Source organism: Sinohyriopsis cumingii, chromosome 5 (genome assembly GCF_028554795.1).
Source record: "Sinohyriopsis cumingii isolate HCF-2022 chromosome 5, ASM2855479v2, whole genome shotgun sequence".
NCBI classification, from domain to species: Eukaryota; Metazoa; Mollusca; class Bivalvia; order Unionida; family Unionidae; genus Sinohyriopsis; species Sinohyriopsis cumingii.
The window spans coordinates 41,393,729-41,465,817 of NC_142965.1; the positions used below are offsets into that span (position 1 = coordinate 41,393,729).

General features: G+C 35.9%; 1 protein-coding gene across 1 annotated transcript; it reads left to right on the forward strand.

Annotated features, from left to right (window-relative positions):
* The first annotated feature begins 5,029 nt into the window (after positions 1 to 5,029).
* On the forward strand, positions 5,030 to 44,533 carry LOC149799014 (solute carrier family 49 member 4 homolog). The gene is made up of 11 exons (XM_089958119.1): positions 5,030 to 5,364; positions 5,789 to 5,879; positions 10,727 to 10,890; positions 15,460 to 15,487; positions 15,959 to 15,993; positions 27,250 to 27,379; positions 28,772 to 28,880; positions 31,955 to 32,022; positions 38,263 to 38,381; positions 43,215 to 43,397; positions 44,310 to 44,533. The coding sequence occupies exons 1-11, from the start codon at positions 5,100 to 5,102 to the stop codon at positions 44,459 to 44,461; spliced, it is 1,344 nt and encodes a 447-aa protein (XP_089814245.1). The 5' UTR covers positions 5,030 to 5,099; the 3' UTR covers positions 44,462 to 44,533.
* Positions 44,534 to 72,089: the final 27,556 nt, after the last annotated feature.

The window sequence follows — 72,089 nt, forward strand, 5'->3', positions numbered from 1 at the left end:
TTCGTTGTTCGTTGTACATATTGACGGAATCGTAATATTGAATCTCAGGCAAATTCGGGAAGACAGCATGTTGATTGGACTCGGTATTGAAAAGCGTCGAAATACTCTTTAGCCATCCTGTCATTCCAAACCACCGTCATGCATATGATTTTGGCTCCGTTCATGGTGACTTGGATGCATTTGGTGCCTTATTCGGAATCTTATTTCAGAAGAAATTGTCCATCGTATCTTCAGAAATTGTGGGCCATCACCGCGCCATGGTGACGGCAGTCTCTGTAACATTGGATGCCCTCTTTGCAACAAATGATGTCAGCAGGGTCTAATATATATTGAGCAAAATTGGAAAGCGTGCTGGGCCCTTGAAATAGTTTCCTCGTCCTCTTGGAAGCTTGCTATAATGAGGAATATGAAATGAAATATTTTTGGATGCACTTCTTGAATTAAAAAAGTTACCTTTTTAATACTTAAAGGAACTGTGATATATGGAGAGATCAAGTAATTGTTGGACTCTAGGAATTCGCAGACTACAAAAAGTGTTGTAAAGAATTCCAGGCTTTGTGTCACAACAACGATTTACCTGTTATCATATATATTTTATTCACATTGTTTGTTAGTTTTTATTTCACTCTATTCTATTGTAATGTAACACTGCATGTTGGACTCAACCTTGTCCAAAATCAAGTTTATTTTCTACTTGACCTAAATTTTGGTTTTTTATTTTATTCCGTAGATAACTAATACATAGCTAAAATATTCTCTATATGTATGGTTTTAATATCAGGGTCATTATTAATAGAAGTAAATATTTTCATTTGGGTCATGATCTAGGTTATTTGAATTCCACTACAATTTACCTGTTATACCTGATAGTTTTCGTAATGGATATCTAATTATAAATAAAATCTTATCTTGCAAACATTATCAACCTTTTAGAAAGTTATTTTGCATTAGGTTATGGTATTATAATTTAAAAAATGCTAATTGTGACCTGAGGTGAAGTAGAAAAAGTAAATAATTTTGTTACTGGAAAGATTACTGAGTCGTGCTTAGAGACCTAGCAGAATTTATTTGTATTATTGTTGTGTCCAAACGTTCATTTATGATGGAATTTATTTCTCCCAATTATTTAATTCAGTGATTTTTTCTCTGGAAATATAATAGAGTGCTCAATAAAAAAAATATTTTTCTTCACAGAGACATGCACTGTGAGTTATAGTGGCTACGAACCTGGAATTATATTACTGTGTTTCAACAAAAGACTGTTGTTACAGCAACACGATACAGGCTGCCACATGCCCCAAAACACATTCAGCGTTGGATTTAATTTTAATTTCAACAAAAGTCTATTTAGAACTTTTATTACTTATTTTAAGAGAATAGACTCGTAAAATTTTGACTTTTATTACAACTCTATGGTCTTAAAATAAGAAATAGAATAGAGTGAGATGTAACAAGTTTTGTATATTTCAACAAATAATTTATTTCCCTAGAATGCAAAGTGAACAACATAAACGTTATGGTACTACGAATTAAATCCCAAGTAATCCTAGAATTTCAGACAAAGGTTTGAATCATTAAATTTCTGAATAAAATTTGGTTGCAATCCAAAATAAATCCAACGCTGCAAGTCTATGAAGTCTATGAATAGACTGAAACTTTCTCTCCATTTTAGTTCAATCGTACCTTAAGTTTATGTATGACTTGAATTGTTGATGCCTAATTGATGCATAACTTGCTGTAAAATTCCAGACATAAAATCTGACCCTTGATCACATTGTATAAATCTGCCTAGGAAAACTGATTAAAAAATTTGTATCAAAGCTTTTACTTTTGGTGTAGTTTTATCATTCCTTGAAGGAATTCTGGGAAACTTGCAGACGCACACATTATCGTCAACAAGTCTTGGTTGCCTGACCTGGTCTTAGGTAAGGGACCGACACAGTCTGTCATTATTCTGCTAATTAGTTCATCAAATGCAGGAATAGGTTGTAAATGATCCTTAGATTCTTCTGATTGGATGTTTCTACCATTTGACACATCTGACAAGATCTTCAGTATTTACAAATGTCAGTTTTAACTTATGGCCAAGAAAAGTGATTCAAGACCTTGTGATGAAACTTACTGATCCCTAAATGACCAGCCAAAGGGGTTTCATCTGATACATTAAGAATTCCCTCTTTATTTGACTTGCTAATTACAATTTTACAGCCCACTGATCACTCGTCACCAGCAGTACATCCGGTGGTCTCCCTTTTCTCATAAGGACCCCATTTTTAACAAAATAACAAACATGTACTTCTGCGGCTTCCGCTTTGCTAATAGCACTCTGCCAAAAACAAAAGATCTGAAGATTTTTTACCCCTTCGACGACATGTGATTGTCTTTGATCATACTGATTAAAATAGAGACAATGTGTAGGTACAATATCACTGTGATCAAAACCCTTTGATTTTGATCCAAACGAGGAGCAAACGTGACCTTATCAAAAGCCTGACCAATACATGTACCAGCTAAAGGAGTGATTTCCTGATCAACATCATTCTCAATAGCTCTAGTAACTGTACAAGCTGGGTATAAATCAGGGAATTCTTTTTCAATAGAATTAACGTTCTGATCAAAACATGGCGTCACTTACAAGTGAATTAACTAAAACCTTATCTCCAGATAGGCCACTGCCTAGTAATAAATGAATACTCTCGATGGGTAAAGACTACACTGGTCCGACTGTCACTGGTCCTGAGACTAAATTATATTGACATATTTTCAAAATGGAGAAAAACATTCACAAAGACATGCTCTGCTGCCTGAATAAGAACACGTTCTTTAGAAGAAGACTGCCCAGAAACATGCAAAGTACTGATAATAAAAGACTCTGAGAAGCTCATGTATCGCTTAAATCTTTAATAGGGATAGGATTGGCCGAATCATCCGTGAGTGATATTAATCTTTCGAAATGAATGGTTCACAATTTTCCATACATCAAATGTACTGCTTTCAATATATAACCGTGACCTTGACCTCGTAGAAATAATAGCACTTGGAATAGGTCTGTCTTTACTTCGTTGCTTATTTTTCTATTTGTAGCAATCAAAAACATTGTGCCCTTTCTTTGTGCAATAGGTACACATAGGAATAGCTAAGGACATCTGATCCCTCTTATCAGAAACTTGATTTCTCAAAGTTGCGCCAGTTCAAAGTGAAGAAGTGCTTGAATTAGACTGAAATGTTTTTTACTAGAAGATTGATGAGTTGAAGACTTACTGACAAAATAAACTTTTTGCGCTAAGGAATATTCGTCATCTGTACCAGCCGCATTTTCCAGCGTTTCGACCTTATGTTTATCAACACAAGTTTTAACGTCAATATCGAAGCAATTTTTGAACTCTTCAACTAATATGAATTGTCTGATATTTTTGTAATCTTGACCAACTTTCGTGGCTAAGCATCACCTGTCAAATAGTTGCTCTTTTTCTCTTGCAAACTCGACATGAGTTTGTCCAGTATTTTTTACCGTTCCTAAACTTTTGTCAATAAGCCTCGGGTACCAGCTCATATATTTCAAGATACATTCCTTAACTAGATCGTTATCATCCCATTGTTGTTCTGACAGCAAAGTGTATGCCACAAGCTTTGCCAGAAGGTGTACTTTTTAATAAATGAGGCCAATACTTGTCATTTCAAAAGTTGGCAGTGTTTTTAAATTAGGAAAATATTTATCTACTTCTTTTTTCTTTAAATGAGGATAGTAACCTAATAGTAACATCAAACACTGTACGTATGTGCAAAGCTAGTATGTGGTTTTCACTTGCCAGCTCTAAATTGAAATTCGCTTTCTTCCTTTTCTCTTTATCCCGGCATCTGCATCTCTCTCTCTCCTCTTTCTGCAACTATAGTCCACTCTGGACCCGAATATTTTTATTTCTTGCTTTCTTAATAAAGCCTTTGTCTCTGAAATATCATATTATCTGGCAAGCTGGAGTAATTCATCCTTTTAAAAGGGGCCCAACCTTTCCTGTGTAGGATTCTAAATAACGTTCTCCACTTTCAATGACATTGTAAAAGCTTGTTGATATCTCTAAACATTTCAAACTTGTGAAATAATGCCAGAGATTTAAAAAATCAAAAATAAAGTGAATTTCAGCTTCAAGAACAAAGTATTCTCGAAACGTTTAGAGAAATTCAGATCCCAAGGATGAGCCCCAATTTTCTATTACGACTATTTGCTCTTTAAATAAGCAATAGAAAAGAGTGACAAACAACATATTTTGTAAAATTAAACAAATAATTTATTTCCTACAATCAAAAGTTAAAACCATACAACGAACTTACGGTATTGCAAATTATATTCCAAATAATCCTAGAATTATAGACAAAAGTTCTAATAATTAACGCTCTGAATAAACTTTAGTGTTAATCCAATAAAAATCCAACGCTACAAGTATTGATTTGTCTGTGGTGGCCCGTATTGTGGTCATGTGCAAACAGCGTACTGTGGAATCACAACAATACAAACCAAGAAAATATCTTTATTTAAAATTTCGTTATATATTCAAGTGTCTATTTCCAAGAATGTCATTTTTGATAAGGACTTTGTATTTCCAGTGAATAAATAATTTGAATTTAAATAAATTCCAGCCCAAATGAAATGCTGAACAGTTCTGCATGATTAAATATAAAATCTTAGTTACCATTAGAAAGTCTGTTTTTGAACAGGGTAAACACAATATACTTGACTCAGGCAAATATAATAATTCTAATACTTGACCCATATTCATAGGGAAAATATTGGCTATGTGTTAGATGTTTACAGAATTTTAAAAAAAAAATCATTGATTCAGGTCAGGTAGAAAATGAACTTGGTTTTAGGCAACGTCAAATCCAAAATAAAATTATCCACACAGTATAATGAAATAGAAACAAAATAAAAGAACGATGCAAATTGAATATTCATATCACTTTTTTAACTGTTCTAGGTTTGCAGGCACAAAAAGTATACCTTTTAGTACGAACTAAAAACTTATTTGCTGTTCTCACCCTAAACTCTTTAAGCCATGTGAATTGCTCAAAGAGACGTAATTATTAAAGCAAGAGAACTGAAAATGTCGTCCAACGATCCCCTTCTAAACAAGTCCTCAGAGAAACAAGTTAACGGAGGAAAAGGCTGGGTGAAGTGGTACGTCTTATGTGTGTTGTCAGTAGAGTCATGTCTGCAGACCGCTGTGTGGGCGATGTGGGGACCAATCGCCCAGTCTGCCAAGGCGGTGTACGAATGGGAAGATAGCACAGTGAACCTGATGGTCAACCTGGGTAATACTGGCACCATGCTGTTTGTCATCCCATGTGCGTATGTACTGGACGTAAAAGGTAAACACAATAATCATTGGTCTTTTACAAACGTAGCACGTGTGTTTCTGCCCAGAGTCATAATCTGATAAAAACTGTTCTCCCAATTCAGAACAGATGTTTCGACCCGATATTTCTCAAAATCACAAATTAAACCCCTCTAAGAATAAAATTGTTTCTTAAACACTAATGTGTATATATATATATATATATATATATATATATATATATATATATATATATATATATATATATATATATTCTATCTTTAAATTTCAGTTAATAAAACAATAAGTAAGTATAATATAAAATAAAAGTAAAAAGTAGCACGAAGAGTAACTACATAAACAATGAGGTCAAATTAACCAATAGCTTCAGGGGTGCATTTTATAGAATAGGACGATGATCAATACAGTCTGTCCAAGATTTGCATGTCCTCTTTCAGGTCTACGCATATCCATGCTGGGAGGATGTTTTTTGCAGGCTTTTGGGAATGGTCTTCGTATCATCACGACAATGCCAGGTCCAGCAATATGGTGGGTAAATATTAATTTTGTTTAACGCAAAGTATTCCATTTTGTTTTCCTGTTTTAAATTTTCACTTCATGGAATCAATTGCAATTCCATTGATGTGGCAGACACAATTATGTTTTGCTACCCAAATGTATATTTATTGTGACCTATCACCCTATTTATATTTCAACATCAGATGCCCTAATCAGCTTGTATTGCTGATGTGGAATTTGTGTTACTGCTATCAATCGGCGCATTCTTTGAACTTCTCCATCGCATGCAGATATTTGCCATTGTAATCTACTGCGAAGTCCGTTTTGGTTTCATGTCAGAATAGCTTCATGAAGTGACATTGCCTAGACGATGTACCACCACTTACAATAAATTTCTGATGCTTGAAACTGAATGACGTTTTTAATAGTTTCATTGCAAATTTGCAGGAATAAATATTAACAATTAAAAAGCAGGTATTTCATTGATTGTTGAAACGTCGTCTAGTGTTATTTTCAACACTTATCATTTTACACAAATGCATTCTTATCATATTCGTCAGCCAAAGTATCACTATCATCTGAATCTCTTTCAGGTAGTCGACGTTATCCGATTAGCATCGGAAAGAGAATAGCATATTCGGAATGAATCATTAGGATCATTACAATCAAACGTTTTTTAGATTTTTCACCAATTAGCTATTTGTTATTTACAGTTTCTTTCTTTGTGTGTTATGTATTCAAAATCAGTTTTGTTTGTGGCTTTGTTTTTTTTATTGTTGCTTTAAATATACTTAGTATTTCTACTAACTAGCAGAGGAAAACAAATCCCCAATAATGCACCAATGACAGGAGTGTAATTTAGTGTACGGTAGTTGTAATTAGTAATGAGGCACACTTGTGGAACAATGGGACTTACCATTCAAAAGGGTGAAAACATTTATAGGGATAATGGAAAATTTAACATGTGGAGGGCTCTTGCGGGACAATTGGAATTTAAAATATGAATGGCACCGTTGCCGTTCGGCTTTCACCGTCCTTTTCTATCCTTCGTACTTTCTCTTCTCTTCGTCTTCCTCTCGTTTTCTTCTTTACCCTTCTTGCTGTTGCTGTCGAATGACAAATGCTTGTTCTGCTTTTTTCCTCTATTGTAAAACTTCCTCTAATTCTTCTTTCTGTCTCTGTTTAAAATCCTCTATCCGAGGTAAGGAAGGAGACGGTGGTAAAGGTGTTGGTGCCAGTACAATTTCTTGCGACGAGGAAAAAGAATCGGCAAATTCCCAACTAATATCATTCTCTTCTGGGAGTATAACCGTGGTTATTTTGGTAGCTGCTCTGCCATCACTCCTCGTCTCCAACGCAAGTACAACCCAATACATCGTCTTCTTAGTTTCCGCCATTCTCGAATCGATTCGCTGAGTACGGACGCTAGCTTGCCTGTATAGGGGTTTCACGGTTAGTATCTCCCCTTGAAAACACCAGAGGACATCTCGGTGCAACTCACTTCCGGATAGTTCAATCAATTAAGATGGCAGATGTAGATCAAGAAAATGTGACAGACCGCTCACATTATACAAGCAGGATCGATATCTCACTATTTTAAAAAGAAATTATATCAATATTTGATCAATTTTTTTTACATCTTTTTTTTTCTCACTAACTTGCGCTTCTTCCAGCTTTCAAATAAATATTATCTGCCCATTTCAGAACTTCATTATCTTTCCATTACTACCTTATGCTTTAGTTTGTATTATCTGATTGTGCGAAAGTGTATCGCTGCGTAAAAAGGTCTTGCAATTTATCTCGCTTGAAGAATAATGAAAATATGTTTAATTTGTACAGATTCAATTATAGCAGTTAATGGAAGTTGAACGACAACGAGAAAAAAAATTCTAACTTCTTAATTTTTTTTATTATTGATTTAGACTGTTGCTTTTCTATTAATGTTCATTATATTTTTCATGAAATAACTTAAGTTTCTTTTCAAAATGCACAAATGTCAACCACGCTTGAACAGACAGGCGCACGTACGAGTCTCCTTGATGATTATTTTAATTTTATTTCCTTGAACGGTTGGAAATTTTAGAGTAGACAGTTTGGAGAAATATCGATGTTAGACACACTATGCCTGTGTAGGACATTTGTGGCTCTCACCTATCTGTCTGTCTGTCTGTATGTCTGTCTTCTTTCATCTGGTGCATGGGTATATATATCCTCAAATGAATGTGTGTTCGCATACGTATATTACATAAACATACTTCTGGTTAAAAACGAGTATAAAATGATGCTAAGTTCGAAAGAGTGACTGATAGATAAAGACAACAAATATGAATATTTGTGAGTATCCATTTATTATTGACTTGTAGAGTATGTTCTTACAAGCAGTCTCTTTTTTAAATCATACTGTGTGCAATTTTACATCCGGTCACATGATCAATATTGATTTAAAAGGCGAACCAAAGTAATATGACGGAATCTGTGAAATAATTGGATCTTTAAAACTTACCTATTTGATGCAAGGAAAGTTAAACAGAATTAAACTAATTTTAAGAAGGCTGTTCTAGATGAATTTGCTGGTGGCAATCAGAAATGTTGTCTAAAGACCCCAGCAAATTTGAGTTATTACGTGTAAGCATAAGCAAAGAAAAATCATGCTGAAAGTTATTGCATGTACCGCCCGATATTTGATGTTTCAAAAGTCAAAAAGAAAATGAAACAACAAAATAAAAATCCTCATTGGGCATGTTCTGAATATTGTACGATATTTACACCCAAATATGAATAAATATTCCGTCTGCATTAATTACACTCATGTATCATTATGATAGCTGATGTAATTATTGCTTTGTTAAGTTCCTCTGAATGCATTAAAATACTGTGTTCCATTATTTTTATTAAAAAAAAAATTCTGGTTTAAAATATTCAGCATTACAAATCAGCTGATATATCGAATTCGTGTTATAATTTTCTTATCGAACTTGTGTTTTAACTTTCTTAACACGTGTTATAAACGAACTATTAGCCTTGCGAAAATAACTGAGAAAGAAGGATGTATCAACATATGAAAAATACAAATTGTTGAGATTGTTTTCGTTAAAGTTATACAACCAAAAATGTGCAATAAATATTTAAAATCGGAGAGCAGAGTGAAATGTTCCTACTAATGTATCTGAAATTATGGATAATGAATTTATAATATCAGGTATGGACAGTGTATTTAATTAAATTATCTGATATCATTTAAGTATGGAAAGTAAATATTATTTAATTATCTGATATAATGTAAGTATGGGCACTGAATCTAATTATCTGATTTAATGTCTATAATTATTCTCCTAGTATGAACAAAAGATGTTTGGTATATATAATTGATTCATTGGTTTGGCCATAATGATCTGTAGTACAGCTAAGATACCTTCCTTTGTTCACTATGTTTCGCTAACCAAGTGTAAACTATCCGGAACTGGAAAGTTTTTGTGGGCTTGCGCATTAGAGCTAAGGGAGGTAATTTTAGGCGCTACCATCAGTAACTCTGTTGCAACCGTGAAACCCCCAATACTGCATGTGACGTAACACGCAGATCTCTTCTAACTGGAAGAGAGACTCCGCGCTATGACTGAATTTTGTAACGAGATTTTTAATTGGTGAAACAAGCCAATTCGTTTCAAGTGGCTCGACTCATGAATTCACCTGTTCTCATGACAAGATGTGGACAAACGTTGATTCGTCGACCCTAAATTCCGAGATGTTATTTAGCCCGGACTACCCCATACATGTGAAATCATCATGGGCTATCACAAAGATAACAGATACGGCTATTTGGGAGAAAACGATTTATGTGGAAATGCAAGACTGTCTGAAGAGAATCTTCATGTACCAACCCGACGTGAGACGAAGCTTGAAGAAGAGAAGATTCGTACGATGATAACTGTCTTTAGTTAACAAACCCCAGCGGCCCTTTTCAATGCCACTCATTTGTCTCGAAAAGATATACTATTCTTTCCTTGCCAAAACATGTTTTGTGTTTGTGTTGCATAAGTATTTATTTGTTTGTTTGTATATGTTGTGTTTGTCCTCATAAACCCATTTGCCCCAATAAAACTCTTATATCCCTATAACCCTTTTGTCCCTATAAACCCCATGACGTCATCCATGTTTAATTTCCCATTGTCCCTATATGTTTTACCCCGTTTTCATGGTAAGTCCCCAAGGTGTCATTCTCATGTTAAGTTCCCATTGTGCCCAAAAATGCCCATAATATGCTAAATGTCCCATTGTCCCTATAAATTGTTTACCTCCTTTTTATAGCAGGTCCCTAGTGTCCCCAAGTGTCCAATATTAGTACTGTTGTATGAGTTGAGAAGGTTTAATTTCGAAGAGCATTAGTTATCTGTATTTGAAACGAAGACGTGGAAGTAATACAGCGATGATAAGAATACTGTGGGGAGAGGGAGAGAGAGCATATTTTAGCAAAGGGTACCTAACGAGACATAAAAACATAAACGATTACATTTTATTTGCTGTTTCATCTTTATACAATTCTGCTTATTTCTGAGGCAACAAACACGTCGGCTGAAGAGGGCATTACTAAATTCGAGTTTAGTGAATATAACATAAATTAGCAAAACTTACATACATAATTACGTTTAAACATTGTATAGCGTTTAATCTAAATAAAAAGGCAGATCTGCTAGTATGTTAACATATGAACAAAAGTATAGAGAGTATCGATAATAGATAAAGAATACATAACAAGACGATATAAGCTTTATGACGATATATATCTGATACAAGTGACAACCATAACAAATGTGATTACTTATAAAATGAATTATACTAAAACGTGAAAACACATTTTGTATTTGGACCAACATTCACAGGTTGATAGGAGCGGGACAGCTCTTGAATGGTATTGGCGGGACTATATCGTTCGTAGCTCCCACTCTGCTCTCTGAGACATGGTTTGCACCCGATCATAGAGCCACGTCAACCTCAGTCTCGATCCTGTTTGCATCGATAGGGGCAGCCATGGCCTTTGTGCTAGGTAAGATTCACGTGGGACTGAAGTAAGAGAGAGAGAGAGAGAGAGATGGTGGCACCTCCAGACGAATGAACGAATGAGACAGGAAGAAATTTATTGACTGATAAAATTGTTTTAAAAGTAGGAAAATTACTGGCTTTTATTTAAAGAATTTGCGTCATAAGATTTCCATTCTTGAATAACACCTTGTTCTTGAAAGTTAGTGACTTTATCTAGGGATAAATAGAAGGTCATCTTTGATAGCCGGACATTTAAAGCCTGCCTTTCTTACAAGTGATCAGTCTACAATACTTCATTTTTCGTCATTTTTCTGGCGTGATGACAGAACACTAATATACCCCGTGATTATAGCACACTCATACACCTCATGATGACAGCACGCTCATACACCTCTTGATGACAGAACGCTCATACACTCCGTGATTACAGAACACTCATACACCAAGTGATGACAGCACGCTCATACACCTTGTGATGACAGCACGCTCATACACCTCGTGATGACAGCACACTCATACACCTCGTGATGACAGAACACTCATACACCTCGTGATGACAGCACGCTCATACACCTTGTGATGACAGCACGCTCATACACCTCGTGATGACAACACACTCATACACCTCGTGATGACAACACACCCATACACCTCGTGATGACAGTACATACACACCTCGTGATGACAGTACACTCATACACCTCGTGATGACAGCACGCTTATACACCTTGTGATGACAGCACGCTCATACACCTCGTGATGACAGCACACTCATACACCTCGTGATGACAACATACCCATACACCTCGTGATGACAGTACAGACACACCTCGTGATGACAGCACACTCATACACCTCGTGATGACAGCACACTCATACACCTCGTGATGACAGCACACTCATACACCTCGTGATGACAGCACGCTCATACACCTTGTGATGACAGAACACTCATAACCTCGTGATGACAGCACACTCATACACCTCGTGATGACAACACACCCATACACCTCGTGTTGACAGTACAAACACACCTCGTGATGACAGTACACTCATACACCTCGTGATGACAGCACGCTCATACACCTCGTGATGACAGCACACTCATACACCTCGTGATGACAGCACACTCATACACCTCGTGATGACAGAACACTCATACACCTCGTGATGACAGCACGCTCAAACACCTCGTGATGACAGTACACTCATACACCTCGTGATGACAGCACGCTCATACAACTCGTGATGACAGAACACTCATAACCTCGTGATGACAGCACACTCGTACACCTCGTGATGACAACACACCCATACACCTCGTGATGGCAGTACACACACACCTCATGATGACAGTACACTCATACACCTCGTGATGACAGCACGCTCATACACCTCGTGATGACAGCACACTCATACGCCTCGTGATGACAGCACACTCATACACCTCGTGATGACAACACACCCATACACCTCGTGATGACAGTACACACACACCTCGTGATGACAGCACACTCATACACCTCGTGATGACAGCACACTCATACACCTCGTGATGACAGAACACTCATACACCTCGTGATGACAGCACGCTCATACACCTCGTGATGACAGCACACTCATACACCTCGTGATGACAGCACACTCATACACCTCGTGATGACAGAACACTTATAACCTCGTGATGACAGCACACTCATACACCTCGTGATTACAACACACCCATACACCTCGTGATGACAGTACACACACACCTCGTGATGACAGTACACTCATACACCTCGTGATGACAGCACGCTCATACACCTTGTGATGACAGCACGCTCATACACCTCGTGATGACAGCACACTCATACACCTCGTGATTACAGCACACTCATACACCTTGTGATGACAGAACACTCATACACCTCGTGATGACAGCACGCTCATACACCTTGTGATGACAGCACGCTCATACACCTCGTGATTACAGCACACTCATACACCTTGTGATGACAGAACACTCATACACCTCGTGATGACAGCACGCTCATACACCTTGTGATGACAGCACACTCATACACCTCGTGATTACAGCACACTCATACACCTTGTGATGACAGAACACTCATACACCTCGTGATGACAGCACGCTCATACACCTTGTGATGACAGCACACTCATACACCTCGTGATGACAGCACACTCATACACCTCGTGATGACAGAACACTCATACACCTCGTGATGACAGCACGCTCATACACCTTGTGATGACAGCACGCTCATACACCTCGTGATGACAGCACACTCATACACCTCGTGATTACAGCACACTCATACACCTTGTGATGACAGAACACTCATACACCTCGTGATGACAGCACGCTCATACACCTTGTGATGACAGCACACTCATACACCTCGTGATGACAGCACACTCATACACCTCGTGATGACAGAACACTCATACACCTCGTGATGACAGCACGCTCATACACCTTGTGATGACAGCACGCTCATACACCCCGTGATTACGGCACACTCATACATCTCGTGATGACAGCACGCTCATACACCTCGTGATGACAGAACACTCATAACCTCGTGATGACAGCACACTCATACACCTCGTGATGACAACGCACCCATACACCTCGTGATGACAGTACACACACCTCGTGATGACAGTACACTCATACACCTCGTGATGACAGCACACTCACAAACCTCGTGATGACAGAACACTTGCACGCCGTGATTACAGCGTCTTACTAATCATGCTCAGTGGAATAAGTTAGATCGTGTTTTGTTGATGTGTGTTTAGTCGTTATGGTATATGGATCGGTGTCTGCAGGCAAGGCGATGGGTTCGGTTTATCCGCGACCTGGGTTCGAATCTCATTAGAGTATGAATTTAAAATTCTCTAACTTGTATGATAGTATTATTTGTAACACATATTATTTATGCTTAGCATTATCAAGTATTCTTCTGCAGAATCCATTTCCATTTTGTTTGGTGTATATTATTAATTTTCATATATGTATATATATATATATATATATATATATATATATATATATATATATATATATATATATATATATATATATATATATATATATATATATATATATATATATATATATATATATATATTACTTGTGGCAAATGGTGATATGGCATTACATTTACTCTCAATTTCATAGTTATACAATCTACCCATAATTTTCTATACAATGCCGATTGTAAATCAATAGTATAAGGTATACAGATGTATCCAAGCAACAGCAAATTAATGCACTCCAGTATTAGTAAGCAACTCAATTCATTGCATATGGCATACAGATATATACAAGCAACCGTAAATTAATGCACACCAGTCCTAGTAAGAAACTAAATTTATTGTATATGGCATACAGATATATACAAACAACCGTAAATTAATGCACACCAATCCTAGTAAGCAACTAAATTCATTGTATATGGTATACAGATATATACAAGCAACCGTAAATTAATGCACACCAATCCTAGTAAGCAACTAAATTCATTGTATATGGCATACATATATATATATATACAAGCAACAGTAAATTAATGCATACCAATCCTAGTAAGCAACTAATTCATTCTATATGGTATACAGATATATACAAGCAACCGTAAAGTAATGCACACCAATCCTAGTAAGCAACTAAATTCATTCTATATGATATACATATATATACAAACAACCGTAAATTAATGCACACCAATCCTAGTAAGCAACTAAATTCATTCTATATGATATACATATATATACAAACAACCGTAAATTAATGCACACCAATCCTAGTAAGCAACTAAATTCATTCTATATGATATACATATATATACAAGCAACCGTAAATTAATGCACACCAATCCTAGTAAGCAACTAAATTCATTCTATATGATATACATATATATACAAGCAACCGTAAATTAATGCACACCAATCCTAGTAAGCAACTAAATTCATTCTATATGATATACATATATATACAAGCAACCGTAAATTAATGCACACCAATCCTAGTAAGCAACTAAATTCATTTTATATGATATACATATATATACAAGCAACCGTAAATTAATGCACACCAATCCTAGTAAGTAACTAAATTCATTCTATATGGTATACATATATATACAAGCAACCGTAAATTAATGCACACCAATCCTAGTAAGCAACTAAATTAATTCTATATGATATACAGATATATACAAACAACCGTAAATTAATGCACACCAATCCTAGTAAGCAACTAAATTCATTCTATATGATATACATATATATACAAGCAACCGTAAATTAATGCACACCAATCCTAGTAAGCAACTAAATTCATTCTATATGGTATACATATATATACAAGCAACCGTAAATTAATGCACACCAATCCTAGTAAGCAACTAAATTCATTGTATATGGTATACATATATATACAAGCAACCGTAAATTAATGCACACCAATCCTAGTAGGTTCTCCAGGATGTACATTAAACTAATCGACGACTAGTTTACTTTGAATAGCAATGTTACATCCTATAATTATTTCTCACCTCAGGGCCTGCTATGGTTACACAACCTCCGAGGTAAATATAAATATTTACTAATCTAAAGTGGCATTAAAAAATAAATGTACTTCTTATAAAATGCTCTTCTAAATTTGGCTAAGAGAAACCATTTATGCATTCATATTTTATTATTCTGGTCATAAAATGTATATATACAATGTGAAATAATGTTTCTATCTACTACGAGGCCAAGGAAATAGGATAGAATGTCATGTCTAACTCCCTCTCCATCGTGAAATAATGTTTCTGTCTAGTATGAGGCCACGAAAATTGGATAAAGTTTCATGTCTAATGATTTGTGAAGAATGTTTAAAGTTGCAAACTGTCAACGTCAGTTGTTTTGAATGAAATTACCGATGTATAGACTGCACCGTTAAAGAAAAAACAAATTAATATCTGAGTTCAATTGAATATTTTACCCATCTTTACACCATTTAAAACAAACTTGTGTTCTGCGATTTTGCTAATTAATTATATGTTATATCACAGCAACTTATCGACGGCAGCTGTTCAGAATTTTACAGGCAAGTGGATAATTTGTAATATATTCACATCTTAATTCATTTAAAAAATAATCACTTAATTTTGAATAGTGGTTTCTTTAATATTCGAACGGAATGCTAATGTTTCGTTGGTATTTGCTATCAGTTATAACGTAAATGATTTTTATAAATCGGTATCAAATCTAGTAAATAGGTTTTAGAAGTTTTGTTAATGGCAAATAAATATGTTATAATAGTTTTAAACCACGAAAACCGCAAGACATCGTCGTTCGTCTTTCATGCAATTAAATAAAATATTATTTTCCAATGTACAAGTCACAGTGGCTCAGTGATAAAAGCATTGAACTCCTGACCAGAATGGTGAGGTAAATGTTATCACCATCACATAAGTCTGGATTGGTTGCTGTGATGTGTTCTTGAACAGTGCACCTTACTCTGTTAGCTTCCGTATCATATTACGGTCTACCTTAAAACACCAACCCATGCCAAATACAACAATATTCTTTACAGAACCATTTACTGAAAATGTAAAGCAAACCTTTACAAGCTAAATTTTTCACTCTTTGATAAATTAGTCGCACGGGAAGTACGAATCAGCTCGAAAATAGAAGTTTTAAACAATCGTTAATCATGATGAAAACTAGAGGATTCAACCAAGTACATTATTTTAACAATAGCATCTGATGAATAATTTTACATGGATAAGTAGATATAAAATTTCGTTTTTAAATGCTTAAAAGGTTCATCTGTTTTCGAAGAATTTACTTTATTTCATCTCGTACAGTTATAGGATTGTATATGAACATTACATATACGTAACTTATTGTGGAAGATGCTGCTGCTGCTGATGATGGTAAACTATAACATAGATGATGATAACGACGACGATGATGAGGGTGTTGTTGTTGTTTGTTGATGTTATTGATGGTATCACCATTACCAAAATTATCATCAACATCATTATAATCAACAACATTGTCATCGTCATCATCATCGTTATCACCATCATCATCATCATCATCACGCAGAGATGCCTAAACTTCGACATGGTGCAACAATGACAGATTACCTCCGACAGCAAAACCATCCTAGTCATAATCGTTGTTATTGTTATTGTCGAAAATCAACTTTGTTTTGTCGAAAGGAACAAGTTTATTTTTTAAAAATGCCGACTTATGAGTATTATGACTGAATATTATTCTTGTGTATCATTAAACGTGTCATCGATTGTAATACTATTTTTAATATAACTGTATCCTCCATTCTAATAATAGCCTTGTATGTACCATTGACTGTATCCTCCATTCTAATAATAGCCTTGTATGTACCATTGACTGTACCTTCCATACCAACACTATTCATTACTTTAATCCATTTCTTTAAGTTACAGATTTGGGAGATATTCAGAGTCAAATAATGCATTTAAATTATCTTTGTAAGTAGACTTTTATTCTTTACGCCAATTTCTCATTTGTTGTTAAAAAGTTGACAAAACATATATAAATAACCAAAACACCTCGGCATTAGAAAATAGATGAAATTAATAGCATGTCCTAGTTTAAAAATTTAATGTAAGTAGATATGTGTCACTTGCGATTCTAACGGAAATTAACATAATGCCATCGGATTGCGCGGAGACCCCACGTGGAACTCAAAAAGGAAATTCTGTTTCATAGGTTTAACACGGGAATGGTATTATGGGGGTTTATAGCCTCAAAGGGTCGAATGTTTATAGATTCAAACGTGAACTGACACTACGCCATAGGGTTAAATGGAAATGACCCTTGATACTCAAATGGTAAATTAACATGGGTCTACGTATGTATGGCCTCAAGAAATGTTATGACCTCAGATTATAATGATAAACTGTTTTACATACATCCAACACACATTCATTTGCAGGCAAACACACAACATATACTATCCAACACACACACACACACACACACACACACACACACACAGAGCACCGCTTTTAATTACTACACACACATAGACACACGCAAACAAACACATCCCTTCAATCCAACGAAAATGGTAGAAAGTGTTGATAAACGTTCTTCACACAAATATACAAATGTAGGAAGTGTTTATAGATACACTGCTATAGTCTTGCATACAATCATGCTATCATATATAAGAGAGAATGGAATAAAGGAATTTTAACTTTTATTTGTCAACAGTATTCACAAACACATACAACAGAAAACATACACAACTGGTTTTTGTTAATAGGATTAGTATATCTTTTTTTGTTGTGACCTGGCCATATTATGTTACAAGTCTCCCTTAGTGTCCACTGTACCAAATAATGAACATGATATTTTTTGTGGAGACCACACGCCTAAAATACGAGGCACGTTTGGCTTCTTACCCCAGTGTTATTCCTTTTTTCCTTGCATCTCCTTTGACATCCAATCGGGATGGTCCATTCTTTTAAATTTTGGTCCTGTTGAATTCCCTCTTCTTTTTCAGTATATGATTCTCCCTAAGCCGACGCTACTTTAAGTTAACCCGATCCTCTGTCCCCAACGTTCTGACGAATTGTTGAGCAATTATCAGAGAATTAGTTTCCCATTGCAGGTGTCTGGAGTAGGACAAGCCGTTCTTTTACTCGATCCAGGAGGTGATGGACTCGTTCTATAAAGCTAATAGCCTCCAATAGATTACCCACTTGACCATGCCCGTTTTCCATTATAGATGTATGAATGAGTCGGCGGTGAATGGCCTCACTTATATTTCAGTATAGACGTGTGCAACCTTTCCGCAATGTATGTCAGGTTAATGTATGAACATCGTTCTCTTTAATTATTTGTCGAGTCAGTGTGAGGCACCCACTCGGTGCTTTAATATGTGCACCGTACTACTCTCAGCTGATCCTATCCGGAAGGAGGAACGGAGAAGAGCGGACTTTTCGAGCCTTTATGTCACTAAAGGATCATATTAATCCTGGGTTGACAAATTTAGTCGGTGTCGTCTTACAACTGGATATTTAAATTCAAAAAACGAGTTGTGTACTTGTGGCGGATTGGTTAGTAGAGTAGAGAGATTTTTTCTTATCTTTGTCGAATAATGCCCTGGGTTGCAGTATTACAGACGCTTCTAATGTAAGAACTTCAATTTTATGCTGGTTTGTTTTGAGTTTTGGGTTCTGTTATGTATATTTAATTTGCATTGAATGTTAGTTTTTTAAACTTCTTTTAAGATATGTTGTGGGTTATGTAAAATTGTATTTTTGTAGCTGACCTTGTCCAAATTCAGAGACAATTTTGTAAACAAAATTGTTTACCTTTTTCTGACTGAAGGAAAAATATTAGGAATATTATTTTGGTCTAAGTCAATGTCATTTTGTTTACCGCGTTCTTTATTTTAATTTTAGTAACAGACCTTCTAATTATCACTAAGATTTTCTCTTGTAAACATTTGAAACCTTCTAGAATGAATGTGTTCATTAGGTAATATATTTTTTTGAAAAAATACTAATTGTGACCTAGGTCTGATAGAAGAGCATAAAATCTTGTATACAGGAAATAAATCTATTCCTGCGATAACATCTGAAGCAGAAATCATTCTTATTGTTGTGTCCATCATTTCATTTATGCTGGAATTTATTTATTCATTGTATCTATTCACTGGAAATACAAAATGCATATCTAAAATAATATTTTTGGAAATATTGACTTAGACTTGCAGTGAAATTCAGTTAAGGATATATTCTTTGATATTGCTATTGTGATTTACCAAAAGAATGTTGGCACAGCATTACTATTCAGGCCATCATAGGCACATCAACACTTCCAGCATTGGATTTAATTTGGAATACCACTACGGTTTATTCCGAACTTTAATCATTAGGACTTGTGTTAGGAATTCTAGGATTATTCGGGATTTTTTTCGAAATACATTAAGTTATTTTCTTTTAGATTTTCATTTTATATTTTATGGAAATAACTTGTTTGTTGAAGTTTACAAAACTTGTTGGTGTTTGCTCTTATCTGTCACTTTGTTTAAGACCATAGAATCGTAACAGGTTCGCTCAGACTATGCCACCTTTGTGGCTAGGCCTGATGGTTTGGATTACTGACCACCTTATAATTATTATTGGTCAAATTTTGTCTTGCAAACCAGACGTTGCCAATGCTACTTTTGTGTTTTCTGGTGTTGCGCGGTAGACCCTGATGGTCCGGTCTGTGAACAACCACATACCCTTATTTTAAAACGTTGTGGTCAGATTGGTGAGTCTTATGGATAACTTCTAGTGAACCAAATGTTGCCAGCGTGTAGCATGTTTTTTTTTTTTTGCTTAAGTGTTTTTTGAGGTCTGAGAGAGTATTTGAATTATTCCCTAGTCTTTCACCAACACCATTTTTGTTTCTTATATGTAAAGAAGACAGGAGTGAATTTCATGCTTTGTTAGTATGGGTCATGACGAGTTATTTGGTTAGAAGAATAGAATATCGCAGACGTTTCCGAGAGTAGAACGGGATCAATGTGTTATTGATCTGTAGCTATATTTTTATGTTTCCTACTGGATACATTGGTTTTAGTACCATTTAGCGTTGATTTAATTGTGGAATCGACACTGAGATTGATTATATATGTATTCTGTTGGGGCTCACCCGTGAGTGTCAGTTTTGTGGGAGTGGAGTCCTGCCGCCACGGATGGTCAAAATGAACCGCCCATACAGCGAATCACTCCCATGGTGTACCTATCTCCCTCCCCGCTGCAGAACTCTAATTCACTGTATATGGGACATTGATAAAGTTGTGGAGTGTTTCTCTGTGATTGGGCAATGTGGGCAGTTAATTCACACTGCTATATTACTCGGTTAGATCTTTCCAAAGCTGCGGACTAATACAGTTTTTCAGTTATTCATCCTAAAATGATTTGAATGTCATATTGGTTCACCAAGTGTGGGGCGCTCAGATGCATGCGTACTTGTTTTTACTTGTTTCTGAGCATTATAATCCATTTGATGAATACTGGGTTTACTCACTTTACTTCTGCTTCTTTGTCGGTCCTTTTTTCCAGGTATGTCCGTTTTGGAGGGCACAGACATAAATTCTACGGTAGCATTATTCCCGTCCAAGATCTTGAATTTCAAGTTTATTTCTCTCAACAGATTATCTCTACTACAATAGTGGCCTTACTCCAAGGAATGCAGTAAGGTGAAGAAGACTCGAATTATAACGGCCTTCCTTGTTGGAGTGTTTTCAATCCATTTAACTGCTTGATTTATTTTCCAGAACTTGACCGTATAAAATGAACGATTATAGGGTTTTCTCGCCACCCCACCCCACCCCACCCCACCCCTGCATGATAGATTCACCAGGAATCACAAATGACAGGACTGGTGAAAGCGCCTTTTATATGATTGACGCTTGTTAGCAGAATTATATTAGGATATGGGAGTTTTTATAGACACACATCTTTACCAACAAACACACCATTTAAAATGAAAGGGGTTTTATTTTGATTGGGAAAAAAAAGACATACACAAACGCAAACATGCTTACACAAAACATAACGAAACGGTATTGACAAACGTACTAATATCTCTCTTTTCTAGAGATGTGTGTGACTTTTATTTTGGTTAGGAGACCTGGGATTTAGTGCTTGACAGAACTGCCACTCCTCACAACGTGCATCATCGCAACATTGACTAGCTTTTCACGGAGAAAGAGAAGTCGCCTGTGTCCATTTTACATTCCGCCTAATCTTCTCGCCCCGCAGTTTCTGGTGCCGCTGTTGTTGCCATCGAGGATATTCATGACATCTTTTGTGATTCATGTTGTCTTTTGTCCTCCCATTTTTCGGTTTTCCTTAATATCTCCTCGTGCAGGACATCTTTCATATATTCTTGTACCATTTTAGGAAGACGATTGTCCTCAATTTCGTCTTCATCTAGATCTAGTAGTGTTTCGTTCGGGGTATGCGCAGCATAGCCATGTTTTGTCTTGCGATTCTGCTCAAAGCAGAAGTTAGAGAGTCAGTGATGGGTGGCAAGACTGATGAACACATGGACGTGAATGAAAACATCTCTCCGTTTCGACATGCGAACGTGCAGGACATACAAGGCCAAGATTGATAAAGAGAAATGTGTAAGAGTATGTCCTTACGAGTTTGCTTTATACACAAACACAAAACAACACCTTTTCTATTTCAAAAACTAACATGTTGAATAACCTCTCTAACTCACAATAGGAATACTAATAAACAAAGAAACAATATTAAAGATGACCGTATTTAGAAGATTAAAAACATTTTGAAGTCAAACCTGACTTCCAATGATCAAAGACACTTCCATTTTTCCATCGATGCACACTTCGTTTCTGAGCTATGGCAAAGAGATATCCATAATGTTCACAAAACCATCCTTCTGTTTTATCATCAGTCGTAGAGAATCCACGATGAAAACAAGGCACTCAATGTTCTAATTAGTTCCAGGTCGATGATTGCTGCCTTTGTTGATGACACTGGCTTGAAAGTCTTTGGTTTTCTATGTGTAAGTCACGCGTAGTCTCTGTACTCTATAGCAAGATAGCTTCGATGTGCTTGGTTTCCAGGGTAGTCAACTGAGGAAGGGAATGATCATACAAGTCTTTATATCACTTTCTCAAAATCGTCTCTTTTGAGATGAGAGTCTGTGTCTCTTCCTTTTATTCTTGACTCTTGTCTGTGTTGTGTCTGACTAAGATGATCGACTTTACATAACATTTTTTCATAGTTAGACCTGTAATACCTTCACCAAAATTGTTCTTGTTCTGATGATCGTCTCATAAAGACTGTATTTTTGTCTATTTCTTTTTCTGGATCAAAAATATCCTCATCGCTCATCTCCTAAAGTTTGTCTTGTTCCACATTGTCGTTTCTGATAGTCGAGTATCACTTCTCTCAAGCTGATGATTTCCAGACAATTACCAAATTCTGTATTCAAGATGACGTTCATTGTGTTTGCAAGAGCTACTGCAAACAAACGTTCCACACGAAGTTGGCCTGATTTTATAGTGTAGAATTATCCTTGTCGCTACCTTGGTCTGGAGTCAGATGACATCCCCACAAAACATTACCGCCTGCATGATCTTCCTTCTAAATACCGTAGCTCAGGTTCGTACGTAGCTGCCATGTGGCTTCAAGGCAGGGTCCAGAAAGATCTCAAGTAATATCTGAAGCAACGTTAGGTTAAAAGGCGAAGGTTTTCATTTCCACTTGTCGTATCGGATACTTGACTGTCGTTATGCTCAAAGTTTTATTGATGTCGTTTCTGAATTGGAACATTCTCAATAATCTCGGTCCATCATGTATTTTCCAATATTTGATTAGTAATCAAACGAATCCAAATTTCGAAAAATTTCTGTTTTTCTGTTTTTATTCTCTTGTTAAATGTATTCATGAGATACGAAAGGTTCTACGCTTCGTCCTTGTTGGTACGTAGAAGAAATAAAGTTTTAGCCAGAATTATAAAGCAAATTTATAAGAATGTCACGGCCAACCAAACAATCTTTTCTAAACTGAAGCAACACATGTTTCCTGCCTGAAACATATATCCTAAACAATATCCTCGTTTTCGATCGACTCCTTGATACAAATGCTGTATCTCTTGTTACAATTCACAGGAGAATCGTTTTAAAAAATGTAGATGCACCATGGCGTTTCCTTTGCGCTTAGAAAAGTTTGTCCAAGAGCTTCTTCTATATTAATGTTGACACTGTCGAGATATAATTTAGCGACAGGAAGATATTGAGGATTTGGAAATTCTCGGTGAACATGATACGTGTTTCCACCTTCATCGCAATCAGGTATGGCAGAATCCATTTTGAAAGAAACAGATGCGACTTCCTGAGCGGTTGTGTTTCCCATCACACCGTACTTGACCACATCCGAGTACACAAACAATAAATTTTGTCGTTCGTTCAGTTTCACAGGGTAACTAAAATACTTGTAGAATCTATCAATATTGAATAGTCATTCATAGTAGCAAATGCAGTGTATTCTGCCACAATTGAAAGCAGACTGGGACAGAAAGTAATAAACATTAATCTGCCGTCCGAAAAGTTAATTTAAGATGATGAGGAACTTTATGGTACCCGATTTGTACTCGCTTGAGAGCTTTCTCCGGGGCTTGCTTAAGATTAGTTATTTATACCAAATATTTTGCAAAGATCTGCTGAAAGTGATGCTACTCAGGAACTTACACCTTTGCCTGACACATTTATTTGTCAGTCGTTTGTTGAGGTCATATTTATTCCTGGTATTGATCAATCAACTGGAATTGATCGCAGTGATTCTCATTTTAAGACTCATTCTCTTTATTTGCTATTCAGGGTGACAAAAGATAGTCACTTCTTTCACCTGTTGTCAAACAAGAAGATCCACACATGCCCTGTTTCATTCAGAGGGCTATTAACGAAATTGAAGTCACACAAGTATCAGTTTTTCACTCTGTAAAAAATGGTGTCCTTATGAGAAAATGCAGGCCAACTGAGGTACGCGCTGGTGATAGTTGTTCAGTGAGTAATACATTTATCGTTCCGAGATAATATCGACAGAAAATTCTTAGCTGAAGCGGCCAGACTCCAGTGGCTGGTCATTTACGAGTCAGTAAGACTTATCACAAGATCTTGAGTCATTTTTTAATGGCCGAAAATCAAAAGGGATGTTTCTAAATACTGGAGATCTTTTTACGCCTTTAATATGGTAGGGCAACCCAATTATAATCTACCTAAGACCCATATGCAATATATTCTGTATTTGAAGAACGATTTAACAGAATAATGGTAGACTGTGTTTGTCCTTCACCAAACACCAACTCCGCCAAAATGTCTTGTAGTACATACAGCGTTTTGTTTGCACAATATTTCCTGTGTCCTTTATAATTAAAAGTTTTCATCTTCTCTTGTTTGTCTCGTTTCCATTTTAACCATATATATATATATATATATATATATATATATATATATATATATATATATATATATATATATGGTATTTCCTGTTCGCCAGACAACCCAAGCATGATTTAGACTAGTGTAGGTCATCAACTATCGCGTCGGGCATGCTGTTCCTCCCGGGCTACCACATATAGGTAAAGGCATCAGTCATTCCCATGACAACAGGCACAGCAATATGGAGAATACTGCATGTGAAGAGCTAAGGATGCCTAAAGCAGGCGTTACACTACGGCCCCGAAGACGACCAGTGAAGCTATACCACTTATTTTTTATGGCCATGCTTCACAAATCCAAAGGACCTATTCAGAGCGATTCAGATGACTTGAAAAATATACTTATCCTGTTGCCAGCTAAATCTTAAATGTCCTTGTATGACTTCTCTCTATTGTGTGATAGTAAGTTTGCATGTAACAGTTTAGCAAGGCCTCTGTTAACACGTCCTATTAAATGTGTGTGAATTTTGAAAGTATGTGTATCAACACTTCCCAGCCATTTCTTTGGTTTATAGGGTTGCGTGTGGATTTTAATTTTAGAGTAACTGATTTTAGGAGGGTGTGTTTGGATCGTATATGTGATGTGTTGGATTATAAATGTAAGTGTTGATCGTAGATAAAACAATTTAACATTAGCAGTCCCGTTGAAAGCAATGCATTCTTAGATTCGTGTTAGTTTCCGATTTCGGTCGACAAACGTTCGACCCATTAAGGTTATAACCCTTTAATGTTATCCCCATTTTGAACTTATGGACCATGTGATATAGCATTATATTTATGACATATTGTTAATTCCCGTTTGAGCGCCAAGTGACAGATACAACTACTTATGTATAATTGATATGCCTATCGTCCATGGATTTATTTTATGCAACACAAAAAGTGGTACAGTAATTGTAAACTAGAAAAAGCAAAGTGAAAGTACATTATACGTTGGCCATTGGTTCAGTGATCTTTCATATAAGCTTTATTCAGCCGTCAAAAAAGGTGTTCCATCAAGTGAATAGTGTACCTGATTGAATATTTTTTATTGATATCCTCAAATTATTAGGCAAAACTAATGCATATGTGTGCAACAGTAACTTTCAAGGCCTACCTTGTGATTAAGAACTTATATAAAGGAAAGGTCATTGATCGAGTCTGATTTAAATACTCCATTTCAACAGAATTTTTCATTAAAAGCACACACATTTTGACAATAAATACAGTATATAAATTCACAGCACGGTGTTAAAAACTATTATTATAATAGAGTCAAATAGCTCCACCGCACCAGTGACGACCTATTGGAAATTCCTTGTGTCGTTTCTACTGTCAACACCACCTAGAAATTCCTTATATATATATATTCTACTGTCAATACTACCAAGAACTTCCTTGTGTCGTTTTTAATGTCAACAATACATAGAAATTCCCTTATCTCGTTTCTACTGTCAACACTACCTAGAAAGTCATTGTGTCGTTTCTACTGTCAACATTACCTAGACATTTCTTGTGTCAGTTCTACTGTCAACACTCCCTAGACAGTTCGTGTGTAGTTTCCAACGAGCACGGTAGGTTCACCAGAAGTTGTCTGCCGTAAGTAGCTGCACAGTGTACACAATATAAGTTCGTACGGGAGAATACCAATTTACAAGGTTCTAAAATTCGACTAAAATGCACAGAATAGTGTTGTCATCACGACAACACGGTATTTGTCGGATTTTGCTTAAATTTGGACGTTCGGTTGTTTTTAATTAAAGCAATCAACCTGTCTCTTATATTTTTTAAATTAAGAACAGTATCTCAATCTAAATCAGAACTAATGTGGCTCAGACACAATAGTACAACTATCTATGGGTCATATTCGCACAAATCTATCAAATTTCGCAATATGATTGGATAAAGTCTTTCTTTCATTTTACTGAGAGACTCGTTCTTCTTAGAACACAAGATCTTTATAATAGGTTCAACAAAAGTTTCCAATATTATCTTTAGATCTATAATATGATGACACATTTTATCATCTGACTTGTTATTAAAAAAATATTTTCTTGGAATAAAACCTTTGAAACGATGTATTTCCCTTTTATCTTACAAACAACACCTGAACAGCAAAACAATAGATAACTGCCACGATGAAAACTATCTTGCTTTCGTTTTACTGGATTATTTTCAAGCTAATTCCAGTGTCTCAATAAATACTGAAAAAAGAAATCTCATTTAAAACCAAGTAGAGTTTTGTAAAAATCTGACTGTAGTTTTGCACGTATTAATGTATTTATTGTACTGTAATTCTGTGGGGGACTTTTGTCTCTACAAAAGCACTGTCAATAGTGTGATATCATTTCAGACTTCGGCTTGACTATTGCCCTGTTTCTGGTTGTGGTTGTATACTTTCCAGACAAACCACCCCAGCCCCCTAGCATCACTGCCAGTCTAAAACGATATGACTTCAAAGTGGGATTTTTTAAATTAATCAGGTAATTAATTTGTGTATATGTTTAATTTCCATTAAAAATTACCTCCCCTAGAGTGAAATATCCATCATCGTTTTGATCAATTTTATATAGGCATAATATTGAAGGATTACTAATATTGACATACTGTTCTATGGTTGGAGCTACATGAATGCAACGAACTCACCATATACATTGAGTACCAACTGAAAATCGGGACTTAATAATTGGACGATATCACGTCCTCTGAAAATGTAGAAGTTTTACATTGAAGCATTTTCCGAAATACATTTTATATACGACAACGACCCAAACAGATTGATGCTAATTATCTCAAGGAGCGCAAATACGAAAACGCATAACGTCAAATAAAAACTGTTTGGCCATCAAAACGACTGATCTTTGTTTACATTCATTCCCAACACAACTGAACCAGATATACACAACTGTTTATCGTCTACCCAAACTGTTCAGTATCTACACAAGTGTTCATCTTCTACCCAACTGTTCAATATCTACACAAGTGTTCATCTTCTACCCAACTGTTCAATATCTACACAAGTTTTCATCTTCTACCCAACTGTTCAATATCTACACAAGTGTTCATCCTCTACCCAACTGTTCAATATCTACACAAATGTTCATCTTCTACCCAACTGTTCAATATCTACACAAGTGTTCATCTTCTACCCAACTGTTCAATATCTACACAAGTTTTCATCCTCTACCCAACTGTTCAATATCTACACAAGTGTTCATCTTCTACCCAACTGTTCAATATCTACACAAGTTTTCATCCTCCACCCAACTGTTCCATGTCAACACAATTATTCATCATCTACCCAATTGTTCATTGCCTATCCAACTATTCAACTCACCCAACTATTTTCTCGAGGTTATGATACCTCGTCCTTCATCAAATAAAGAAGTTACGCTATCGCATCCTTCATGAAATAAAGCAGTTATGCTATTACATCCTTCATGAAATAAAGAAGTTATGGCATTATATCCTTCATGAAATAAAGCAAATATGACACTACCTCCTTCATGACGTAAAGCAGTTATGCTAGTTTATCCTTCATAGCCTTATATTCAAAGACTTAATACTAAGTACACACAGATAATCTCTCTCTCTCTCTCTCTCTCTCTCTCTCTCTCTCTCTCTCTCTTCATGTTTATTCAGATGTATCTTACCAGGGACAGATTTCTCTAAATATATTCAAAATGTACGGTGTCTGTCTTTTAAGTGGATTTATTAGTCTGTCTTCGTGCCTCACACATGCCAGACTTTGGCGTAACGTAAAACTATCAATTCAAGCTATTTGTTTAAAAAAAACACATTAGATAAAATTTGTATTTTTTCCCTTATTCGATGTTATGAACTTATTTACTTTTTAAATGCTACCTTTTTCCAAGATACAAGTTGTTCTGGTACATCGCCTTCACATTTGCTATCCCAGCGGGCATTTACGGGTCGTGGGGGAGTGTGCTGGACGTCAACCTGAACCCTTTAGGGATAACACAGGTAATAAAGAAGCACTGTGTAGGGGTCACACAAGTAAGTGATCCTAACTTTAATTGTTCTCCCATTTGATAAACATGAACCGTTTCAGTGATTACATAATTATGTGTACATCATGCAGGTAGTAAATTCACCCTTTATATTTAGTTACTAGGCAAGGAATCCTAACCATTTAGGGATGACGTATGTGAAACTATCGTCTTGTTTCAAACATTTATTGTACGGTGTTTGGTTATGATAAAAGAATTACATAAGACAGTGATATCGATCGATGTTTTGACCAAACCCCAAGCCTAACTATTTAAAGTAAGGTGTTGTAAAAAAAATGACTAAAACTCTGTTACCATTTCTATTACTACTACTACTACTACTACTACCACTACTACTATTACTACCATTGCTACTACAACTACTATTACCACTTCAATGTCCATTTCAGCTACACCAAAATTATGTGTACTGATAGCAATATTATATGTGTACTGACAGTAATAGTATAAGTATGTGTACTGATAGCAATATTATAAGTATGTATAATGACTAACAGTATAAGTATGTGTACTGATAGCAATATTATAAGTATGTGTACTGATAGCAATATTATTAGTATGTGTACTGATAGCAATATTATTAGTATGTGTACTGACAATAATATTATAAGTAAGTGTACTGATAGTAATATTATAAGTATGTGTACTGATAGCAATATTATAAGTATGTGTACTGATAGTAATATTATAAGTATGTGTACTGATAGTAATATTATAAGTATGTGTACTGATAGTAATATTATAAGTATGTGTACTGATAGTAATATTATAAGCATGTGTACTGATAGCAATATTATAAGTATGTGTACTGATAGCAATATTATTAGTATGTGTACTGACAATAATATTATAAGTAAGTGTACTGATAGTAATATTATAAGTATGTGTACTGATAGCAATATTATAAGTATGTGTACTGATAGTAATATTATAAGTATGTGTACTGATAGCAATATTATAAGTATGTGTACTGATAGCAATATTATAAGTATGTGTACTGATAGTAATATTATAAGTATGTGTACTGATAGCAATATTATAAGTATGTGTACTGATAGTAATATTATAAGTATGTGTACTGATAGCAATACTATAAGTATGTGTACTGATAGTAATATTATAAGTATGTGTACTGATAGCAATATTATAAGTATGTGTACTGATAGCAATATTATTAGTATGTGTACTGACAATAATATTATAAGTAGGTGTACTGATAGCAATATTATTAGTATGTGTACTGACAATAATATTATAAGTAGGTGTAATGATAGTAATATTATAAGTATGTGTACTGACTAATATTATAAGTATGTGTACTGATAGTAATATTATAAGTATGTGTACTGATAGTAATATTATAAGTATGTGTACTGATAGTAATATTATAAGTAAGTGTACTGATAGTAATATTATAAGTAGGTGTAATGATAGTAATATTATAAGTATGTGTACTGATAGTAATATTATAAGTATGTGTACTGACAGTAATACTATAAGTATGTGTACTGATAGCAATATTATAAGTAAGTGTACTGATAGTAATAGTATAAGTATGTGTACTGATAGTAATAGTATAAGTATGTGTACTGATAGCAATATTATAAGTATGTGTACTGATAGTAATATTATAAGTATGTGTACTGACAGTAATAGTATAAGTATGTGTACTGACTAACAGTATAAGTATGTGTACTGATAGCAATATTATAAGTATGTGTACTGATAGTAATATTATAAGTATGTGTACTGATAGTAATATTATAAGTATGTGTACTGATAGCAATATTATAAGTATGTGTACTGATAGTAATATTATAAGTATGTGTACTGACAGTAATAGTATAAGTATGTGTACTGACTAATAGTATAAGTATGTGTACTGATAGTAATATTATAAGTAAGTGTACTGATAGTAATATTATAAGTATGTGTACTGATAGTAATATTATAAGTACCATTACTGCAACTACAAGCTGAAGACGACGCAGAAGAGAAAATGTCTTTCAGATTAGATTGCAATATTTGTCAGACTTTGTTAAGATGGATCTGTAAAGAAAACACAAGATAAAATAATCAGAAATGGGTAGAGAAGTCACAACTAAAGCTGCACGATGGAGTATGTTTATTATATTGTAACGTCATACGTTTGATCCATTAATGATGACGGGTTGCCTGGCATTCCCTTATTGAGTAAACACAATCGGATTTTGTTTTATTATGCCCTAGGTCATTAACCTGCTTAGTACTCTGAAAACTAAGATAAACTATTTCAAAGTTTCAAATCTTGGCTCTACAGCTCAAAACAATAGCGCCAACAAACATACTGGAGGAATGACAATATACATAAATTACGTCACTTTATGTTTCCAATCCGTCAGGTTTATGTTGCTAAGATATATTTTAACAGCAACTATGCCTTTTGCAATTTTATCACTAATGAAAGTGTTCCTCATTGTGTGACGGATGGTTGAGATCAAAATGTAGGATAATATCACACCATCTGGCTGGTGACATTTTATGTCGCTATTGCTCAGGTTTTGTTGAAATCTCACTCCTTGAGGACAGATGTCAATCATGTTAATTGGTTCATTTTGTTTTACAAGTTTTACCTGTATTCATGCCTAATGTAAGTAAGGAATCCACTTAAGTCTATGAAAGACGCAATACTGGACTAGGACAACAGCAAACCAATATCACAAACAAATCCAGTGACTGTCTCCATGTTTCAGTGCTCAACAAGAACATATGGTAGACAGATAAAATATTGATGAAATGGAAAAATGGTATTCGGATTTACATTATTTGTCACAAAATACTCGCATCTATGTAACGTGCCAGGTACTCTGGATGGAACACATTGCCAGGTTTAAAGTAGTAGTTAGCTAGCATACAAATGAAAGCATACATACAATAGTGCTAGGGAGTTAAGTTATGCTCTAGTCTGTGTTAGTCACAATAAGTGATGCATTATCAAACAATATATGAAATCGTCTATAACTTCCATGAGACTGACTCTGTTTTCAGACCGAGGCCGGATGGTTTGGATTCTACGGAAGCCTAGGTGGAGCAATAGCTGGGATGATAATAGGAAGGTACAGCTTTTGATGTGTTATAATTTACTGCATATGTTGAATAACAAAGCAGTATAAAAATTCGAGCAATAATTTATATCGTTTGATAAAGACTTGAGCGGTGAAACAATACATTATTAGGGATTTGTACATTATAGTGAACAAATATGGAAACTGTTTTTCTTAGCCATTATTATCATTACTTGATGCATAGAACTTATAAACATTTCTTGCATTCCTCTTCCCTTAATTAAATTTAAATACTACTGTAATCGTTATGTTTTGTAGTTTTACTTTTAGATGGATATTCATGTTTGATTTGACCATATATACTGAACTTTCAATGCAGTTAGACTGTTTTCAATCTTATTGAAGTTTTTTTTATAGTTGTTAACTTTCTGGTATTCAAAGAAAACAATGCATCGCCATTTAGCGAGGTCACCAAAAGAAAGGTTCACCCATGTGTCGACCATCTTGATTTGGAACATTTATGAAGCTTGTCACGAACACATAGCATTTTTTGGTACACACTACTTAATGCCACATTTAGAATAATTAACAAATCGCAAAGAACATTATCATGTAAAAGCGTATCACAAAAATAGTCAGTGTGACGTTTAAAATAATTAGCATTGTAACTCATACAAATATTTAGTGGACTTTTAGAGCAATTAAAAGTGTATCGTACAAAAAAATTTAGTGTGACATTTAGAAAAATTACTATCGCAAAAAATACTTAATGTCACCTCGAGAACAGTTAACAGTATATAGCATTGTTACGAGTCTTTACTCTTCAAATAAGTTAAAGAAAAATGTGGAATCCATCAAGCTTTGTAAAATTCAACAAATAATTTATTTCCATAGAACACAGAAGTAAACATGAAACAAGGAACAGACGGCATAGCGAACTAAATACCAAAATAATCATAGAATTACATATACAAGTCCTGAATGTAAAAGCTATAAACAAACTTTCGTGGAAATCCAAATTAAGTCCAACGCTAAAGGTGCTCCTGTGCCTCAAATGCCTTGTAAAGTATTGATGTGCCAACATTCTTTCGTTGAATCACAGTAATATAATCCGAGAATATATCCATTTGTTTGTATTTCACTATAAATCCAAGACTCTCTGTTACTAAGGGTGTTATCAGAGCACGTTTGAATTTCCAGAGAAAATAATTACCGAATTTGAAGAAATAAATTCAAGCCCAAAATGAACGACTGGTCACAACAATAATACAAACTGATTCTGCTAGACCTTAAGCCACGAACGAATAATCTTTCCAGTAGCAAGATTATATAGTCTTCCACTTGACCACAGGTCACAATTAGTTTTGTGTTTCAAAATGGAATCAATGAAAGTTCTTAATGTTTACCAAAAAAAAAACCAAACGAAAAATTCAATAATAAAGATCAAGAAGAAAACAAATTTGATTTTGGACCAAGTGAAGTCCTACATAATAGATGCTACATCACATAGGCATATAATGAATTAAAAAGATAAAAGTATAACAAACAATGCATATTAAATATACATAACACATCCCCTAGTAAAGAAAAAGCACGATTTACGCAATAAGGATTTCATTTTACTTTAGGGAAATATACATATGATACAATTGTATATAAAATGAAATCTTATGAATAACACAAAGTATAAAGAAGCACTATAATATTTCTATATAAATGATAGTGCATCTGTTATTAAATTGTCTATTCCCTTAACATGCCTTATGGCATATTGTATTTCTGCAACATCAAACTCAACCTAAATGATCTCTCAAGTTTACTTTTCATCTTTAAAGCTTAAGTAAAAAACAGGAGCTTAGATAACTGGTTAACTCTTAAGTATGGCCTTTAACTTATCAAAAGCCTCCTGACATTTTTTCAGACCAATGAAACTGATTTTCTTTCTGAATAAATTTGTTGGGTTTCAGCAATTATAGAAAAATTGGAACAAAATTTCCCATAGTATCCAGGCATACCTAAAAGTCGCATCAGTTTTTTTTATTGATAGGCACAGGAAATTCATAGATAGTCTTGACATTAGCATTTATAGACATAACGTGTCTATGACTCGTGATATGTCCAAGAAATTTAACACAAGCACGACTAATTGTCAACTTTGCATCATTGAGCCTGTCAAATAATTTCCAAATTGTCTCCATGCTATCTTTACAGGTGTCGTTGTAAATGATGACATCATCATCGTAAGCATTGCAAGTATCTAGACCAGACACATTCATGTTCATTAAACGTTGAAATGTACAAGGCGAACCTTTCATCCCAAACGGCCTCAATTTATACTGATAAAGTCAATCTGGAGTTGCGAATGCCGAAATTTCCTTTGGAATTTGCCAAAATCCTATCAGAAGTTCAAATATTATGACATACTTTGCGTTTTCAATTCTGTCAAAACAGTCATCGATTCTTGGCAATGGAAATAGATCTGTTTTGGTCACACTGTTCACCTTCACATATATGTGCACATGCGGAAAGTGTTATCTGGTTTCGGAACCAGTATACATGGTGAACTCCAGTTACTTTTACTAAGTTCTATGAAATCATTCTAAATCAAATTTCTTTTTTCGAACATTGCTGTTTGAGAGGGTTCATCCTGTACGGATTTTGTTTCACAGGTGCAGAATCTTAAAATTTCAACTTTATGGTAGATTATATTTGTTTGTGTTGAAGCATCAGAAACAAGTGCTCATATTCAACTAAAATCCGTTTAGTTTGTTCATTACTTTTGCTGCAGATGTGAAAGTTTATGGTCCAGATTATTCATGATTGCTTAATTCAAAAGATTGGTTACTCCAGCGTTACTACAGTCCGATTGCATTCTGTCGCTTAAATCTGCACTGTGTGGGACAGGTACAACTAAACTGTACTGAATGATTAACAGGGCTATCTCTATCAACGTACTCCTTTAGCATATTTATATGGCAACGTTGTTTTTGTCCCATTAGTATTGGTGATATAATTTAAATCACTTATTTTCTTTTAAACTGTGTAAGGTCTTTAGTAAGTAGCCTGAAGAGGATTTTGTTTGGCATGGACAAGACAGTAAGAACTCTATCACCAAGACGAAAACTCCCTTCCATTGTATTTTTCTCAGGCTTGGATATTTCATTTTTAAGTAGAGTTCAGATTAGTTCTTGCAACCTCACAATCTATGATAACTTGTGTTTAAAATTGCAAACATAATCGAGAATATTTATTTCTGTATCTTCTTTAGAAAGAAGTTTCTTTTAACAATTTCAATGGTACACGCACAGTATGTGCAAAATTTAGTTAAAATGGAATGAATCCTAAAACTTCTTTAACTGATTTCCTAACAGCAAACAAACGTAAATTATTACATTGTCCCAATCATTTCCAGTATCAAAACAATATAACCGATTTGCAATTTTCAAAGTTTGATGAAATCTTTCTAAAGCCCCTTGGATTTCAGGGTGACAGGCAGATGCCTTGAATTGCTGGATGCCTACTTTATCTATAACTTGCTGAAACATTCCAGACATAAAATGAGACCCTTGATCAGATAGGACAGATCTGAATATGCCAAATTGAGTAATAAACACTCTTTACCAAAGCCTTTACTATTGTTTAAGTTTTAGCATGCCTCAGGGGAATTACCTCTGATAATCTTGTAGACGCACACATTATGGTCAACAACTATTGGTTGCTTGACTTGTTGTTAGGTAAGAGACCGAAACAATTTGCCATTATTCTGCTAAATGATTCGTCAAATGCAGGAATAGGTATCTACTGATTGTGTTTTCCTGCCATTTGACACGTATGACAGATCTACAGTATTTACAAACATCACTTTTAATTCTTGGCCAATAAAAGTTATTCAGGATTTTGTGATACATCTTATTGATCTCTAAGTGACCACCCAAAGGAGATTCATGGGCCAAACTAAGCATTTCCTGTCTATACATTTTGGAACTACAATTTGACAGCTTACCGACCACACGTCACCAGCATGTACTTCAGGTGGTCTCCTTCTTGGTCACCATTTTCTCATAAGAACCCCATTTTTAACAAAATAACAAACGGTACTTATGTGGCTTCATCTCTGCCCTCTGAAACAAACATATATCTGGATCTTTTTCCTGTTCGTTGACAAGTGATTCTCGTTTGTCACCCTGATTGCAATAAAGAGAATGAGTAGTTAAAGAATACATATGTGACCAATACCTTCTGATTGATCCAAAACAGGAGTAAAAGTGACCTCATCAAAATCCTGATTATTCACATGGCAGCAAAAGGAATACTTTCCTGATGAACATCATTCAGGGAACTTTCTTTTCCTTAGCTCTGGTAACTGCATAATCTGGGTATAAATCAACGATTCCTTTTTCAATAGAATCGACTTTTTGGTCCAAACAAGGCTTGTAAGTTACAAGTGGATTCACCACAACCTTATCTCCAGCTAGGTCATTGCTTGTAATAACTGAATACCCTTGATGAGTAGAGACGACACTGTTCCGACCTTCACTGGTCCGAAGACTAAGACTGAAGACAAATTTACACAATGGAGAGGAACATTAATAAAGCCGCACTCTACTCCCTGAATAAGAACACTCTTGTTAGAAACAGACTCCTCAAGAAGAAGGCAAATTACCTGATAATAAAAGACTGTGGGAAACTCCTGTGCCCCTTGAAATGTTAATAGGGATATGATTGGCCGAATCATCCCTGAGTGATATAGAACCCTTCAACATGAATGGTTCATAATTCTCCATAATAATATCACACTGGGGTTTGTTTGACCCAACAAATGTATTGCTTTCAATACATGTCCGTGACCTTGACCTCGTAGAAATAAGAGCATTTGGAATAGGTATGTCATGACTCAGTTGCTTAGTTTTCAGCTTATAGCAATGAAAACTAACATGCCCTTTCTTCTTCCAATAAGTACATGTAGGAAAAGATAAGGACTTCTGATCCGTTTTATCAGATGCTTGATTTTTCAAAGTTGTGCCAACAAATAATTATTTCCCTAGAATACAAAATGAAAATAAAAAATAACTTACGGTATTACGAAGGAAATCACAAAATAATCCTAGAATTACAGGCACAACTCCTGAATATAAAAATTCTGAAAACACTTTAATGGAAGTCCAAATTAAGTCCGACGCTGAAGGTGTTGATGTGCCTGTGATGGCTTGTAAAGTATTGATGTACCAACAGTCTTTTGTTGAATCAAGATAATATAATCCGAGAATATCTGCTTTTGTCTGTATTTCATTATGAATCCAAGACTCTCTGTTTCGAAGAATGTTATCAGAGCACATGTGTAGTTCCATAGAAAATATTCACTGAATTAAATAGTTTGAAGAAATAAATTCCAACCTAAAATGAACTACTTGTCACAACAATAAAACAAATTGATTCTGCTAGATCTTAAAGCACGAATAAATAATCTTATCAGTAACAAGGTTATATAATCTTCCTCTTGACCTCAGGTCACAAGTAATATTTTATAAAACGAAGATTGCCTAGTATAAAAGAACGTTCTTAATGCTTAATGTTTACAAAATAAACTATAAAAAAAACAATAATTCTGATCAAGTAGAAAATAGACTTGCTTTTGGACAAGGTTAATTCCGTCATACAATGTTGCATCACAGTAGCATATAATGAAACTGAAAATTAAAAAAATAACTAGCAAACAAAGCAAATTAAATATACATAACAGTATCAAATACATAGAGTATGTCACAAAACATTTCTTAATGTGATGTTTAGAACAATTAACAATGTATCGCACAATAATATGTAGAGTCACGTTTAGAATATAATTAGTTACATTTAAGATATGTTGCCTCAGACTGGCAAAAAGATGCAAGATACCATAATGATATTTAAGGTTGGTTATGCAAGATATCTTCACTGTATTTTTAGGTTGGTAATACAAGGTCCTTTCGGTATATGTTTAAGATTGGTAATGCAAGTTATCTTCATATAGTTTAGGTTGGTAATGCAAGGACCCTTTGAGATATGTTTTCGGTTGGTAATGCAAGGTACATTCATTATATGTTAGGTTGGTAATGCATCGTACCTTCAGTATGTTTAGGATGGTAATGCAAGGTACATTCATTATATGTTAGGTTGGTAATGCATTAAACCTTCAGTATGTTTAGGATGGTAATGCAAGGTACCTTCATTATATTTCAAATTGGATATGCAAGGTATGTTGAGGATATCGTTTTTTATTTTAGGTTGATCACATTTACCTTTTCATTTCAGATTTGCTGATATTTTCATGAAGAGAATCAAATTGTTCTTGGTTTGCTTGTTTTCCCTGTCCACAGTTTTCTTTACCTGGTTTACATTTTTATATATGAAGTTTATCCCGATAAGTACAGGTGGGTATATTTTATTGCGGAAAGAAATACTATACACTTAACCTTGTACGGTAGAAATGTGAATTTGTTAACCCAAGGCAACAAACCTTCATATCTTCCACAAACAAGGCAATGCATTGTTCACAGTACCAAATCAAGCAAGACATGGAGGCACCATCACGTGATGGCGACACGCGACATTCTGTGCACCAATAATTGACGCTATTACTTTTATGTGGTATAATAATATCAATTATGGGCACAAAAATAACGATGCCAACAAGAACTACAGTTATGACGACAGCAACAATGATTAAGAACACAAACAATTATATCGATGATTACTCAAAACGTACGGACAAACGTTTGAATTAGCATACAAAGTTCAGTCAAGTATATTTTTTGTTCAGTGTTCAATCAGCCCTTGCGCAAACACGACACACAGTGTTATACTGAGGCAAATTGTGAAATGAAACTTTTAACAGTCCTGACGATTAAGCATGATTGTTAAGTTGAATATTATCATGGATTCTTCAAACCTAACATGTCAAAAATAATGTACCTTTTAGTATCGTACATAAGGCTTTAATAAATGAAAGTAACAAGTTCTAAAATGATTCACAAGACTGGAAAACAATTGAGTTATGGTAATAATATAAAACACGTGCCACCCTTTTAACTAAGTACAAAATTAAATTTGTAACTTTATAAAAGAATTAGTCATCAAGCCAACAAAATGTATGTAATATTGTACAATGTAGTCATTGTATGTATGTATGTATGTATGTATGTATGTATGTATGTATGTATGTATGTATGTATCCCTCATATAAATGGGCGATGCTGGATACACAATATTTAATTTTAGTTTCTGCAGTAGACAAAAATTAAAATCTCGAAAGTTAAAATAAAATTTATCTTGAAGGCGATTTTAGAACTATCACAGTTATATAAAAAAATGTTTATGGTATAAAAAATGCATCAATATGAGTTCTGAAAAAGATCTAAAGATGGAATATCTTCTAAACTAATAAAACCTCTTTGTGCTTGGTCCATGTCTTAGCTTCAAACATTTTTTTTTATACACACAAAATAGCAAGTCTTCGGGTTATAGAGTAATCAATCTTTGACTTGCCGTACAGACTGCGTCAGTATACATAATTATTAAATAGCAATACGAAATAAATGTGTATGCACAGCAGTCTTCAAGGTGAAAACTTCCCTATCTCCAAAGTTGAGATAATCACGTCCTCTCATCTGCATATAACATCATCAAAGTATTTTATATTGACAATTGCTTTGTACGAATTAGTGCTAAATGTTGATTCTTACTCCATGTGACTTAGTGCTAAATGTTGATTCTTACTCCATGTGACTTAGTGCTAAATATTGATTCTTACTCCATGTGACTTAGTGCTAAATGTTGAATCTTACTCCATGTGACTTAGTGCTAAATGTTGAATCTTACTCCATGTGACTTAGTGCTAAATGTTGATTCTTACTCCATGTGACTTAGTGCTAAATGTTGATTCTTACTCCATGTGACTTAGTGCTAAATGTTGAATCTTACTCCATGTGACTTAGTGCTAAATGTTGATTCTTACTCCATGTGACTTAGTGCTAAATGTTGATTCTTACTCCATGTGACTTAGTGCTAAATGTTGATTCTTACTCCATGTGACTTAGTGCTAAATGTTGAATCTTACTCCATGTGACTTAGTGCTAAATGTTGATTCTTACTCCATGTGACTTAGTGCTAAATGTTGATTCTTACTCCATGTGACTTAGTGCTAAATGTTGATTCTTACTCCATGTGACTTAGTGCTAAATGTTGATTCTTACTCCATGTGACTTAGTGCTAAATGTTGAATCTTACTCCATGTGACTTAGTGCTAAATGTTGAATCTTACTCCATGTGACTTAGTGCTAAATGTTGATTCTTACTCCATGTGACTTAGTGCTAAATGTTGATTCTTACTCCATGTGACTTAGTGCTAAATGTTGAATCTTACTCCACGTGACTTAGTGCTAAATGTTGATTCTTACTCCATGTGACTTAGTGCTAAATGTTGATTCTTACTCCATGTGACTTAGTGCTAAATGTTGATTCTTACTCCATGTGACTTAGTGCTAAATGTTGATTCTTACTCCATGTGACTTAGTGCTAAATGTTTACATTTATCCATTTGTGCTAAATGTTGACACTTACTCTATCTGAATTAATGGTAACGTGGACACTTAATCTATATGAATTAGTGTTAGTGTGGACACTTATTCCATGTGAATTAAGTATTAAATGTTGAAACGTGCCGCATATGAATTAGTGTTAAATGTTTAGTGTATGGTGAAAAAATTATGACAAATGGTTGGAAAACGTTAGAGTTAGGAGATCTAAGTTTGCTTATAATATTTTGGGGCAGTTGGCTTGATGATGGATATTAGGACTGAACATTCGACAACCTTTGTGTGACCATGAAATAGCGCGAGGCCTCACACCATCGGCAGGGGTTGTATTCTGGTGAGAGTGAAATTAATTACGTGCGAGTTTATACCTTGTTGAAACGGCTTTAGTATTTATGGTAATTACTCCCAGTTTAGATAAACTTTCAGGTAAGCGTACATCGTGCTATATGTCACCAACCATAGCTACGTCATAAAGTTAGCTACAAAATTAGCTACCTTACTAAAGGGATTTGCAATTGTCTGCTTGTATAAGATGTAAACTACTCATAGATATGTTTTTGAAGGGTAATGAAAACAAATATGTGCATTTATTTTATCAAAAAAGTAGAATAGATGAGTTTAATTCAAAAATACAGTACCACTTTGTGCCGTACAAGCTTTGCGAAAATGCGTTTTTTTTTTAACCACAAAAAATCCAATCCTTCAGGCCCTATTTCAAAAGCACACCAACCTCCACCACCCAACCAACCTGTCCCCTATATTTGTTTAGTTCTACTAGACTGAGTAGTTGGTCATTAATGTTTTCTTTATTTCTGTTCTTATTTTAAATGTTATAGTACCAACGATAAGTGAAAATAACACAAATACGTCTTTTTGAAACGCATTGGATTCAGCAACGGGTTGACTGTGTAATCTTTGATTAAGATAACAGCAAAACAAAGCAAAATTACAAAAACAAAATAGTGCAAATATAGTTTGATATTTATATAAAAAAGCCTAAGCTTTTTCTACTCTCATGTAAAGTTTTGTAGATCTCATCGAAAGTTTTGTAGTTCTCTTGCAAAGTTAAAAGTTTTGTAGATCTGATGTACAGTTAAAGTTTTGTAGATCTCATGTAAAGCAAAAGTTTTGTAGATCTCATGTACAGTTAAAGTTTTGTAGATCTCATGTACTGTTAAAGTTTTGTAGATCTCATGTACAGTTAAAGTTTTGTAGATCTCATGTAAAGCTAAAGTTTTGTAGATCTCATGTAAAGTTTTGTAGATCTCATATAAAGTTTTGTAGATCTCATGCAAAGTTTTGTGCATCTCATGTAAAGTTTTGTACATCTCATGTAAAGTTAAAGTTTTGTAGATCTCATGTAAAGTTTTGTACATCTCATGTAAAGTTTTGTAGATTGAATGTATTCTCTTTGACGCCTTGTTTTTCTGGACATTTTATAAATTTTCCTAGCAAAGATTCAATGAATGTCAAAAGTACTTAGGCAAATTAAAAACCGAGTGTTGCACTCTTTTGTTGTATGAGTGATAGAATTATGTGTATACATGTTACCGTATATACTAGTGTATGTATTAGTACAAATAGACCCGGGTCATCTAAAAGCAGATTATATATTATATTGCTATCATTTGCATTGTTTGTCAGAATTTTATTTTTTATTTCATGACATGATATATTTTAGTTAGGTAAAAAAAATTGTATAGCTGACCTTGTTCAAAATCATTAACAGTTTTGTAACAACATTGTCTATCTTTTTCTAACTGAAGGATAAACATTAGGATTATTATCTTGGTCTGAGTTACACACATTGTGTTTATAAGTTTCTTAATTATAATTTTCCTAACAGACCTTCTAATAATAACTAAGATTTTATATTGTAAACATTTGGAACCTTCCAGATTGGCATTTTTCCATTAGGTAATAGTTTTCTTTTTAGAACATGCTATTGGGACCTTGGTCAGGTAGAAGAGTATACAATATTTTGCTTACTGGAAACATTATTTATTTCCACAATAGCATCTAAAGCGGAAATCAATCTTATTGTTGTGTCCTTATTTCATTTTGGCTAGAATATATTTATTCAAATTATGTATTCAATGGAAAAACAAAGCTCTATTCTAAAAAAAATATTCTTGAAAATTGACACTTGGATTTATTGTGAAATTCTAATAAAGATATACTCTTAGATAATAATAATAATAATATTATTATTATTATTATTATTATTATTATTATTATTATTATTATTATTATTTAACAGAAGGCTGTTCGCACATCATTACTATTCAGTGTAGCAGTTTATAGTGATGTCTAGCACTGGGGCTTCATGCAGCAGACATTTATCGTGATGTCCCACCAAGTCACATTATCCTGACACCAGGCCAACCAGTCCTAATACAAACGTGTTAATGCTGAGCGCCAAGCGAAGCAGCTGCTAGTACTATTTTTGCAAGTCTTTGGTATATATATATATATATATATATATATATATATATATATATATATATATATATATATATATATATATATATGTGTGTGTGTGTGTGTGTGTGTGTGTGTGTATGTGTGTGTGTGTGTGTGTGTGTGTGTGTGATGTGCAGCTGCAGCATACTATAAACGATTTGTCATTGTAAGCGATACTTTTTTTTATTATAATTTATTGCGTTTCAGTATCCCTGTACATATCCTGCATTACCGGTAGTGTTCTAGTCAACAGTACCATCCCACTCTTCTTTGAATTGGCTTGTGAGACCTCTTACCCTATTGCAGAAGGTACAACGTCTGGATGTTTGTCGTTTGCCCTCAGCTTGACTGGATCCCTATTTCTCTTAATGCCCATGATCCCAAACATTGGTATGTTATACTAAAACTCTCTCTCTCTCTCTCTCTCTCTCTCTCTCTCTCTCTCTCTCTCACACACACACACACACACACACACACATACAGGAACGCACGCGCGCGCGATCGTGTCCTTTATCGTCCTCTAAATCAGACGGTCTCATTTCAAATGAGCGTTCACGCAAAATCGGCAACACCAACTATGTTGGCAAAACAATTCACATCACATCACAAGTCATGTTTGCAATACAATCAAAGCGAAACTCGCCAACTGCTCCTGCTCAACTGGACATTCGGTCGAATCCCTCGCGATATTAGGAATCTAGTCTAACGAAGGATGCACAAATATAGACCGTTCTGGTAAGCAAAGATACTAGATTCTGTCACTGATAACTCGTAGGGAATTTGGTCTAAATGACGCGATATAACCCTCTCAAAGCAGTGTTGTGAGTATTTCAGCCAGATTTTGACAATTTTTTTAAAAGTAATAATTGCATGACTGTTTACATACATTTCATCATCATCATCATCATCATCATTGTTATTATTATTGTTATTATTATTATTATTATTATTATTATTATTAATTTCCTTAGATATTATGTCTAGTACGTGTTGTAATTTATTGTCTTAGATCGTTTTTTCTCGCTACGTTTGTCTTAGATGTAATACATTATTGCTGTTCTGAACCCAAAACAAATAAGACATACAGCTTACAAATTTTGATACTATTTTTGATCTGATTTTTTCACAATATGTATGCATTATGTTTTTACATCGCCTCTGTCATTCAAACATGCAAACAGTTCAGAATGTATGTAAAGGTATGCGACCTGTTTTAGTTTTGTTTTCTAAGTTATTTAATGTTTAAATACATCTAAATACATTTTTCTCTTTGATCGGAAGGCATGTGATTTTCCGTTTCAGGCACTCAGTGGAGTAACTGGTGCCTTCTCGGGTGCATGGTCGCAACAGTTCCTTTACTGGCATTTTTCAAGGACAAGTACAAAAGAATGGACGTCGATTTTGCCATAATAGAAGAAAGGCATGATACAGACATACAGAAAGACCAGCTTTAATTCTGTTCTCCGAGGAAGAAAACATAAATAGCTTAAAAATCATAAATGGTTCAATAGATACCTCTTAATATATTGAGCCGTTGTTTGTTATGTTGAAAGCAAAATTACAGCTCCTTACTAGAGTCAAACGCAACTGAAACATATTGGCATTCAATATTTCATCGCATGTATCAAAATATTCTAACGTTATTTGTCTGTTTTGATCGTTCTATTATTCAAACAAGAGAAAAGCTGTTGTATTGTATGTATGTATGCATGTATGTATGTATGTATGTATGTATGTATGCATGTATGCATGCATGCATGTATGTATCCATGTATGTATGTTTGCATGTAAATTTGTGGCGGTTCGTTATATCATTGAATTTTTCGTCTCCGCGTCTCACTGGATGGCACAGGAGTAGTATATTGGGACACCCTAGGGACAATGGGACTTACCATTAAAAAACACCTTGAGACACTCTGGGGACAATGGAAATTTAACATGGGAGAAATTGCTGGGACACTCTAGGGACAAGGGGAATTAACATGGGAATCTATTTTGGGTCAGTCTAGCGACAAGGGAAATTTAACATGGGAGAAAAGTGGGACGATTCAGGGACGATGGGAATTAGCATTACAGACACCCCTGGGACGATATAGGGACTATGTAAATTTAACATGGAGAAAACCCCTGGGACTGTATAGGGACAAGGGGAATTAACATTAGGGAATAGTTCGTGGGACTGTTTAGGGACAAGGGGAATTGAACATGGGGAATAGAGTTTGGGTCTGTCTAGGGACAAGGGGAATTGAACATGGGGAATAGAGTTTGGGTCTGTCTAGCGTCAAGGGGAATTTAACATATGGAAATTGAACATGGTGGGTCTGTATAGCGTCAAGGGGAATTGAACATGGTAGAGGGTAAAACACAACAGAGACAGAGACATACATACACTAGTACAAGCGTGAGATTTATATATAAAGCATTACCAAGACCTGAAATCTTGCTGGGGTGTTCAAAAATTTGCATAATTGTAATGATGCTATAAATAGCTATAATCAAGGAAATGCTCAACGACAAAATGGATGTGACTAAAAGTAACGCTAAAATGACGAAATTGTCCCAGAATTTAAAGGAAAATAAACATATCCCCGAAAATTAAGTTACAATGGTTTAGACTAAAATGGATAAAATTAGTAACTACTTACAATATCAACTTGTGTGACGATCGTGGATAAACACCCATGTATCTATTTATAGCTATAATCAGCTACAATTCCTATGAAATCCCACTATCTATTTATACTACAACTTGTGGGTTATTCCTTTGGAAAACCCCACTATCTTTTTATAGCCTCAGCTTGAGTGACGTTCCTGTTTATGAACTCTAGTAAATATGTATAGCTACAACCTGGGGAAATCCCCAAGTCCATATTTATAGTCTCGAAATTTCCAGCGTCAGTGACGTCACTGTACTGAACACTAGGGGATAAATGTCAACAGTGTTGCAAGTGGCTGACCTGAATACACGCTACTGCAGGTAGGTAGGTAGGTAGAGTGTATCTGATAGGGATAAAGTGAGTTTTATAGGGACAAACAGAGACCAATACACACACACACACACACACACACACACACACACACACACACAACGTAGGCGCGCAGACATACGCACACACACACACATACACACACACACACACAGAGGGAAGAGGAAAAAACAAACCCCAAATATACTATCAACACAGAAGGGAGATAATACAAACCCCAAATAAACTATCCACACAAACGCACGCGAACGCATACAAACCCCAAATATACTATCCACACAAACGTACGCAAACGCATACAAACCCCAAAATATACTATCCATACAAACGTACGCGAACGCATACAAACCCCAAATATAATATCCACACAACGTCGCTAACGCGTACAAACCCCAAATATACTATCCACACAAACGGACGCGAACGCACACAAACCCCAAATATACTAATCATACAAACGTAGGCGAACGTATACAAACCCCAAATATATTATCCATACAAACGTATGCAAACGCATACAAACCCCAAAATATACTATCCATGCAAACGTAGGCGAATGCATACAAACCCCAAATATACTCTCCACACAAACGTACGCAAACGCATACAAACCCCAAAATATACTATCCATACAAACGTACGCGAACGCATACAAACCCCAAATATACTATCCACACAACGTCGCTAACGCGTACAAACTCCAAATATACTATCCACACAAACGGACGCGAACGCATACAAACCCCAAATATACTATCCATACAAACGTAGGCGAACGCATACAAACCCCAAATATACTATCCATACAAACGTACGCAAACGCATAGAAACCCCAAAATATACTATCCATACAAACGTACGCGAACGCATACAAACCCCAAACATACTATCCATACAAACGTACGCAAACGCATACAAACCCCAAAATATACTATCCATACAAACGTACGCGAACGCATATAAACCCCAAATATACTATCCACACAACGTCGCTAACGCGTACAAACTCCAAATATACTATCCACACAAACGGACGCGAACGCATACAAAATCCAAATATACTATCCATACAAACGTAGACGAACGCATTCAAACCCCAAATATACTATCCACACGACGTCGCTAACGCATACAAACCCCAAATATACTATCCACACTCGGGAGGAAGAAGAAGAAAAAAACAACCAAATATACGATCTACACAACGTACGCGAACACACACACACACACACATACACACACACACACACACACACACACACACACACACACAGGGAAGAGGAAAAAACAAACCCCAAATATACTATCAACACAGAAGGGAGACAATACAAACCCCAAATATACTATCTACACATGGAAGTGGAAGAATACAAATCCCATACCTACTATCCACACGGAGGTGAGATGTAAAAAAATAAACCCCATATCTACAATCCACGCAGAGGGAAGAAGAAATAAATAACCCAATATACACTATCCTCAAAGAGGGAAGAGGAAAAAGCCATAATATACTAACCACACAGAGGGAAGAAGAAAACCATTATACACTATCCACACGGAGTGAAGAAATAACCCTTTATATATACTATCAACAGAGAGTGAAGAAAATAACCCATTATATTCCATCAACAGAGTGAAGAAGAAAAAGTTTTATGAAAGCATCTAAGCCCTCACCTGCAATGACCAACTCTGCCAAACACCTACACCCCACCCCCACCCCCAACACTACAAAACCCATTTAACCCGTTATTTTATGGCATCAGTGTCTGATTTAGGAAACATCAAGACACAAAATGATGAATGAATAGACTGACTATTGTTTACCGACTTGAATGCCTAAAGAGCGTGCGTGAAGGAAAACATCCTTCCATTTCAATTCTAACTAAAACATGATCCAGAGGGATAGAGAGAGGTGAAAGAGCACAATTTCATAAAGCGTGAGTAAAAACAAAACACGCCATCCTTATTATACAATGTCAAGACCAAGAGACACTTACGTTTTCTTTCTGGTCTATTCTCTTTTAGAAGGTAGTATGAAATTTCACATCAGGGCCAACGCATCGGCTCACATTGTCAATTTTTCCATTTCCATGTCTTCAAGTTCTTCCTCATCTTCAATTTCTTCTTCTTCTGAATCCCTCTTCTCTTTTTCGTCTTGTTTCTGTTTCTTCTCTTTTCTCTTAGGGCAATCTGAATCCCAGTGTCCTTTCTCCTGACAACGATATTAGGTATCTTGACTTTTGTCTCTCTTTCTTAGACGAAGCAGGTATTCTGGAGACAAATACCCATTTACCTTTGCAGATATAGCAAACTTCATCAGCACTTACACACTTTCGTATGACTCTCATCAAATCAACGACCAAAAGAGTAAGTTTTGTTGCCACTTTTGCCTGTGAATTATGCTTTCGTATGGCTTTTAGCATATATTTGACCAGCAGGTCGATCTGTGCTGACTCTTCCATCTTCTTGATCGTTTGAGACTGGAATGAATACTCTGACGCTAAGACACTCTCCCTATATACAGGGACCTGCTGCGTATGAAACCTAGTCAAATGTAATTTTGCAATAAGATGAAACGATTTCATTGAGAAAGTAAAAGGCAATGACGTGCCGCGTCGCCTCACACAAGACCTGAAGTGTTAGCTCAAATCCGTGTCAGCGATTTCGAAGACGACATAACTGAGCTTTAATCAATGCTCTCCATTTATGCCACAAAACCACGAGTCCTGATTCACGCCAAACGAAATTTTGTTCGGTCCATAAAAAATAGTATCACATCTGAGAAACGCAAAAACGAACTTCCAGAAAACTGAGAACGACGGCTTACACCTACAACGCGAAATGTATGAGTTCAAGTAGTGCGTAAAACTTAGTCAAATTAAATTTTTTATAGTCAAGACGAAACGATCTCTTTTCGAAGAAGAAAGCAGACACCAAGCGACAATGGCGATCCGTGTCACACAACACTTTTCAAAATGTGTATTATTAGAGGTTTGTTCTAGCGATCTGCACGGTTAAATTAAATGTTGATGTATTTTTTAATAAGACGGACACAATTTCCATGGGATCGCCCATTGTACCATTGTTCGTGCATTAGTTTAATTTTTTTAAATATTATTTTAAATAAATCGCCTATAGGATAGACCCAGTAAAGCATGGCCAATCTCGTCACTGTGTGAATAGCTACTCAAGTCAATTCGAAGTGAACGCGGTAAGAAAATAAGTATAGCCAATGAAATGGCTTACAACGGGTGATGCATTGTTTTGTTCAAGGACTGTGTGGCATAATAATCACTACGCTCTTGCGTTGTTACTATTACAGTGCAGACAGACTGGAATGTGAACTTACAAGCCCTCTTTGTGTATTGTACCATTTCTTCTTACCACATCAAAATACTGGGCGTCACAGTATTGGTTCGCGTTTTCAAGCTGACCATTTTGTTTTATATCTTACTTAAACATTTTAAGATAAACACTCACACTCACATCGGTAGAGTCAGAACAGACGTGTTACAGTATTGAGGGGCATGTTATCTTTTTTTTCTTCAAACTAATAAATTTGGAGCTTGTATGAAGTAAAGAACCGAAAGTACAGTGAACCTCAAGGATGATGACCCAATCTGTCTGTCTGTTGATGCGTGTATTTACTTAAGAAGAAATATGACCTCTAAAACACAAAGAGATACGGCAAGCATGATTAGAATGAACACAACGATGTTTTCCTTCACGCCGTGTAATTTAGAGTTTCAATCCTCTTTCAAGACAAACTTGGTCTCCTTTTGTAGAGCTTGAAATAAAAAATAAACAAGAACTGAAAAATGTTAAGCACTTTGCTATAGATAGTTTCATCAACAGACTAAACAACATAAATACCGTTACAACACCAGAAAGCCTTAAATCTTCTATCAAAAAGAAATGCATTAAAAAATTAAAGATTAACGATAACTAACCAATGAAACCGAATTTAACAAAGGCAATGACATGTGAAGAAATGTCTCTCACTTTGGAAAGGTAGGCGAATGTAATCTGTCATGCACCATCAACTTGAAAAAAAAGTTATAAACAGAGAGAAATCTGAATTCAAAATTCATTTTTTTTTTTAAAAAAAATTGTTTGGTTTCTTTTTTCTGTTTTGGAACAAATCTAAGCACTAATATAGAGTGGAAAAGGGAAAATGCGCATAAAAGCTTTGATATTTCTGAAAAAATGAGGGGATATTCCTAACGTTCATAATCACCTATATATGCTTGGACTTGTCTGTGACTTATCCACAAAACAAGATGTACATATTTCTGGTCAAGCTGCAAGTGTGTGCGTGTTTTGGAAACGGGTAAAAATTGGATATACAATTTTCTCGTGATACTTATAAAGTGAAGAGTCTGTGCAAGTGTCAAAAGCCAAAGTCATATAAGTTTTGTATTTTGTACGGCTTGTAGAGATTTCCACTTTAGAAAATGTGAAGTATCACAAGTTATTATCACAAACAGAAGTGGAACATAGGGGCTTGCAAGAAAGAAAATAACCCAGACAGTTGGTGTCATCAAGAGTGCTAGAGACGGTAGCCGAACATGCTTGCTTGTTTACTTGAATTAAAGTGATTTTCGCTCCAATGGGGCATGTATCACTGGTTTAATCACGCACCGCGTGATTTTTAATTACTCCTGGGGGAAGGAAAGAGAGCCTCATCCCCCAGGCTTTTATGTACTCACAGACTACTTTTAAATTTAGCCACTCAGGTGTAGAACTAACTAGTCCTTAACAACCTGACGGAAAGGCTTTAAACATGAGTGGGAATAGTCTCACCATACACTCATTTGTCTGTCCGAGCGTGGTAAAGGAGGAAGAAAGGTGCTCAGCAAGACAGCCATGGATGTTAAGTACTCCCCAAAACGCCAGCCCGTACTTATTTCAAATCAAGTCCAGTTTTTGCTAATGACAATCAAAAGTACCAATAATGTGTTAGCCACCTGTGCAATTAGTTCAAATCTAACGAGTCTGTTAAATTTCCTACTTCCTAACATATCTATCTAATATTGGTACTTAGTGTACATAAAAATAGCCATACTGATCTTATTTAAATTAATATGTCTAAGCGACATATACCAATTTGGTCACTGTTAGGTTAAACAAGTTAAGTTTGTCGCGGTGTTCCAATGGGTCAAGTTTGTTTCGAGAATAGTTTAGTCAAGGAGGGAAACCAAGCCAAATATGGTTCCCTATTTAATAAAAGGCAATCTTTTGGAGCCCTGAAAAAGGCTGTTTTTTTCTGCTAGAAGGTACCAGGTCTCTCTTTCGCCCTCACGATCTTTCCCGCACTCCTAGTCTCATGATTCTTGATATCAGGAAATGCGTAGCCATGATGGGCGGCAATGTAAGCAGCGGCTTCTACCAGTTGAATGAGGGGGTATCCAGTGTAGGCTTGTCTGTAGAATTGGGAGAGAACTCTCACTCCAAATTTCCATTGAGAAGGTCTTGGTTTAAAGGTGTGTAGAGATTTGTAGGCAACGTATTGTATGGCTCTTATAAACTGCTCTGCTTTGTTGACGTCATACAATGCTTGATCTAGCCCCATTTCGGTGTACTTTTCAACGAGGGTCACTGTCCCCCTCCTCCTCCTCAACAGCCTCTATTTCCTCTTCTGGTTCTGATACTAATTCTTCAGTTGAGGTAGATAGTTTCAAATCCGCTTCTATGGTGTCTGTCGCTGTTATTGTTGTTGTGGTTGTTCTTTCAGCTGGGATTGCCTGTAGTATCGAAGTGAGAGAAGAACGTAGTGCCTCCGATAATTGAGTTTGAGTTTGCCATACCGTTTGTCTAACATAATTGGCCCTTTGTTCTGCCACCACTCTTTCCGGGGTGGGTTGTTTGTTAGGTATAGTCGACTGTTGACTAGATGTTATTTGTGGTCTCTAGGTGGGTGGAGTGCTAACTGGCTGGGTCTGCATTTCTTGCTCCCGCTGCCGTTGCGTATATTTCTTCCCTCCACACCGAGTTCTGGGCCTAATTCTTTTAATTTCGTTGTACCCGAACTTACATTATCCATATTATCACCACAAAAAAAACGCACAGACCTAAAAGAAACACTCACTCACTTTTTACTGACCATCACTATTTTAAAAATTTTGATAAGCGACGGAAACTAAGGGCTTAGAGTCACACTTTCTAACCAAGATAAAGAAATCATGTGCTGATAGACTCACTTCTGTTTTGTTTTTTTCTAACTGACTAACATATCATAGGCAATGGAATGTTATTTCTTTTCGAGAGTATGGGGCAGCCCTGAAATGTTTTTTTTTATTATTATTATTTTTTTTTGTGAACTTGAAGCTATGTCGATCTTTTAGGTTATAAGATGGCGGCCTCCTCTGACGACAGGCTTTCTCGCAGGATAAGTTCTGCTTCTTCGGAAAGACCATAAAACCGGGGGTAGTCTCCAGTCTGCCCATCCATTGTCGACTCATCTTCCTACGAAGATGTGCTCAAGATTAGCCAAGTTGAACGAAGCCTATCTCAATTTGCATAGGGCCAGACACAGTCTGATACCGAAGCCAGAGGAGATAGAGAATGTGAGAATGTTAAAAGTCACTGAAGACCTGAAAGAAGAGCTCTTCAAGAAGGAAATCAAGAAGGAGAAAGAAGAATGGACAGAGAAGTACAGACTTCGGAAACAGCAGAGAGAGCAGCAACAGCAGCAGCAGCATGAACCTGACAGAGGCTTTGTCGACTGTCGTATCGATACCAAAGAGTTCTTCTTCTCTTTCCGAAGAAGCAGACCTTATCGCTGCTTACATTGCCGCCCATCATGGCTACGCATTTCCTGATATCAAGAATCATGAGACTAGGAGTGCGGGAAAGATCGTGAGGGCGAGAGAGAGACTTGGTACCTTCTAGCAGAAAAAAACAGCCTTTTTCAGGGCTCCAAAAGATTGCCTTTTATTAAATAGGGAACCATATTTGGCTTGGTTTCCCTCCTTGACTAAACTATTCTCGAAACAAACTTGACCCATTGGAACACCGCGACAAACTTAACTTGTTTAACCTAACAGTGACCAAATTGGTATATGTCGCTTAGACATATTAATTTAAATAAGATCAGTATGGCTATTTTTATGTACACTAAGTACCAATATTAGATAGATATGTTAGGAAGTAGGAAATTTAACAGACTCGTTAGATTTGAACTAATTGCACAGGTGGCTAACACATTATTGGTACTTTTGATTGTCATTAGCAAAAACTGGACTTGATTTGAAATAAGTACGGGCTGGCGTTTTGGGGAGTACTTAGCATCCATGGCTGTCTTGCTGAGCACCTTTCTTCCTCCTTTACCACGCTCGGACAGACAAATGAGTGTGTGGTGAGACTATTCCCACTCATGTTTAAAGCCTTTCCGTCAGGTTGTTAAGGACTAGTTAGTCCTACACCTGAGTGGCTAAATTTAAAAGTAGTCTGTGAGTACATAAAAGCCTGGGGGATGAGGCTCTCTTTCCTTCCCCCAGGAGTAATTAAAAATCACGAGGTGCGTGATTAAACCAGTGATACATGCCCCATTGGAGCGAAAATCACTTTAATTCAAGTAAACAAGCAAGCATGTTCGGCTACCGTCTCTAGCACTCTTGATGACACCAACTGTCTGGGTTATTTTCTTTCTTGCAAGCCCCTATGTTCCACTTCTGTTTGTGATAATATCTTGTGATACTTCACATTTTCTAAAGTGGAAATCTCTACAAGCCGTACAAAATACAAAACTTATATGACTTTGGCTTTTGACACTTGCACAGACTCTTCACTTTATAAGTATCACGAGAAAATTGTATATCCAATTTTTACCCGTTTCCAAAACACGCACACACTTGCAGCTTGACCAGAAATATGTACATCTTGTTTTGTGGATAAGTCACAGACAAGTCCAAGCATATATAGGTGATTATGAACGTTAGGAATATCCCCTCATTTTTTCAGAAATATCAAAGCTTTTATGCGCATTTTCCCTTTTCCACTCTATATGAGTGTTAGATTTGTTCCAAAACAGAAAAAAGAAACCAAACAATTTTTTTTTTTTAAAAAAAAAATGAATTTTGAATTCAGATTTCTCTCTGTTTATAACTTTTTTTTCAAGTTGATGGTGCATGACAGATTACATTCGCCTACCTTTCCAAAGTGAGAGACATTTCTTCACATGTCATTGCCTTTGTTAAATTCGGTTTCATTGGTTAGTTATCGTTAATCTTTAATTTTTTAATGCATTTCTTTTTGATAGAAGATTTAAGGCTTTCTGGTGTTGTAACGGTATTTATGTTGTTTAGTCTGTTGATGAAACTATCTATAGCAAAGTGCTTAACATTTTTGAGTTCTTGTTTATTTTTTATTTTAAGCTCTGCAAAAGGAGACCAAGTTTGTCTTGAAAGAGGATTGAAACTCTAAATTACACGGGCGTGAAGGAAAACATCGTTGTGTTCATTCTAATCATGCTTGCCGTATCTCTTTGTGTTTTAGAGGTCATATTTCTTCTTAAGTAAATACACGCATCAATAGACAGACAGATTGGGTCATCATCCTTGAGGTTCACTGTACTTTCGGTTCTTTACTTCATACAAACCCCAAATTTATTAGTTTGAAGAAAAAAAAGATAACATGCCCCTCAATACTGTAACACGTCTGTTCTGACTCTACCGATGTGAGTGTGAGTGTTTATCTTAAAATGTTTAAGTAAGATATAAAAAAAAAAATGGTCAGCTTGAAAACGCGAACCAATACTGTGACGCCCAGTATTTTGATGTGGTAAGAAGAAATGGTACAATACACAAAGAGGGCTTGTAAGTTCACATTCCAGTCTGTCTGCACTGTAATAGTAACAACGCAAGAGCGTAGGGATTATTATGCCACACAGTCCTTGAACAAAACAATGCATCACCCGTTGTAAGCCATTTCATGGGCTATACTTATTTTCTTACCGCGTTCACTTCGAATTGACTTGAGTAGCTATTCACACAGTGACGAGAATGGCCATGCTTTACTGGGTCTATCCTATAGGCGATTTATTTAACATAATATTTAAAAAAATTAAACTAATGCACGAACAATGGTACAATGGGCGATCCCATGGAAATTGTGTGCGTCTTATTGAAAAATACATCAACATTTAATTTAACCGTGCAGATCGCTAGAACAAACCTCTAATAATACACATTTTGAAAAGTGTTGTGTGACACGGATCGCCATTGTCGCTTGGTGTCTGCTTTCTTCTTCGAAAAGAGATCGTTTCGTCTTGACTATAAAAAATTTAATTTGACTAAGTTTTACGCACTACTTGAACTCATACATTTCACGTTGTAGGTGTAAGCCGTCGTTCTCAGTTTTCTGGAAGTTCGTTTTTGCGTTTCTCAGATGTGATACTATTTTTTATGGACCGAACAAAATTTCGTTTGGCGTGAATCAGGACTCGTGGTTTTGTGGCATAAATGGAGAGCATTGATTAAAGCTCAGTTATGTCGTCTTCGAAATCGCTGACATGGATTTGAGCTAACACTTCAGGTCTTGTGTGAGGCGACGCGGCACGTCATTGCCTTTTACTTTCTCAATGAAATCGTTTCATCTTATTGCAAAATTACATTTGACTAGGTTTCATACGCAGCAGGTCCCTGTATATAGGGAGAGTGTCTTAGCGTCAGAGTATTCATTCCAGTCTCAAACGATCAAGAAGATGGAAGAGTCAGCACAGATCGACCTGCTGGTCAAATATATGCTAAAAGCCATACGAAAGCATAATTCACAGGCAAAAGTGGCAACAAAACTTACTCTTTTGGTCGTTGATTTGATGAGAGTCATACGAAAGTGTGTAAGTGCTGATGAAGTTTGCTATATCTGCAAAGGTAAATGGGTATTTGTCTCCAGAATACCTGCTTCGTCTAAGAAAGAGAGACAAAAGTCAAGATACCTAATATAGTTGTCAGGAGAAAGGACACTGGGATTCAGATTGCCCTAAGAGAAAAGAGAAGAAACAGAAACAAGACGAAAAAGAGAAGAGGGATTCAGAAGAAGAAGAAATTGAAGATGAGGAAGAACTTGAAGACATGGAAATGGAAAAATTGACAATGTGAGCCGATGCGTTGGCCCTGATGTGAAATTTCATACTACCTTCTAAAAGAGAATAGACCAGAAAGAAAACGTAAGTGTCTCTTGGTCTTGACATTGTATAATAAGGATGGCGTGTTTTGTTTTTACTCACGCTTTATGAAATTGTGCTCTTTCACCTCTCTCTATCCCTCTGGATCATGTTTTAGTTAGAATTGAAATGGAAGGATGTTTTCCTTCACGTACGCTCTTTAGGCATTCAAGTCGGTAAACAATAGTCAGTCTATTCATCCATCATTTTGTGTCTTGATGTTTCCTAAATCAGACACTGATGCCATAAAATAACGGGTTAAATGGGTTTTGTAGTGTTGGGGGTGGGGGTGGGGTGTAGGTGTTTGGCAGAGTTGGTCATTGCAGGTGAGGGCTTAGATGCTTTCATAAAACTTTTTCTTCTTCACTCTGTTGATGGAATATAATGGGTTATTTTCTTCACTCTCTGTTGATAGTATATATAAAGGGTTATTTCTTCACTCCGTGTGGATAGTGTATAATGGTTTTCTTCTTCCCTCTGTGTGGTTAGTATATTATGGCTTTTTCCTCTTCCCTCTTTGAGGATAGTGTATATTGGGTTATTTATTTCTTCTTCCCTCTGCGTGGATTGTAGATATGGGGTTTATTTTTTTACATCTCACCTCCGTGTGGATAGTAGGTATGGGATTTGTATTCTTCCACTTCCATGTGTAGATAGTATATTTGGGGTTTGTATTGTCTCCCTTCTGTGTTGATAGTATATTTGGGGTTTGTTGTTTCCTCTTCCCTGTGTGTGTGTGTGTGTGTGTGTGTTCGCGTACGTTGTGTAGATCGTATATTTGGTTGTTTTTTTCTTCTTCTTCGTCCCGAGCGTGGATAGTATATTTGGGGTTTTTATGCGTTAGCGACGTTGTGTGGATAGTATATTTGGGGTTTGAATGCGTTCGCCTACGTTTGTATGGATAGTATATTTGGATTTTGTATGCGTTCGCGTCCGTTTGTGTGGATAGTATATTCGGGGTTTATACGCGTTAGCGACGTTGTGTGGATAGTATATTTGGGGTTTATATTTGTTCGCGTACGTTTGTATGGATAGCATATTTGGGTTTTGTATGCGTTCGCGTACGTTTGTATGGATAGTATATTTTGGGGTTTCTATGCGTTTGCGTACGTTTGTATGGATAGTATATTTGGGGTTTGTATGCGTTCGCCTACGTTTGTATGGATAGTATATTTGGGGTTTGTATGCGTTCGCGTCCGTTTGTGTGGATAGTATATTTGGAGTTTGTACGCGTTAGCGACGTTTGTGTGGATAGTATATTTGGGGTTTGTATGCGTTCGCGTACGTTTGTATGGATAGTATATTTTGGGGTTTGTATGCGTTTGCGTACGTTTTTGTGGAGAGTATATTTGGGGTTTGTATGCGTTCGCCTACGTTTGCATGGATAGTATATTTTGGGGTTTGTATGCGTTTGCGTACGTTTGTATGGATAGTATATTTGGGGTTTGTATACGATCGCCTACGTTTGTATGATTAGTATATTTGGGGTTTGTATGCGTTCGCGTCCGTTTGTGTGGATAGTATATTTGGGGTTTGTACGCGTTAGCGACGTTGTGTGGATAATATATTTGGGGTTTGTATGCGTTCGCGTACGTTTGTATGGATAGTATATTTTGGGGTTTGTATGCGTTTGCATACGTTTGTGTGGATAGTATATTTGGGGTTTGGATGCGTTCGCGTACGTTTGTATGGATAGTATGTTTTGGGGTTTGTATGCGTTTGCGTACGTTTGTATGGATAGTATATTTGGGGTTTGTATGCGTTCCCCTACGTTTGTATGGATAGTATATTTGGGGTTTGTTTACGTTCCCGTCCGTTTGTGTGGATAGTATATTTGGGGTTTGTATGCGTTCGCGTACGTTTGTATGGATAGTATTTTTTGGGGTTTGTATGCGTTTGCGTACGTTTGTATGGATAGTATATTTGGGGTTTGTATACGTTCGCGTACGTTTGAATGGATAGTATATTTGGGGTTTGTATGCGTTTGCGTACGTTTGTATGGATAGTATATTTGGGGTTTGTATATGTTCGCCTACGTTTGTATGGATAGTATATTTGGGGTTTGTATGCGTTCGCGTCCGTTTGTGTGGATGGTATAATTGGGGTTTGAACGCGTTAGCGACGTTGTGTGGATAGTATATTTGTGGTTTGTATGCGTTCGCGTACGTTTGTATGGATAGTATATTTTGGGGTTTGCATGCGTTTGCGTACGTTTGTGTGGATAGTATATTTGGGGTTTGTATGCGTTCGCCTACGTTTGTATGGATAGTATATTTGGTTTTTGTAGACGTTCGCCTACGTTTGTATGGATAGTATATTTGGGGTTTGTATGCGTTCGCGTCCGTTTGTGTGGATAGTATATTTGGGGTTTATACGCGTTAGCGACGTTGTGTGGATAGTATATTTGGGGTTTGTATGCGTTTGCGTACGTTTGTGTGGATAGTATATTTTGGGTTTGTATGCGTTTGCGTACGTTTGTGTGGATAGTATATTTTGGGTTTGTATGCGTTCGCGTACGTTTGTATGAATAGTATATTTTGGGGTTTCTATGCGTTTGTATACGTTTGTGTGGATAGTATATTTGGGGTTTGTATGCGTTCGCCTACGTTTGTATGTATAGTATATTTGGGGTTTGTATGCGTTCGCGTCCGTTTGTGTGGATAGTATATTTGGGGTTTGTACGCGTTAACGACGTTGTGTGGATATTATATTTGGGGTTTGTATGCGTTCGCGTACGTTTGTATGGATAGTATATTTTGGGGTTTGTATGCGTTTGCGTACGTTTGTGTGGATAGTATATTTGGGGTTTGTATGCGTTCGCGTACGTTTGTGTGGATAGTTTATTTGGGGTTTGTATTATCTCCCTTCTTTATTGATAGTATATTTGGGGTTTGTGTTTTCCTCTTCCCTCTGTGTGTGTGTGTTTGTGTGTATGTGTGTGTTTGCGTATGTGTGCGCGCGTACTTTGTGTGTGTGTATGTGTGTGTGTGTGTGTGTGTGTGTATTGGTCTCTGTTTGTCCCTATAAAACTCACTTTATCCCTATCAGATACACTCTACCTACCTACCTACCTGCAGTAGCGTGTATTCAGGTCAGCCACTTGCAACACTGTTGACATTTATCCCCTAGTGTTCAGTACAGTGACGTGACTGACGCTGGAAATTTCGAGACTATAAATATGGACTTGGGGATTTCCACAAGTTGTAGCTATACATATTTACTAGAGTTCATAAACAGGAACGTCACTCAAGCTGAGACTGTAAAAAGATAGTGGGGTTTTCCAAAGGAATAACCCACAAGTTGTAGTATAAATAGATAGTGGGATTTCATAGGAATTTTAGCTGATTATAGCTATAAATAGATACATGGGTGTTTATCCACGATCGTCACACAAGTTGATATTGTAAGTAGTTACTAATTTTATCCATTTTAGTCTAAACCATTGTAACTTAATTTTCGGGAATATGTTTATTTTCCTTTAAATTCTGGGACAATTTCGTCATTTTAGCGTTACTTTTAGTCACATCCATTTTGTCGTTGAGCATTTCCTTGATTATAGCTATTTATAGCATCATTACAATTATGCAAATTTTTGAACACCCCAGCAAGATTTCAGGTCTTGCTAATGCTTTATATATAAATCTCACGCTTGTACTAGTGCATGTTTGTCTCTGTCTCTGTTGTGTTTGACCCTCTACCATCATTGTCCCTAGACAATCCCACCATGTTCAATTCCCCTTGACGCTATACAGACCCATCATGTTCAATTTCCATATGTTAAATTCCCCTTGACGCTAGACAGTCCCACGATTTATTCCCATGTTAAATTTCCCTTGTCGCTAGACAGACCCAAACTCTATTCCCCATGTTCAATTCCCCTTGTCCCTAGACAGACCCAAACTCTATTCCCCATGTTCAATTCCCCTTGTCCCTAGAAAGACACAAACTCTATTCCCCATGTTCAATTCCCCTTGTCCCTAAACAGTCCCACGAACTATTCCCTAATGTTAATTCCCCTTGTCCCTATACAGTCCCAGGGGTTTTCTCCATGTTAAATTTACATAGTCCCTATATCGTCCCAGGGGTGTCTGTAATGCTAATTCCCATTGTCCCTGAATCGTCCCACATTTCTCCCGTGTTAAATTTCCATTGTCCCTAGACTGACCCAAAATAGATTCCCATGTTAATTCCCCTTGTCCCTAGAGTGTCCCAGCAATTTCTCCCATGTTAAATTTCCATTGTCTCCAGAGTGTCCCAAGGTGTTTTTTAATGGTAAGTCCCATTGTCCCTAGGGTGTCCCCATATACTACTCACAGGGTACATACACAATGTTATTGTGTTTTGCAGGTCATGTTATGGCTGTGGACGTTCAGTTTTTTCAGTAACTGTGCTTGAAAATGTGCTAAAATATTTTTTCTCCATGCGCTGGTAAGTTTTGCTACTTTGTCCATGCAGTGTTCGATGCGTTATTAGATGTTTGGTTTGATTGTCCTTTTAGATCCCTTCCTTAAATCGATGTCTATACCTTGCATACAAACTTAAGTATTGTAAACTTTTTTATTTAGTGATTTACAGAAGTGTTGTATTTTCTAGTACTAGTAGTCAATTATCGCGAAATAAAATGCATGACTGCTTTGTCTAAGGAGCTGTTTATCATCATCAATAACTGAAAACTTTATTTAACAATTAGCGCTCCTGTTCACCAGTTCTTATAATCACAAGGTAAACACAAGATATCGTCTATGGAATGAAATTAAAATGGAATTTTCAGATGGAATCATGACGTAGTTTGTATATTCTGTAAGACTGCAAACTATAGCCCAGTCATCAAAAACAGGACACATTTTTATAAGCTAGTGACAACGGAAAATGAGTTGCCATAGATGGAAAGGTGGATTCCATTTGCATCTAACAATTGGCTAAACATTACTCTGATTTCGCTGATAAAGTCAAAGTATCTCTGTGATTGGTTCTTCATGTCATAAGCTCTTTGAATGGGTGTCAGACAGAAAGAAACTATTTTCAATAAATATCTTTACTAATAGCAAAAGGGTTTGCTTTGTTTATGCAGTAATTTCAGTAAAGAGTAGCATATATAAGAAAAGAAAGATATTCGCTTGATTTTTGTACCATGAAGTCATAGATAGATGGATAGGTATATATATATATATATATATATATATATATATATATATATATATATATATATATATATATATATATATATATATATATATATATATATATATATATATAGATAGATAGATAGATAGATAGATAGATAGATCGTATTTCTCAGACCTTAATATGCGTGGAAATAAACACCTTTGTCTGGTTAAGATTTGTAGCAATACCGAAGCTGAAATTTAGTACCGATTTAGCTATTTCTCTATCGACACTTTAGAATCCTGCGACAGATAAATAAAACGTGTCGACATGAAATCCTGTTGAAGAGATTCAGATAAATTCTCGACTTATATTGTAAAAAAGAAACCCCATACGAAGTAAAAAAATATGTAAGCAAGGCAAGCCATATTCAGTTCTGTCAACCACTGTGCCGATATTACAAGAGCATGTCGGCATTTAACACACGTTTCGTTCAGAGTTAGGAATAACAGAGTACAATGCTATTGTGGCATAACATTTATCTCCACCCACTCGACCCCAGTAGTAGTTATATGTGGGACATGGGTCGATATATAACACTTAGATGCAATAAGGAAAATCATATGCTCAAGTAGTCCATAGGGTTAACATAGGAATGGATTTATATGGCAGAAGGATTGATTGGACAAAATGGTTTATGGGCCAGAACGGTCTTCTAGGGACAGAAGTGTTAAAAGGGACAAGTGAGATGGGAAAGCATCCAGATGGCTGTTCTTGGCTTCGTTTCCATATGTATCCATGCTGCTGCGGACCAGTTTGTTATTCAAGTAAACATCCACTTCGCTGACCAACGAATGCATACATTATTCACGGGAGCTACTCTGGCATTCCCGGCTGGATTACTGTTGGAACTTTGACCATTCAGATGGATGTAATCTGCAGTCGGTCCTTTGATTTCAAATTCTAGATGCTGAGGTAGATAAAGAGGACAAAACATGAAATTCTACCCATACGGATTCTTATATCGTCATCATGGTATGTAGCATGTCAAACAGATGAGTTCTAACCTGGGACATTCGCAAGAATGTCGGATGATCATTTTTCTTAGCAATCAAATAGGTCAAATTACCTTGCTGTTCTTTTTTAATTCTTGGTTAGAACGTACGTGTGAGATTCGAAGGGGTTTCGACGTATCTTTTTACCGTGTCCTTGCTATAGCGCCGAAGAGCAAATAATGCCTTGGTCAGAAGCGTGCAGCTCATTTATAGGGTTATCTCGGCGAGCCCAAGGTATTTTCCAGTTTGAAACAACACAAATTTTCCTGCTTTCACGAATTATTCTTTGGGGTTTTGTTTGTCGATGATGAGATTTGGAAGAAACTCTTTTCCTTGCGTCAACACGGCAACTTTCAAAGCGTGCAATCATCGAGTCACCATCGGTTTTCGACGGGAGCTCCCGTACAAAAATTGGTTTATAGGATATATCTGAACCATGTCCTGGTTGATCAACGACTCCTTGGTATGGAGGCTAAATGACTAACTAGTGGCTAGAGAATCGTTTATTGAACTGTAGTTTCAGCGTAAACTTTCCTTTTGAAAATGGAATATCTCCTCTTATACCAATGTTGACACTGTCCGAAAACGACTTAATGACAGGAAGATAATGCGGATGTGCAGATTTACGGTGTGATACATGTGTCCACCCTCATCATAGGCTACTATGATAGAATCCACTTTGAAAGGAATGACTCTCAGTAACGGAGCGGCATTGTTTCCCACCGAATTGTACTCCACCAAATTGGAGGACTCAAACATCAAATTCATTACTTCGTTAAATTTAATTGGTTCACAAAAATACTTGAAGAATTGTATGTTGCTCTGGACTTCCTTATCTGGAGCCATAATAGAGATTCCACATACAATAAAAAACAAAGCGCGGCAAAAAGTAATGGCCAGGGTTTTGAAAGCCCTAAAATGGATTATCAGACTATAATAGATTTTACTCGACCTTGAGACTTTTGTAGTGTTTGTCCAGGGCTTTGCCAAACAGTTTGTTGAACAAAGCGGCAATCGTTTCAACCAGACGTTTAGAATTTAAAATGACAAAAAAAGAATGGTTAGAGTATAGGAAAGCATATTGTTATATATTTTTAATTTTAATTGATTCCTTGTTAGTTTTATTTTTTTTATTCCATTACATGCTATTGTAATGTAACTTGTTTACTGGACGTGACCTTGTCCAGAATTGAGTTCAGTTCTGTTTAACTTTATTTACTTTTTTATCTTTTTTTATTTCATTGATGTAAATAATTTATAACACCTTCATTATCCTCTATGGAAAATAAAAAATGGTATCCAGTTGATGACCTTGTTCCAAAATTAGTGAAGGTTTTGGTAAACAACTTGTTTTTTAAAACATTTCTTTCTCAGAGTGAGACTCATTAAGTTAAGTCAAGGTCATACCTGGACTATGTGATATTTTACCATGTGCCAATTGGTAACACTTCTGTGTTTTCCAGAAGGATGAACTTTGGACACTCATCCGGGAATCTGTTTTGATTCAAGTGGTTGTTTTTCCTGGAAAAACAAACTTGCTCTGACAAAATTCTTGGACAAAGACATTCATCGAACTTTATATTGAATTTAAGTTCTAGAATAATATTTCTGTGATTAAACAAGAGACGGTTGTCAGATCTGCACTTTGTAGGTTATTACAGACGTCATCGCCTCCCATCTTGAATTTCATCGGAATTTGAACTGAGATTCACTTAGAATTTTTCATTGATAGGACTTGTGTTTTAATTCTTGGATTTTTTTGGGAGGGGGGTTAATTTGCATTACCATAATTTCTTTTTTCTTACTTGTCATTTTGCAGGGAAATAAATTATTTGTTAAATTTTACAAAGCTTGTTGTCTTTACTCTCTTTTGTTACTTATTCTAAGAGCATAAACTCCTAGCATAAAATTGGGTGCTCGTCCTTGGAATAAGAATTTTGCTAAAATATTTCAGAAAACTTTGTTCTTGAAATTTCAATGCCCCTAGTTTCGAAAGTTTTTAATCCAAAGTATTATTTCACATTTAGAAATCTTTAGTGAAATCAGTAAGCTTTTTTACAATGTCATCAAAAGAGAAGATCTTTAGCTCAAATCCTACCCAGGAACAGTTAGACCTCTTGAATAAAAAAGGAATTGATTCAGCATGCCAGAAAATATGATCTTTCTGAGGTGAAAGCTTCATTAACGAAGCAAGACATAAAAAATATTTTGGTCCTATATTTGGTGGAAAAGAATATTTTCGATAAAAGTGTTTTGGGTTCGATCAGTAAGCCTGTGTCAGACACTGACATAAAAGTAAAAGAATTAAAATTAAAATACAATAGGGAATTCGAGTTAAGGAAGTTTGAACTTCAGAAAGAGGAGAAGCAAATGCAATTTGATAAAGAGGAAAGAGAGAGGAGAATGCAGTTGCAGTTGGAGAAAGAGGAGAGAGAGAAACAAATGCAGTTACAGAAAAAAGAGAAGAAAAAAAATGCAGTTACAGAAAGAAGACAAACCAATGCAATAAGAAAAGGAGGAGAGAGAAAGAAAGAAATGCAGTTACAGAAAGAGGAGAAACAAGTGCAGTTACAATTAGAAAAAGAGGAGGGAGAGATAGATGCAAACGCAAAGAGAGAAGGAAGAAAGGGAATATTAATTTAGAATAAGAGAATTAGAGTTTGCAAGTGAAAAATACATCCCCACTTTACATACAAATTCAAGTTTTGATGTTACTTAGAATATTAGGTTAGTGCCCACTTTTAGAGAAATGGAAGTAGACAAATATTCTCCTCAGTTTGAAAAAATTGCTAAAAAATCGAAATGGCCAAGGTAGCATTGGACTATATTATTACATAGTGCACATTTTTGGCAAAGCCCGAAACATCTATGCAACCCTGTCAGTACAGCAGAGTGCTGACTATGATTTGGTTAAGAAATGAATCTTAAAGGGTAATGAGTTAGTCCCTAAGGCTTATAGGCAAAAATTCAGAAACTATAAAAAGAAGCTGGACAAACTCGTGTCGAATTTGCAAGAGAAAAAGAGCAGTTATTCGATAGGTGGTGCTTAGCCAAGAAAGTTGATCAAGATTATGAAAATCTAAGACAACTCGTATTGCTTGAAGAATTCATAAACTATGTCCATAGTGACATTAAGACTTATCTTGATGAGCATAAGGTCGAAACCTTAGAAAATACCGTTCGTATTGCTCACGAGTATTCCTTAGCTCATATAGTTTCTTTTTTAAGCAAGTCTTCGACTCAACTTTCTGTTAAAAAATATTCCAGCCTAATACGAGCCCTTCTAAATTTCAGCCTGGCACAACTTTTAGAAATCAAGTTCCTGATAAGAATGATAAGAAAGCATTATATCTTCCTACCTGAACCTATTCTAAGAGGAAATGATACGTTATTTCCGATTGCTATAAGTTGAAAAATGAGCAACAGAAACAAGACAGACATATTCCAAATGCTCTTATTTCTAAGAGGTCAAGGTCACGGTCAAGTATTGAAAGCAATACATTTGTTGGGTCTAATAAATCCTAGTCTGATTTTATTATGGAGAATTATGAACCATTCGTGGAAGGGTTCTATATCATTCATGAGTGATCCAGCCAACACCATCCCTATTACAATTGTAAGGGACACATGAGCTTCTCAGCGTCCTTTATTATCCGGTAATTGTCTTTTTTTCTGAAAAGTCTTTTTCTAATGAGAGTGTTATATTCGGGGAATAGAGTGCGGCTTTATTAATGTTCCTCTCCATTGTGTATATTTGTTATCAGACGTAGTCTCAGGACATGTCACAGTCGGAACAGTGTCTTTTATTACTAGACAACGACCTAACTGGAGATATGGTTGTGGTTAAAATCCACTAGTAACTGACAAGCCTTGTTTGGATCAGAACGTCTATCCTATTGAAAAAGAATTTCCTTATCAATGCCCAGCATGTGCAGTTACTAGAGCTATGGCAAAGAAAGCTCTTGAGAATGATGTTCATCAGGAAAGTATTCCTTTAGCTGACACATGTATTGGTTAGGCTTTTGATGACGTCACTTTCAGTCCTTGTTTGGATCAATCAGAGGGTATTGGTCACAGTGATCCTCTTTTAACAACTTATTCTCTTTATTCTAATCAGGGTGACAAACGACAATCACTTGTCGTCGAACAGGAAAAAGATCCTGAGATCTCCTGTTTGTTTCAAAGGTCCATTAGTGAAACTGAAGCCACACAAACACCTGTTTGTTATTACATTAAAAATGGGATTCTTGTGAGAAAATGGAGACCGCTCTAGGCACCTGCTGGTGACAAGTGGTCGGTGAACACTGTAGTTCGAAAATCATACAGCCAAGAAATACTAAGGTTGGTCCATGAAACTCCTTTGGCTGGTCATTTATGGATTAATAAGACTTATCACGTGATCTTGAATCACTTATATTGTCAAAAATTAAAAGTGATGTTTGTAAATACTGCATATCTTGTCATACTTGTCAAATGGTAGGAAAACCCAATCAGAAGTTCCCTAAGACTCTTTGCAACCTATTCTTCCATTTGACGAACCATTTAGCAGTATAATGGTAGACTGTGTCGGTCCCTTACCTAAGACCAAGTCAGGTAACCAAAACTTGTTGACCATAATGTGTGCGTTAACAAGATTCCCAGAGGCAATTCCATTGGGGAATATTAAAACTAAAACAATAGTAAAAGCTTTGATAATGTTTTTTTTTACTCAATTTGGCCTTCCCAAATCTGTCCAATCTGATCCAGGGTCAAATTTTACGTCTGGAATATTCTAGCAAGTCATGTACGAATTAGGCATCCAACAATTCAAATATTCTGCCTATCACCCTGACAGCAAAGGGGCTTTATAAAGATTTCATCAAACTTTGAAAAATTTCATTCGGTTATATTGTTTTGATACGGGTAAAGATTGGGATGAAGGCATTCATTTATTATTGTTTGCTGTTAGGGAATCAGTTCATGAATCTTTAGGATTCATTCTCCTTGAACTAGATTTTTTGACATACTGTGAGTGGACCATTAAAGTTGTTAAAAAATAAACTTCTTTCTAAAGCAGATATCGAAATCAATCTTCTCGATTTTATTTCCAATTTTGAGTATAAGTTGTCAAAGGCTTGTGATGTTGAAAGAACTAATCTGCAGTTTACTCAGTCAAAAATGAAATTAAGGTATGATACAAATGCAAAGAAAAGGAGTTTTCAGCCCTGTGATAGAGTTTTGGCAATCTTGCTTATACCACGAAATCCTCTTCAAGCCAAGTATTATGGTCCTGACACAGTTGAAAAGAAAGAAAATGATTTAAATTATATCATAAATACTCCTGAGAGGCGAATACAAAAACAACTTTGCCACATGAATATGTAAAAGGAGTCTGTTGAAATAGATAGCCAGGTTAATCTTGCAGTTAATTTAGGTATACCTGTCCCACTCAGTGAGGATTTAAGCGAAGGAATGCAATCGGACTCTATTGATTTTGGAGTGATAAATCTTCGCAATTTAGAAATTATGAATAATCTGGACCATAATCTTTCACAATTGCAACGGCAAGAAAGGAATGAACTTAAAGAGTTATTATTTGAAAATGAGCACTTATTTCCAGATGTTCCTACAAGAAGAAACTAAATTTTCCATGACGTTGAAATTGTAAATTCCAGAACTGTGAAACAACACCCGTACAGGATGAACCATCTCAAACAAAAATGTTTGAAAAAAGAAATTCAGTACATGCTGGAAAATGATTTAATAGAACCGAGTACAAGTGACTGGAGTTCACCGTGTATACTTGTTCCGAAACCAGATAAAACGTTTGCATGTGCACTGATTATATAAAGTTGAAAAGTGTGACTGAAGCATATTCATTTCCATTTCAAAGAATTTCATCATTCGTTACTCCAGATGGACTTTATCAATATAAAGTGATGCAGTTTGGGGTGAAGGGTTCACCAAGTAATTTTCAGTGTTTACTGAACATGATTACCTCTAGTCTAGATAATTGTGATGCTTACATCGATAATGTGATCATCTACAACGACACCTGGAAAGAATATTTAGAGACAATTCGGACTCACTGATACAAGTTTGACAATTTATCCAAAAGTGAGTTTTTCCGTGCTTGTGTAACATTTGTAGGACACATCGTGCGACAAGGACAAGTTAAACCTCTAGATGCTAAAGTCAAGGCTATATCTGAATTCCCTGTGCCTATCAGTAGAATGCAATTGATGCAAGTTTTGGGTATGGCTGGACACTATCGAAAATTATGTTCCAATTTTTCCATGATTGCTGAACCCCTGAAAAAAATGTATGGAGCAAAAAAAACAAAACAAGTTTCACTGAATAAAAAATGTCATGAAACGTTTGGTATGTTAGATGCCATACTATGGAGTTCACTAGTTCTTACAGCTCCAATTTTCAGCAAATCGTTTAAACTGTCTGTTGATTCAAGTGACGTTGGGGTTGGAGTAGTATTGATTCAAGAAGATGAAAAAGGTGTTGATCATGCAGTGTGCAATTTTTCTAAGAAATTAAATAAGCACCAAAGAAATTGGTCAACAATCGAGAAGGAATGTTTGGCTTTGATGTTGGCATTACAACACTTTGAAGTTTACATTAGTTCAGCTCCTTCTCCTATTATTGTAACTAGTGATCACAACCCCATTACCCTCATCGCCAAGATCAAAAACAAAAATCAGAGAGATTATTAGATAGAGTTTGCTATTGCAGAAACATAATAGCAGATGCACCTTCACGTGTTTGAAATGTATTGTTTCATGTATATTTTGTATAATTCATAAGATTTCTTCTTATGCTATTTTGGTTTATAAACCACATATATAATTGACCTATGGTAAAAGGAATGCTTTATTTTATAAAGCTTTCTTTTCTTTTATGGGATAAAGCGTTATGTATATTTAATTTAAATTGTTTGTTTGTTAGTTTTAATTTTTTTTATTCCACTACATGCTATTTTAATTAACATTGTTTACAGGACTTGTCCAGAATTGATTTCAGTTCTGTTTGACCTGATTGCCTTTTATTTCATTAATGTAAACATCTAATAATAGCCTCATTATCCTATATAGAAACTGAAACATTATATCTAGTTGCTGACTTGTTCCAAAATCAGTGACAGTTTTGGTAAACAACATTATTAATTTGTGTTTTTTCTTTCTCAGGGTAAGAATCATTAAACTGAATCAATTGTCATACCTGGACCACTTCATATTTTATCATGTGCGAATTGGTTACAAACTTATATTTTTTCCAGAAGCATGAACTTTGACCCTCATCCGGGAAACTATGTTGCGTCTAAGTTAGTCGTATAACTGATTGTTGTGATAAAGGATTGTCAGTTGGGCTTAAAGCATTTGAGATGTTAAGATGCATTATGTTTTGAACAATTTGGGCTAAATTTTATTTTTCTTCAAATTATTGAATTAAAGTGATTGTTTACCTGGAAATACAAAAGTGCTCTGACAAAGTTCTTGGACAAAGACATTCATTGGAATTTATACTGAATTCAAAACCTGGAATGATATCTATGTGGTTCAGCAAGAGACTGTTGACAGATCTGCACTTTGTAGGTTATTACAGACATCATCGCCTTCCATCTTGAATTTCATTTTTGGATTTTTTTGGGAGGGGGGTTAATTCGCATTACCGTAATTTCTTTGTTCTTATTTGACATTTTGTATTCTAGGGAAATAAATTATTTGTTAAATTTTACAAAGCTTGTTGTCTTCACTCTTTTATGTTACTTATTTAAAGAGCATAGACTCGTACCAATATGATGATTGTGTCATAATGGTGTTTGTGAGTCGTGAACCATCTGATCATTTTTGTCCAACATTTCTTGCACTTTTTCGTTCAGGATTTTGACCAAGAAAGTGTTTTGATTTTGGTAAATGTTCATAACTTGCGGGGAATTAATGATTTCTACGAAAGCTACTCCACAATACAATTCGTGATCTAATTGCATGTCCTGCGGTAATTTGAAACAACATGAGGTGTTTTGGGGAAACACAACCATATAACTGTCATTAGGTAAAGTTAAATAAAATTGGTTATTTATAATTTGATTTCCTTTTTTTCCGAGGCGCCATTTGATGTCAAAAGAGTTTCCGAGTGGGAATTTCTAAGCGTCCAATTGAGTGTTATTGCTGCTGTGGTGGTGGTGTGGTGACTGGCGTTGTTGAGTGAAATGGTCCACAATTGTTTGTCTCCATGTTGCAAACTCATATTAGCAATGGAGGTTCCGATCACAAAATACACCAAAAATATTTGGCAGAAACAAACGATTTGCGTTTTAGACACACCGTTCTTCAAATATACACTCAGGGGATTCCTTTTAGTTCTTAAAGAGAGGAACTCTGAGAAAGAGAGGTTGTTACCATATTTAACGGCATGAGAGCTGTGTTTTTATAATCAGTGACTTGCGAAGCGACAGTCCAAGAATCAAAACTAGGTTGATATTCTTTCTGACGCACTTTCACTTCGTCAAGTCGGGGTTTGCCTACCTTACGTGTTCTTCTATCATGTTTTCGATATCGTACAAGTTGTCTTCTTTTGTTGTTACTAGTTTTAACTCGGGAAAGTAAAAGGTTCATTTTAACACATCACCATTCATGTCTTCCAATTAATATGCAGGCGGATTACGGCCACGCATTCGTCCGGTGACAGGAAACAATTCGGCAGTTAGGTAAATAATTTGTTTTCTTCAAATGTCCGTTTAGGTTTTGCAATGCGCATCTAATACCACGTCGTTTACATTCAACGTTTGTTGGAGGCGGAATGAGACGTTCAAAACATGTGGCCAAATACGGTCATCTCGTTGTTGGGAATCACTTCTTGCAGGGCATATCCGATGCTGCGATGGTAGGGTTTATTGTATAAGCTTTGACCAGACACCGTAAGAAGTCGTTATAGTTGAGATCGTGTTCTGTATTTCTACACTCGTTTGTTTTCTTTTTAAAGTGCGTTGAAAATGATCCACAAAACTGGTTTTCATTTCTGCTCTTTCGCCAACTCTGTTCAATGTTTATATCAATGACTTGCCTAAAACCCATATGCCCAAGTTTACCTACGCAGATTACATTGCTATAGGGACCCACAGTCGCTAATTTACTTAGCTTGAGGAGGTACTGAAGAAGGATCTGGAGAAAATAACGGACTTTTTTAAGAAATGACGCATACAGCCGAGCAAAACAAAGACAGTCTCCAGCGTCTTCCAGCTTAACAATGCAAATGCGAACCATGAGCTTTGCATCGTCCTCAATTTGCAGCATATAAAACACGACCCGATACCAACAGTGGTGTGACTTTTGACAGATCATTGACATTCTACAACCACCTGAAGAAACTGTAGCAAACCTTAGCTCTCGAAACAACCTACTCCTCAAACTGGCTGGCTCAGCCTTGGGTGCTTGTGCTCAGACACTCAAAACATCAGCACTGGCCCTCTGTTATTCGACAGGCGAGTATTTTACATGTGAATTGTTTGTTCTTGTAACCATCGTCGTACCTGGGGTAAACATACAGTTTTAAGTTTAGTTTTATTAGCAAGATACAATGTTTGAACTCCTGCGTAGCCCGCAGTATGGGCAGGATTGTTGTAATTGCTAGTAAAATGTTCTCCATGATGGTTTTCTTCAATAGTCACTAAATGTTCAGAAATGCCACTGTTGCATTCGTGAGGTTTGGAAACTGCCTGTCATGCCACAGAGGTAGGAGCAGATGATGGATGTAATGGGGTCACGTTTTCCTTGCTTTC

Coding starts and splice junctions, on each gene's coding strand:
- LOC149799014 (XM_089958119.1), top strand. CDS start 5,100: ATGTCGTCCAACGATCCCCTTCTAAACAAGTCCTCAGAGAAACAAGTT. Junction 15,488..15,958: donor ATGGTTACACAACCTCCGAG/GTAAATATAAAT, acceptor GTTATATCACAG/CAACTTATCGACGGCAGCTG. Junction 15,994..27,249: donor AGCTGTTCAGAATTTTACAG/GCAAGTGGATAA, acceptor ATATCATTTCAG/ACTTCGGCTTGACTATTGCC.